At 51.0% G+C, this 71,058-nt stretch overlaps 1 protein-coding gene, 1 long non-coding RNA gene and 1 pseudogene across 14 annotated transcripts; 1 reads left to right on the top strand and 2 right to left on the bottom strand.

The window, feature by feature from the left end:
* Positions 1–30,573: 30,573 nt before the first annotated feature.
* Positions 30,574–37,543, bottom strand: LOC140713368 (uncharacterized; annotated as a pseudogene).
* A 33-nt stretch (positions 37,544–37,576) lies between these two features.
* On the top strand, positions 37,577–51,026 carry LOC140713369 (uncharacterized). 13 transcript variants are annotated; one of them, XR_012095424.1, is made up of 8 exons: positions 37,578–37,859; positions 40,445–40,552; positions 41,080–48,285; positions 49,724–49,875; positions 50,201–50,322; positions 50,458–50,533; positions 50,620–50,714; positions 50,804–51,026. It is a non-coding gene; the product is annotated as an uncharacterized lncRNA (long non-coding RNA). The 13 variants fall into 13 exon arrangements; XR_012095422.1 differs by having other exon boundaries at positions 37,579–37,859; positions 41,080–43,088; positions 44,410–48,285; positions 50,620–51,026; XR_012095425.1 differs by lacking the exon at positions 50,458–50,533.
* Positions 51,027–56,194: 5,168 nt separating this feature from the next.
* LOC140713277 (uncharacterized) lies at positions 56,195–67,098 on the bottom strand. The gene is made up of 8 exons (XM_073022721.1): positions 66,949–67,098; positions 64,856–65,046; positions 64,126–64,335; positions 63,803–63,869; positions 62,536–62,609; positions 59,159–59,276; positions 58,238–59,048; positions 56,195–57,086 (listed from the first exon to the last, which is right to left on the bottom strand). The coding sequence occupies exons 1-8, from the start codon at positions 67,096–67,098 to the stop codon at positions 56,812–56,814; spliced, it is 1,896 nt and encodes a 631-aa protein (XP_072878822.1). The 3' UTR covers positions 56,195–56,811.
* Positions 67,099–71,058: the final 3,960 nt, after the last annotated feature.

Below are 71,058 nucleotides of genomic sequence, written 5' to 3'. Positions count from 1 at the left end.
AAAATAAGGGTAGCGTGAGATTGCTCGATCAGTTCAAACAGGCTGCCATCCCCCAGGCCATGAAGCCCCTGAGATGAGCCTCTCTCAGTGAACAGAAGTCACTCGCACCTCTGCCAGAGAAAGTCCTACAAGCCGACACGTGACCTCACGAAACCTGGCCTACAGCCCGTCGACCACAGTGAGTCTGACACGGTACATCCCTCCAGATGGTTAAGGACCCCAGCCTTCTCGACACCAGGGATGGGTATCGCGGAAGACAATTTTTCTGAGGGGTGGTTTTGAAATGCAACTGTTCCACCTCAGGTCAGGCATTGGATCCTCATAAGGAGCACCTCCGAGATCCCTTCACATGCCGTTTACAATAGGGTCCCAGCGCCTAGGAGAATCTAAATGCTGCCGCTGATCCAAGAGGAGGCAGAGCTCAGGCGGTCATGCTCACTTCGCCTGCCACCCACCTCCGGCTATGACCCCGCGGTCCCTAACAGACCATGGACCAGCACCAGTCTGCAGTCCAGGACTAAGCCCTACTGGCCAGCACACACACACCAGCCCAGGTGGAGACACTACTCGTGACCCTGGCTGGGCAGGAAGGAAGCCTGAGGGCCATTTCCTGACCAGGATGCCACACCCCCGACCCAAATACAGAGATGCCCCATAAAAACCCACTGTACACTCACCAGAAAACAGAGCCACACCTGGGCAACACAACAAGACCCCCCCATCCCTGCAACAAAGAAAAGAAAATTAGCCAGGCATGCTGGTGCGCGACCAAGGTCCCAGCTGCTCGGGTGACTGAGGGGGGAGGATCGCCTGAGCCAGGGATCACGCCACCGCATGCCAGCCTGGGTGACAGAGCATGACCCTGTCTCGGTAAATATAAACAAACTCAAAACCAACAGAAACTGGGTGCATGTAGGGTGGAAGAAACGCCGCAGGAGACTAGAGAACGGCACCACAGGGTTTCTATCAGGAAGAACAGCACGTCTCCCAACCAAGTGCTCACGCCCTCATGAGACCCTGTGCTTGGGAAGCACCAGCGAGGCCACGTGGCTGGCCTCTTCCTGCTTTAAATCAAGTGGAACCAGACGCTGTGATGACACACAGGGACTATGACAAACCCTGGAGGTTCTAACTGAGAAAACAATGACATGTGTGAGTTCCTATGACAACGTCTCAAAACAATGGAAGGAGGGTACCGTTTGCAGATAAGACAACTTCTGAAGTCTATTCAAGTGTTACCTCTTGGGAAAATAGGGAAGACTCATTTTCTCCATAGACAGCGCACACACAGCACTTTGCCACACATAATACAAGGCGGTTTATGGCAGTGGCCGCATATTTTCACGTGTATCACCTTTTGGGCATCTTCTAGGTTTGCTAGAGCCGGCGGCTACTTTTATTCCCCACAAAACACACAGAAATGCATGAGCATTATCTCCTCTCATGGAGCATCTACACTAACAGGAAGAAGAATGTCGTGCTCCAAGTGTACCTGCAAACACGGTTTTCTTCTGAAAACCCAAGTGCATGCAAAGCAAACACGGCATATCACTAAAGCGCACAGGAGAGCAGAGCACCTCTTAGTAGAAAGCATGTAAAGGATAGCTAGTTGGGAGCATTATTTTAAAACGTTTCTATGGAATGAGTTATCCCAGGGAGCCCGTTTGGTACCTGCATTCAAAGGCAAGTCATTATTCGACATCCAACCTTTAACAGAAGGTTCACAGTAAGATCCCCGGAAACGGCATTCCCCTGGTGACTTTTCAATGCTCAGATTGCAGTATCGATACAGCTTGGTAAGCAGTCAGGAGAGGGGCGGCTCAGAGGCTGAAAGCACACAGGTCAGGGCCCTCCTGGGTCCGACAGCCTCACCTGGGCCTCGCTTTCTGCACTGCCCAGGGCTGCTCATGAGATGGTGCCGAAACGGATGTGTGCACGCCAAACAGCTCTCAGCAGGGGCTCAACAGCCAGAAGCCGTTCCACCACACCGTCATCCCCCTTCTAACCAGAGAACACCCGATACAGAAACAGGAGAAACAGGTATTAAATGAGTTGGCAAAGCCAAAATCCACCCGGATCTACCACTCCAAAACAAACATACACCACACTGCCCAATATTGATGGGAGCCAAAAACATGGAAGTCCTGAGAGCCCACACTGACCACAGCCAGACACCACTTCTGCAAGAACCAAGCACGCGCCTAGAGATCGCCCGTGATGACCCAGGAGAGCAGCTTGGAGCAGAGACAAACGTGAAGGAGAGGCACAGGGGCCAGGGTGCTGGGTGTGCCCGTCTGTGTGACCTCACTGAGATTGCTGACCTCTGGCCCTTGGTGTCCGTCCTGTGGAGGAGGTAGCCCCCAAATCCCTGCCTCCCTTCAGCGCTCACTGAGGCTGCCCTGAAGCCTCCCCAGGGCTGAGACCGCTTCGAAATCCTGTCAACTGCACACCCACATAAGCACACAAATAAACAAAGTGTCAAGTACGCAGACAGGAAAAGAAAAGTAGGCCAATCCTCCCCTATCCAACAGGCATTGAAAAAGGAACAGGAAAATTGTGGTAGTCTTGAAACCACCACCAGCTATCACGTCCTGTTGAGATGTTTTAGCCAATCAGGAACATCTCTTTACCAAGCACCTGTGTGTTTAGGAAGTCCGTTGACAGATTCCAAACAACCTCGGAGCCTGCGACCTGACCCCCATTCTACGTGCATCACCTCTCCGGCGGAACAAGCCCTGGACACCATTCAGATGGCGAGGAACAGGAGCAAGGGTAGCGTTCCCTCACCACCACCAAACAAGCTCGACCCCGAGGAGCCCGGAGAACAGCGACGTTTGCTTAGACGCTTTCCCACTGACCTTGTCAGAGCGAACGTTCCCATCCCACGCCACCCAGTGTTTGACTCTCCCTGGGATGCCAGCAGCCGCCAACCCTCACAACTCACAAGCTGGAAACAGAGGCCAAGCTGACAGGAGGGAGGCCTCTCTCCATCCCCTACTGAATTCGCTCAGGACACGGAGGTTCCCAAACACACACGGCCCCGGGTATTCCACACCTGGAGAACATTCTAACAACAGACGCTGCAAAGACGTTCCCCTAAAGAGAAACTCAGTTTCTAACTTCCCTTAGGGAAAAATAGGAGGCCCAGAACTTTCCAGAAAATCAAGCCTGGGAGGAAGCCCCTCACCTCTGGCACTTCCTAAACCTGCCTTCCCGCAGGTGCTCAGGGATGTCCCCGCGCCAGCCCCGTCCACCCAGGACGGCAGCAGGGCTCAGGCAGCCAGCACCTGGGCAGCAGGCGAAGCAACCCCAGGGTGAAAACGTCATCCCAGGCACCACTTCCCGGAGCCCCTCAGCAAGAAAAACAGAGGCGGGACCAGAACCGAGGGCTGACTCGAGGCTGGGGAGCCACAGACCCGCACAGTTCAATCATCGGACACGCTCTGCTGTGGACAGAGGAGCCCAGCCCAGGGAGAGGCCAGCACAGAGATCCTCGTGCCGGCTCCACGGGCCAGCGTCCCCCAGGGCTGCAAGTTTGCGATCACAGCTTCAGAATCGGGTTCCAGAATCTTCCGGAATCAAAGACACACCCAACTGTAAAGCTGCCAGGACAGCAGGGCCCAGGAGCAGGCTCAGGGGAGGAGCAGGTAGAAACCCCACACACAGCACACACGTGTGCATGCTTACTCCACACATGCCACCCCTTCACCCGATACTATACACGCAAACGCCTCTATGCACTCCATACACACCCTCAAATACACTCACCAAATGTGATGCGTGTACACACTCCACACACCCTCCAACATACACGGCACACGCATGAACACGCTCACTCCACACACACCTGCTAAATACACTCACCACACACGCACAAACGTGACACACGTGCACACCCATTCCAGACCTCACGCCCCTCACCAAGTACACAGGTGCACACATCCCCAAGTCCAGCACCTGCAGACTCCACAAGCTTTGGTTTCCCCCACTGTTTCTCTCATCACATGAGATCCACACACACACGTGTCATTTACTGACATCTAACACCCGGGGAGGCCCTTAGACAGAACTGCAGTCACAAGTCGGCTTCATTCAGGCATTCATCACCAGCCCCCGGAAGCCACCTCTCCTGTCCCCACGGGGAGGGGGGGCCGAGACCGCAGGCGTCGCTGGGCTTACAGATCCCCAGGCTGGCAACCCAGCGAAATCAGGAGGGCTCGGCCACGGCCCTGGAGGGAGACGGGTACTGGCTCAGGTATGCGGCACACGGGTCCTCATTTCCATGCGGCGTCACCTACGACAGCGTCGGGTGAAAGCCAGTGGGGCTTGGCATTCCTGGGATAGACGGTCCTGGAATTACAAGGGAAGCTTTTTTACTTCTCCCCTCTGAACACATGAGGTCCATGGTCCCCGCTCACATCTAACCCTGGGAATCGGAATCGGTGACTCCTTGTCCACCTGAGGACCACCCAAGAGGATCCACACACCTGCTGCAACAGCAGCACCGCACCTGGTCCGCAGGGGAGCAAAGCAAATCCCACCTTTTGACGAAAACTGGATTACCCCGACACTGGCAGCCTGCAGTGTGTATATATCGTCAGGCCCCCACATCTGCGGCGCCACCTGCAAGAGGAACACAAACCCTTAGTCCCGGGTTCTCACGATGGCCTGTGAGGTGGATGCTGGCACCTTCTCTTCTCCCAGTGGAGAGGAGAGAAGGCCAGGGCCAGGGCCAGAGCTGGCGTGTCAGGAGGGTCAGGGTTCAAAAACCCCATCATCCGCCTCACAAAGCAGCCCTGACCGTTCAAGTGACTTCTATCATCAGCCTGAAAATGGACCACAGTTACCAGTAATTCTGAGTGCTGTTCCTTCTGACGTCAGACATTTCGCTAGAAAGATTTTGCCAAATCGGCTTTCAAAATCCTATGCTATGAAATGTCTAATGAAAATCTGAGCTGTGAAATAAAGCACACATTTCAATGAATCCCAAAATGACTATCACAAAGGAAGCTGTAACTTGAAGTGAAAAATATCCTCTAAATGACATCAGCCAGAATTACCTGCCATCATTACTGATCCCATATGATTAATGAATTCTACAGCATCATCTCAGATATGAACTTAAAACCATGAGCTGAATGCACATGTTAGCACAACCAAAGTTCTGCTTTCATAAGCAGCACAGGCGTCTCTGGAGAGGATTTTAATTGGGACTACAATGCGCACGGTGGTGGTAAGAGGTTTCATGCCGGCTGTTCTCCAAGGTGCAACACAGAAACACCACTAACCTCGAAGACACCTTTGTAACGAGATGATGAGAGACGATGTGGACAGAATACTGGAAATATTTGAAAAGGAGAAACAATGCAAGGAAAGAATCTTATCAGTTACCCTTTAACACGCTTAGAAAAAACCGATTTCTCTTTTGGGATGATTAAAGAAGAAAATGACATTTCTGGATTTTTTTTTTTTTTTTTTTTACATTTTTCTTTCTGAGACAGGGTCTTGGCTCTGTCACCAAGACTGGAGTACAGTGGAGCAATCACAGCTCACCGTAGCCTTAAGTGTTCTTCCCACCTCGGACTCCAGAGTAGCAGGGACCACAGGCACGCACCACCATACTCAGCTAATTTTTCTGTTGTGAGAGAGGTGGGGTGTCTTGCTCTGTTGTCCAGGCTGCTCTTGAACTCCTTGGCCTCACAAAGGGCTGCGATTACATTACGGGCATAAGCCAGCGTGCCCAACCAACCTTTTTCTTAATTCTATAACAATTACGCCGCATTCAGAGGAAGGATAACTATTAGTGAGAAGAAACTTGGCGAAGCAATATGTTGATACGAAAACAAAATGGTAACAATTCCTCATTGTGACATTTGAGTTTGAAACTGTTAACATACCAAGCAAAAATGATAGCTCAAATCAGGTTTTACAAAGAAGTCCAATAGATGATGATTCCAATTGTATGTTTGTTTCTAGATCTGAGAAAGTCAGTCATAGCCAACTTCTACAGTTTTGTTGCCATAGACCCAAGATTAAATCACAATGTGCGGGCGAACGTGCCCCAGGGTGCGGCAGGGAACCCCACGCCCACCAAGCACGCATATGCAGAAATATTTTGCCCAAATCTATTTTCCAACATAGAATTAAAGAGGTCCCATATATACTTTTCTCTCTCCCCACCAAGTATGTGAGGTCAAGTTTATCCTAGTATTCGATAAAAAGGCTCACGTGAAAAAGGGAACAGCAACGCTCAGGCGACCCCCGCAGGCCCCGGCAGATGCTCTATAGCAGAAGGGATGCGGCACAGGCAGGGCTGTGGGTGCACCTGCACCCTCGCTAACCTCATGGTGCAAGCACCCGAGGCTCTACAGATTCCACTCCCAGAGTTAGTGGGAAACTCCATCCTAGCACCGGGATGCTCTCCGTTGCTAGATGTACCTGCTTTAAGATATGCATGAACTGTCCTTACTCTACACACGAGACTCACTAGGAGATACTTTCAGATTTATCGGAAAATAGACATTCCAGCAAATGCATTTCTGTAAGATTCTCTACCTCTTTTCACTGGGTGGGGGGTGGGGGAGGGGGGAGGGGGAAAAGGTAACTTGCCTCCAAGGGTTGGAGACAAAGCCGTTACTGCAAGACAAGAGTGCTGCGCACCCCGGGAACCGCTGCGCCACGAGGCACGAGGCACGAGGCACGAGGCACGAGGCACGAGGCACGAGGCACGAGGCACGAGGCACGAGGCACGAGGCACGAGGCACGAGGCACGAGGCACGAGGCACGAGGCACGGCCGTGCACACCGGACGCAGGAGTAGCACACGAGGCTAGCACAGGTTGACGCCAGCCCTCTCCAGAAGCAGGCCTGTCCCTTCCTCCTCCCCCTCAGCCCCCAGCTCCCTCCAGACCTCAGTGGCTGCTGACAGGGCAGAGGCCACAACTAGAGGAGGCTCTCAACTCCACCAGGGACAGGAGCCCCGGACGCTGGGGACTCCACTGCTGCCCTCCGCGCCCACCTCCCTCTGCTCCGCCTTTCTCAGGAGCAAGGCGTGGCCACTTTGACCCTCTCTTCCCTTCTGTGGCTCCTACAAAAACCAGTGCAGCGAGCCCAGGCTGCCTCGCACGCCACGGATGCCCGGCACAGGCCACATGTCCTCATCCAAGCTCCTGGGGCAAGAAGGCTCTTGCAGTATTTCGCTTTCTGGTTGAGCATCCCTAGCCTGAAATCCAAAGTGCTCTGAAGAGCATTTCCTGCGAGTGTCATATGAGGGAGAGCTCGGAATGGTTCAGGTTTCAGAGCATTTTGGAGTAGGGACGCTCAGCCTGAATTTGAACGTCTTTTCAAGGAGGCCACACACTGAAGCCCCCGATGTCCGCCCCACACAATCCCAGCACACCCTCTGAAGTCCCCAGCAACAAGATATTTGTTCTTCAAAAAAAAAAATAATAAAAGGTAAATACATCAATAAATAAATAACCCCAAGTCACATAAACTCACACGCAACCACTGAAGGGGGTTGTGGACACCTGCACAGACTGGATGAAATGGAACTGTCACATCTTTACCAGGGTAATTTCAAGTCATTCCTCAAAACACACACCTGTTTTACTGAGCTGCATTTTAAGGTGAACACACACAAATCATTTCGGGGAAACAAATGTCACTTTGGGCTGTGTGTGGTTTCTTGACTCCTGGGAATAACTCAGCGTTCACACCCTCACTTCTGGATAAGGGAGAAGATGCAAAGAAATCTGTTAAAACAAAGACATGGAAACAAGTTTAAGAAGGGTTTGAAAGGTTCCTCCTGTCCCCCTGGAGGGGAGAGGAGGACGCCTGGAAGGCTTACGGGGGACAGGAGCACAGCCTCCTCGGTGTGCCATGGACGTCACCTCGCTGAGGGGAGAGGACGATGCCTGGAAGGCTCACGGGGGTGGGAGCACAGCCTCCTCAGTGCTTTCTACACTCAGCAGCTTCAGAGATTCCCGTAGAAGCAGAACGCGTGAGAACCGAGACCGGAACACACCCCAAAGAAAGGGGATGAGGGGTCAACAAAAGCATTCGCTCATTACCAAGGAGCACGGGCATGACGCCGCTTCAAAGAACGTGTGAAAAAGTCACTCACGGGTGTTTCAGAAAATAAGGGTAGCGTGAGATTGCTCGATCAGTTCAAACAGGCTGCCATCCCCCAGGCCATGAAGCCCCTGAGATGAGCCTCTCTCAGTGAACAGAAGTCACTCGCACCTCTGCCAGAGAAAGTCCTACAAGCCGACACGTGACCTCACGAAACCTGGCCTACAGCCCGTCGACCACAGTGAGTCTGACACGGTACATCCCTCCAGATGGTTAAGGACCCCAGCCTTCTCGACACCAGGGATGGGTATCGCGGAAGACAATTTTTCTGAGGGGTGGTTTTGAAATGCAACTGTTCCACCTCAGGTCAGGCATTGGATCCTCATAAGGAGCACCTCCGAGATCCCTTCACATGCCGTTTACAATAGGGTCCCAGCGCCTAGGAGAATCTAAATGCTGCCGCTGATCCAAGAGGAGGCAGAGCTCAGGCGGTCATGCTCACTTCGCCTGCCACCCACCTCCGGCTATGACCCCGCGGTCCCTAACAGACCATGGACCAGCACCAGTCTGCAGTCCAGGACTAAGCCCTACTGGCCAGCACACACACACCAGCCCAGGTGGAGACACTACTCGTGACCCTGGCTGGGCAGGAAGGAAGCCTGAGGGCCATTTCCTGACCAGGATGCCACACCCCCGACCCAAATACAGAGGTGCCCCATAAAAACCCACTGTACACTCACCAGAAAACAGAGCCACACCTGGGCAACACAACAAGACCCCCCCATCCCTGCAACAAAGAAAAGAAAATTAGCCAGGCATGCTGGTGCGCGACCAAGGTCCCAGCTGCTCGGGTGACTGAGGGGGGAGGATCGCCTGAGCCAGGGATCACGCCACCGCATGCCAGCCTGGGTGACAGAGCATGACCCTGTCTCGGTAAATATAAACAAACTCAAAACCAACAGAAACTGGGTGCATGTAGGGTGGAAGAAACGCCGCAGGAGACTAGAGAACGGCACCACAGGGTTTCTATCAGGAAGAACAGCACGTCTCCCAACCAAGTGCTCACGCCCTCATGAGACCCTGTGCTTGGGAAGCACCAGCGAGGCCACGTGGCTGGCCTCTTCCTGCTTTAAATCAAGTGGAACCAGACGCTGTGATGACACACAGGGACTATGACAAACCCTGGAGGTTCTGAGAAAACAATGACATGTGTGAGTTCCTATGACAACGTCTCAAAACAATGGAAGGAGGGTACCGTTTGCAGATAAGACAACTTCTGAAGTCTATTCAAGTGTTACCTCTTGGGAAAATAGGGAAGACTCATTTTCTCCATAGACAGCGCACACACAGCACTTTGCCACACATAATACAAGGCGGTTTATGGCAGTGGCCGCATATTTTCACGTGTATCACCTTTTGGGCATCTTCTAGGTTTGCTAGAGCCGGCGGCTACTTTTATTCCCCACAAAACACACAGAAATGCATGAGCATTATCTCCTCTCATGGAGCATCTACACTAACAGGAAGAAGAATGTCGTGCTCCAAGTGTACCTGCAAACACGGTTTTCTTCTGAAAACCCAAGTGCATGCAAAGCAAACACGGCATATCACTAAAGCGCACAGGAGAGCAGAGCACCTCTTAGTAGAAAGCATGTAAAGGATAGCTAGTTGGGAGCATTATTTTAAAACGTTTCTATGGAATGAGTTATCCCAGGGAGCCCGTTTGGTACCTGCATTCAAAGGCAAGTCATTATTCGACATCCAACCTTTAACAGAAGGTTCACAGTAAGATCCCCGGAAACGGCATTCCCCTGGTGACTTTTCAATGCTCAGATTGCAGTATCGATACAGCTTGGTAAGCAGTCAGGAGAGGGGCAGCTCAGAGGCTGAAAGCACACAGGTCAGGGCCCTCCTGGGTCCGACAGCCTCACCTGGGCCTCGCTTTCTGCACTGCCCAGGGCTGCTCATGAGATGGTGCCGAAACGGATGTGTGCACGCCAAACAGCTCTCAGCAGGGGCTCAACAGCCAGAAGCCGTTCCACCACACCGTCATCCCCCTTCTAACCAGAGAACACCCGATACAGAAACAGGAGAAACAGGTATTAAATGAGTTGGCAAAGCCAAAATCCACCCGGATCTACCACTCCAAAACAAACATACACCACACTGCCCAATATTGATGGGAGCCAAAAACATGGAAGTCCTGAGAGCCCACACTGACCACAGCCAGACACCACTTCTGCAAGAACCAAGCACGCGCCTAGAGATCGCCCGTGATGACCCAGGAGAGCAGCTTGGAGCAGAGACAAACGTGAAGGAGAGGCACAGGGGCCAGGGTGCTGGGTGTGCCCGTCTGTGTGACCTCACTGAGATTGCTGACCTCTGGCCCTTGGTGTCCGTCCTGTGGAGGAGGTAGCCCCCAAATCCCTGCCTCCCTTCAGCGCTCACTGAGGCTGCCCTGAAGCCTCCCCAGGGCTGAGACCGCTTCGAAATCCTGTCAACTGCACACCCACATAAGCACACAAATAAACAAAGTGTCAAGTACGCAGACAGGAAAAGAAAAGTATGCCAATCCTCCCCTATCCAACAGGCATTGAAAAAGGAACAGGAAAATTGTGGTAGTCTTGAAACCACCACCAGCTATCACGTCCTGTTGAGATGTTTTAGCCAATCAGGAACATCTCTTTACCAAGCACCTGTGTGTTTAGGAAGTCCGTTGACAGATTCCAAACAACCTCGGAGCCTGCGACCTGACCCCCATTCTACGCGCATCACCTCTCCGGCGGAACAAGCCCTGGACACCATTCAGATGGCGAGGAACAGGAGCAAGGGTAGCGTTCCCTCACCACCACCAAACAAGCTCGACCCCGAGGAGCCCGGAGAACAGCGACGTTTGCTTAGACGCTTTCCCACTGACCTTGTCAGAGCGAACGTTCCCATCCCACGCCACCCAGTGTTTGACTCTCCCTGGGATGCCAGCAGCCGCCAACCCTCACAACTCACAAGCTGGAAACAGAGGCCAAGCTGACAGGAGGGAGGCCTCTCTCCATCCCCTACTGAATTCGCTCAGGACACGGAGGTTCCCAAACACACACGGCCCCGGGTATTCCACACCTGGAGAACATTCTAACAACAGACGCTGCAAAGACGTTCCCCTAAAGAGAAACTCAGTTTCTAACTTCCCTTAGGGAAAAATAGGAGGCCCAGAACTTTCCAGAAAATCAAGCCTGGGAGGAAGCCCCTCACCTCTGGCACTTCCTAAACCTGCCTTCCCGCAGGTGCTCAGGGATGTCCCCGCGCCAGCCCCGTCCACCCAGGACGGCAGCAGGGCTCAGGCAGCCAGCACCTGGGCAGCAGGCGAAGCAACCCCAGGGTGAAAACGTCATCCCAGGCACCACTTCCCGGAGCCCCTCAGCAAGAAAAACAGAGGCGGGATCAGAACCGAGGGCTGACTCGAGGCTGGGGAGCCACAGACCCGCACAGCTCAATCATCGGACACGCTCTGCTGTGGACAGAGGAGCCCAGCCCAGGGAGAGGCCAGCACAGAGATCCTCGTGCCGGCTCCACGGGCCAGCGTCCCCCAGGGCTGCAAGTTTGCGATCACAGCTTCAGAATCGGGTTCCAGAATCTTCCGGAATCAAAGACACACCCAACTGTAAAGCTGCCAGGACAGCAGGGCCCAGGAGCAGGCTCAGGGGAGGAGCAGGTAGAAACCCCACACACAGCACACACGTGTGCATGCTTACTCCACACATGCCACCCCTTCACCCGATACTATACACGCAAACGCCTCTATGCACTCCATACACACCCTCAAATACACTCACGAAATGTGATGCGTGTACACACTCCACACACCCTCCAACATACACGGCACACGCATGAACACGCTCACTCCACACACACCTGCTAAATACACTCACCACACACGCACAAACGTGACACACGTGCACACTCATTCCAGACCTCACGCCCCTCACCAAGTACACAGGTGCACACATCCCCACGTCCAGCACCTGCAGACTCCACAAGCTTTGGTTTCCCCCACTGTTTCTCTCATCACATGAGATCCACACACACACGTGTCATTTACTGACATCTAACACCCGGGGAGGCCCTTAGACAGAACTGCAGTCACAAGTCGGCTTCATTCAGGCATTCATCACCAGCCCCCGGAAGCCACCTCTCCTGTCCCCACGGGGAGGGGGGGCCGAGACCGCAGGCGTCGCTGGGCTTACAGATCCCCAGACTGGCAACCCAGGGAAATCAGGAGGGCTCGGCCACGGCCCTGGAGGGAGACGGGTACTGGCTCAGGTATGCGGCACACGGGTCCTCATTTCCATGCGGCGTCACCTACGACAGCGTCGGGTGAAAGCCAGTGGGGCTTGGCATTCCTGGGATAGACGGTCCTGGAATTACAAGGGAAGCTTTTTTACTTCTCCCCTCTGATCACATGAATAAGGTCACCTGACGCCCGCCCTTCGCACCAAACATACAAACTGTTTTTCACACAAGACTGTGATGGAGCTAGCTCTCAGCTGAAAGCAAATACGTGAAACTTTATTTTCCCCATTTTGGATGGAGTGTGAAGACTGTCAGCAATCCAGGGCCCCAGTGTGAAGCAGAGAACAGATGATCTGACTCCCGCCTGAACATTTTCTTCCCTCCCCTGTCTTGGATATTGAACACCCTCAGAGCTACTGAGTCACCCACATTTGCAGGTCATTTATCCAGCCACCAAGATAACGTAATTATGCGAGAAAAATGCCTTCTCAGGGCTTTGTCATACTCAACAAGGAAGCTCAGAAGGCTAGGGAAGGCCAAGAAAGGGGGAGCGTCCTCCAAACAGACAAAAACCGAGGAAACCTGTGCAGAGACTCTCTCAAGAGAGCAGAAACAGAGCCCGCTGTAGCCTTTAGGCCCTGTTGGCCGCAACCCTGCATTAGGTGACACACTTTCCACAGATGCATCCTGCTGGACCCATTTGAAAAGTCCCGCTGGCGAGACACTGACACCCACTTCCAGCTCCTGCAAGACCGGCTGCAGCCCCACTCCACCCCGGGGCCAAGTCTCATTGGTTGGGAAGGGGATCTCACTGCTCAAACACTCCCTGCAAACAAAAAATCCAAAACCCCTCTTTAAGAATGTTTACTATAACCTCAAAAGATGACTCATCCCAAGACCATGGAAGATACACACACCTGACATCTGGTGGGCATCAGTGTCCAACGCCACGGCTTCCGTGTGGCGTGTGAAGCTGGAGTCCTGTCACGGTGACTCAGGCTGGGGTCTGAATAGGGGTCTTAAAAGCAACTAAGCAACTAGGACGTACACCCCAAAACCCAAGTCCCCACACTCATGTACCTGTCAAATGCTGCGTGGCCATCACCACCAGATGTGAACCAAGATCGATCTGTATCCTGTGGCCCTCATAACCTCCGTACATGCCTGGGCCCAGCACAGGCCTGCACGGTACCCTGCTCACCTCCAGTGGGGCTCTCTCCTGCCAAGGGGGATGGCCCTGAATTAAGTTGAGATTTCCAAAGCTCTACAAAAGTCATCCTTCCTCCTGCTGGTTCAGAAGGCCTAAAGCCCTGAAGACACCAGTGAGAATTGAGCTAGCCTCTTAAGACAGCTCAAACACCTACACACAGAACGCTGGACCTCTCTGCCCTGGAGAGCAGCCGATAACCCACTGGGCTAAACAGAAGGCACAGACATCACACACCCAGAAGCAAGTGGTGCTCACGTTTGCATTCCAGGAGCCGCCCATGTGAGTCCCCCCCTCCAAGGCTTCCAAGTCCCACTTGATTGTTTTCATCATATCTCTATAACATCAGAGACATTATATCTCGTGGTATCTATGAGATCGCCTCTACTTTTACGAGCACATATGCTCCCTGAGTTACCATGGGATGAAACTGTTCCAATAAACCCAGCGTAAGCTGAAAATATCCTAAATAGAAAGTGCATTTGACATAATAGTTTCAACTTACAACGGGTTCATCCAGAGGCAGCCCATCTCGATTCGAACAATGCACCGAGTGTGACCAGTTCACACCATCACAAGGTTGAAAAACAATCACAAATGTAACCATTGTGAGCCAGGGACCATCTGTATTGTGGCTCCTGTCTTCAGAGACAACAGAAACCTCTTCTTAGACAAGAATCACGATTTATAATCCTCAAAATGTTTAACTAAAATTAGTTTAACAATCTACAGGTTCAAACAAAGCCGAAGTAGGCCCACAAGGCCGTTTGTGCCATTCACTAAGACACATGACTCTGTAGTAACCCTCACCACAGCCCCTCATGGTGGGTCCCACAGGTGGCTGAGGCTTGTGGCTACGGACACTAATGAAACCAAAATCAGTATGCAGGTGCAGTCAAGTCATATGACTTCTCCACTAGAATATGCACAAATATTCATCAGCAAATCTGATCTTTGCTTTACCTCCCCCTCCCATGACCTAAAAAGGAGTCCACCACACACACACCCCACTTGAAAAAAAATTCGTCCTTGCATTCAATTCTGGGCATTTGGAATAGACCTAATGGGGGATTAAACCTTTCCTCCAACCCATTGATTAGTCTTCTTAGAGGATGAAGGATTTTGCATAACACAAGTCAGCATGTAAAAGATCTTGTATAGAAACATACTTTCGAGTGGTCGTCATAGTGATTCAATATACAAAGGACCCAACACACAGCACAATGTCTATTAGAAGAATGATTAATTTGTTCCCCTAAAAATCCTAATATCTACATAGAAAAAATACCCTACACACATTTTATCATTCTTTACCAGTATAGTCATACAAAGGAGTATCACAAAAGCAAAAGAACACATTTGGTTTGACTCACAGTTCTAAATTTAATATAAAATTGCAAAAACCACCAAGACAAACATGACTATGAAGTATTTAACGATCTTCACCTAAATTCAAGTCACCATTCAACCACCAATACCTCTGCTCTCCTTACAGGAACTTTCCAAAAGTCAATTCTGGAATTAACAGGACAAATTTTTCTGGTGATAGAAATTAGGAAGAAATTGGTTGAAGACTGTTCCTTGGCTGTCAAATTTTTCTCAATAATATTTTGTAAAATAAAAGCGTCAAACAGATCTTTACATTAACTTACAATCTATCAAGCAATACTGGAGCAAGCTTTAAATATTAGCCACATTCTCACAAGACAGGGATGCCCTCTCTCACCACTCCTATTCAACATAGTGTTGGAAGTTCTGGCTAGGGCAATTAGGCAAGAGAAAGAAATCAAGGGTATTCAGTTAGGAAAAGAAGAAGTCAAATTGTCCCTCTTTGCAGATGACATGATTGTATATTTAGAAACTCCCATTGTCTCAGCCCAAAATCTCCTTAAGCTGATAAGCAACTTCAGCAAAGTCTCAGCATACAAAATTAATGTGCAAAAATCACAAGCATTCTTATACACCAGTAACAGACAAACAGAGAGCCAAATCAGGAATGAACTTCCATTCACAATTGCTTCAAAGAGAATAAAATACCTAGGAATCCAACTTACAAGGGATGTAAAGGACCTCTTCAAGGAGAACTACAAACCACTGCTCAGTGAAATCAAAGAGGACACAAACAAATGGAAGAACATACCATGCTCATGGATAGGAAAAATCAATATCATGAAAATGGCCATACTGCCCAAGGTAATTTATAGATTCAATGCCATCCCCATCAAGCTACCAATGACTTTCTTCACAGAATTGGAAAAAACTGCTTTAAAGTTCATATGGAACCAAAAAAGAGCCCGCATCTCCAAGACAATCCTAAGTCAAAAGAACAAAGCCAGAGGCATCACGCTACCTGACTTCAAACTATACAAGGCTACAGTAACCAAAACAGCATGGTACTGGTACCAAAACAGATATATAGACCAATGGAACGGAACAGAGTCCTCAGAAATAATACCACACATCTACAGCCATCTGATCTTTGACAAACCTGAGAGAAACAAGAAATGGGGAAAGGATTCCCTATTTAATAAATGGTGCTGGGAAAATTGGCTAGCCATAAGTAGAAAGCTGAAACTGGATCCTTTCCTTACTCCTTATACGAAAATTAATTCAAGATGGATTAGAGACTTAAATGTTAGACCTAATACCATAAAAGTCCTAGAGGAAAACCTAGGTAGTACCATTCAGGACATAGGCATGGGCAAAGACTTCATGTCTAAAACACCAAAAGCAACAGCAGCAAAAGCCAAAATTGACAAATGGGATCTCATTAAACTAAAGAGCTTCTGCACAGCAAAAGAAACTACCAGAGTGAACAGGCAACCTACAGAATGGGAGAAAATTTTTGCAATCTACTCATCTGACAAAGGGCTACTATCCAGAACCTACAAAGAACTCAAACAAATTTACAAGAAAAAAAACAACCCCATCAAAAAGTGGGCAAAGGATATGAACAGACAGTTCTCAAAAGAAGACATTCATACAGCCAACAGACACACGAAAAAATGCTCATCATCACTGGCCATCAGAGAAATGCAAATCAAAACCACAATGATACACCATCTCACACCAGTCAGAATGGCAAACATTAAAAAGTCAAGAAACAACAGGTGCTGGAGAGGATGTGGAGAAATAGGAACACTTTTACACTGTTGGTGGGATTGTAAACTAGTTCAACCATTATGGAAAACAGTATGGCGATTCCTCAAGGATCTAGAACTAGATGTACCATATGACCCAGCCATCCTATTACTGGGTATATACCCAAAGGATTATAAATTATGCTGCCATAAAGACACATGCACACGTATGTTTATTGCGGCACTATTCACAATAGCAAAGACTTGGAATCAACCCAAATGTCCATCGGTGACAGATTGGATTAAGAAAATGTGGCACATATACACCATGGAATACTATGCAGCCATAAAAAAGGATGAGTTTGTGTCCTTTGTAGGGACATGGATGCAGCTGGAAACCATCATTCTTAGCAAACTATCACAAGAACAGAAAACCAAACACCACATGTTCTCACTCATAGGTGGGAACTGAACAATGAGATCACTTGGACTTGGGAAGGGGAACATCACACACCGGGGCCTATCATGGGGGAGGGGGGGAGGGATTGCATTGGGAGTTATACCTGATGTAAATGACGAATTGATGGGTGCAGCACACCAACATGGCACAAGTATACATATGTAACAAACCTGCACGTTATGCACATGTACCCTACAACTTAAAGTATAATAATAAATAAATTTAAAAAATAAATAAATCATGCTGCTATAAAGACAAAAAATATATATATTAGCCACATTCTGTCAGGGCTGACATTAAATCAGCCTCAGTCTCATGTCTTGCAGCATCCACAGCTCATTTTCTCAAAACCACTTAAGATTTCAAAATTAACTCAGTTAAACAATGTAAGTCATCTCCTTGATCTTTGACATGAAGGGGTAATTTTCCCCCAAAATAGTACCTCTTTCCTTGACATGATTTAATCTGCAGTTAGAGTATTTAACAGGGTTTTTTTCCTTCATAGAAAATAAAATATACACCTTTCCAATATGAAAAACACTAACTGATAACACTTTTGACCTGGTTCAGCTATAGTTTGTTTTTTTTTTTTAAAGTTTAAAAAAGGAACCTAACTACATCTTTGGACCTTATGTGAGGTCGTGTCCAGGGTCACTGGGACCCCCGCTTGGTTAGTGCAGCCAGGTACCAATTGAAGACAGAAACCCAAGAGTTCACTCAAAGCCCCTTCCCAGTGGTTCATCCTAGTGGAATCCATGGGCACAAAGGAATACAGCATTCCACGGAGGGCTTTGGGGATAGGCTGCTTGAGAACAAAGAAGTGGCTCACGTCCCCCAAGTATAAAAGTCAGTGACTGCTCCCAGCTTCAATGCAGCATCATCCACATCAGCCAAGGTCTGGAATCACCCGAGACCCCATCAACAGGGGATGAACGGAACGTGGCCCGAACATACACAGAAGCAATACTCCACCACACAGCAGAGAGCCCTGTCATCTGCGGCAGCATGGATGGAGCTGGAGTACATTACGTTAAGCAAATGAGCCAAGCAAAGAAACAGCGCATGTTCTCACTCAAGCAGGAGCTGAGAGATCTCATGGAGGCCAAGAGTAGGTGGTGAACAGGGCCCAGCAGAGCCCACTCATAAGCAGGATGGGCAGAGGCTGGTAACGGGCACTAACAGCCTAATGGGAGCACAAGACCTACTATTGACAAATCAGCAGGGGGATGGCAGTGGGTCATCTACTGTGTATTTCAAAACAGCTAGGAGAGAATAATTTGAACATTACCAGCACAAGGAAAAGAAAATGTTTGAAGTGAAAGACATCCCAAGTACCCAGATTTAATCAATATAGGGATGAATCAAAATATCACATGCATTCCGAAAATATGTATATATATTATGTATCAACAAAAAGAAAAACTAATGACAGAACCATTTGCGAAGCACGTGCAGGAGAAGAATGGGAAGCCTGACATGGTGTGGCTGTGTGTCCCCACCCAAATCTCATGCTGAACTCTAACCCTGTGTTGGAAGTGAGCTCTGGTGGGAGGTGATTGACTCATGGCGGTGGTTTCTAATGGTTTAGCAAAATCCCCCCCAAGTGCTGTCCTCGTGACAGTTCTCCTGAGATCTGGTTGTTTGGAGGTGCATGGCACCTTCCCCTTCCAGCCATGTGAAGACATGCCGGCCTCCCCTTCACCTTCCACCCTGATTGTAAGTTTCCCCAGATGTAGAAGCCTGTACAGCCCACAGAACTGTATGCCGATTAAACCTTTTTTTCCTTATTACCCAGCCTCAGGTAGTTCTTTTATTGTAGTGGAAGAACAGTACAGTTCTCAGGACCAGCAATGTTTTCCTTCTACCCAGTGGCCAACAAGGTCCCACACCCTAGCTGGTTTTCTGAAGCCTTTGCCAGAACACTGAGGCTGTTTTGGGGATACTAACTCCCCATCTCTGGCAAACCAGATGGGGCATCCTATTTCCCTTTTACCACCTTTGCGAGAGACCCCACCTCTGAAACGACCTCTGCCAGGGGCCTCCTTCAGCAGCAGCAAAGCTGAGTATTCCTTGCACTTCCCTTCTTCTGAACAAGTGAATATTTTAAGCTTGTTTTTCCATCTTCCCAGCTCATTGGAAAAAAAAAAAAATCTTATGCTTTCTATTTTATACACACACACACACACACACACACACGAGAAGTGCCATGAGGGCAGGGGCTCTTGTTTTCCCAGATCTGAGCCTGGCCCTCAAACACTAGCTGAATTCCTACTAACATGATATCCAGAGGCAGAAATGCAAATAACCCCACGACTTCAAATACCCTAAGGATCTAACAGGCCTAGTGGCCCATGTAACTATGGTTTGTGCAGGGCCATTCAACTGGTGTCCAAATCCCTGTCCAAGTGAGCTCTTTAATTTTAGGACTTTTCAGACAGCTTTTTTTGGTTGTTCTGTTTTGTTTTTGTTAAAGGGATCTATTACAGTTACAATCAAGAATATCCCAGGCCGAGTATGGTGGCTTTTGCCTGTAATCCCAGCACTTTGGGAGGCCAAGGTGAGTGGATCACCTGAGGTCAGGAGTTCAAGACCAGCCTGGACAACATGTTGAAACCCCGTCTCTACTAATACAAAAATGAACCAGCCATGGTAGCAGGCACTTATCCCAGCTACTCAGGAGACTGAGGCAGGAGAATGGCGTGAACCAGGAGGTGAGGCTGCAGTGAGCCAAGATCATGCCATTGCATTCCATCCTGGGCAACAGAGTAAGACTGTCTCAAAAAAATAAAAATAAACCAATATGCCCACTTACTTCTTCACCAATGTCAGATATATCAGTTAAAACAAAAATGTGAAACATGTTTTTAAATTTCAGTGTTGAATTTAACCGTATCTTTTGAGATATGGAGATAGAAGTTCCCCAAGGATCAGGGGAGAAAAAAGTTAAGAAAATTTCAAAACCTCAGGAGAAAAACAAGTATGGGGTAAGACCTCAAGGCAAAACTTTTTCTTTGTACTTTGATTTCAAAAAAACAGAGATACCAAAAATATGAAGTCTCCCATCTGCATTTTATACTCCTCTATGTCCTTTGAAAGGCTGGAGATGGGATCCCAGGTTCCAAAGTGCCTGGCCACGGCTCACATCAGGTGGATCCCTCTACATCCTTTGAAAGGATGAAGATGGGATCCCAGGTTCCAAAGTGCCTGGCCACGGCTCACATCAGGTGGCATCTTTCACAGCCGTTTACTCCCCTGTGTCTAGAGAGCTCTGTGGCCCAATTTACACAAAAAGGTCCTAATTTACACACGTTCATCACTTTGAACAAAGTCTCAAGAAATGAGACAAATATTGATACTCCACAGAAGTATTCTCTTCCGAAAAGTCAAGTGTCAGGCTTCCATGAGCCAGGCAGCTTGGTTACAGAAAGCACTGGCTGACTTGCTGGTTTAATGTTAAATGCATTTAAAATGCTAAGTGATCCGGCCCCCCCGAGTGAGTGTGTGTGTTGAGCTGGCTGTAGTAGTGATGCACACAGGACCATGTTCTTTCCTTTGGTTTTGCTTCAAGCAGAGCACCCCACACCCAGGAAGAGGCCATAGGATGGCATCGAGGTCTAGGACAGTTCTAAGGAGAGCTGCAGGCTGACTGCCTCATCCGCAAATAGTCTCTCATTTCAGAGGAAATCATTGAACAGAGTTCATAACACGTGAATGTTAAAATTTCTTATTTCTAATTTCATCGCATTAGAACTTTTGAATAACAGATGTGCACCTGCTCCAAGTCAATGAGGATGCTCGGACAGTCTCTCACAGGTCCTCCGCCTCCACATCCCACCTAGAAAACGTCAGCTCAAGCCGATCACAGCGCAGTGTGATTTTCTATAATGTGCACGCCTGCATCTCAGCAGAGATGTGAATGTCTAGAATGTGCCCGACAGGCCCAGGAGGAACTGCAGCAGCTGTGGGGACACACTCCGCTTAGGAATCCGATTTGGAGGGAACTCAAGGCAACTAAAACTAGTTCCACTGTTTTTTCTTGGCAAGGCTTGACCAGGGAAACTTATCACTGTTGCTAATTCATGGTAATTGGGATGGGGACTTAACAGTAATTAGAGCAATTACAGAATTTGCTAGTCAATTACAATGGCACAGATTCCTGAGAATGGAAGAACTGTTGCCCAGGAATAGAGTTCAAGATGTCCTCCCCATGCCCCGGGAAACATGGCATTTCCATGCACCCCTGCTTTGGTCCCCCAGTCACCACCCTCCTGATCTCAGCCATCTGATGGCATCACTCCCCACAGCTGGAAACACCTGACCTCTTGTCACCCTCCCATCTCCCCTGCCTTCTTCCAGCCCGGGGTCTTCAGGGATGCCCACAGAAGGGACCAGGAAACCAGGGCCTGCATTCAAAGTCCTCCACGGCAGGACAATCACCAACGGCCAATACTCCCAGAACCTTCCACCTCTAAAACGCTGCATTCTCTTTGCTATGTACACACGGAAGCATGTCAGGTTCCACCTAAAGGTATCATCAGGTTCCACGCTGGTCAGGAGCCCAAGCCTAGTCACTCTGCGTGACTCAATTCACCATCCACCGAGAAGCCTGCAGTTTGGATGGTGGATGCATTTCCCCTGAAGACTCAGAGACGGGAGCCTGGCCAAGGAGACCCATCAACCCCAGTCCCTGCAAGGCCCGGATATCCCCTCTGCTGTCTGCACAGAGTACCACAAGTCTAGCAGTGCTGGCTCTGTGGTGGGATCCATCTGAACCTGCAGAGGACCCGGGGCAGAACCGTGCAGCCTAGCTGCAGCCAGAGGCCTAAGGGATTCCCACAAGGCTCTCCAGCCAAGGTGCCCTCACCACAGGCAAAGCCATGCAAGAGAACAGCCTGCTGAACTGGAAACGTCCCAATCTGCTCAGCCAACACAGAAAGACAACAGCCACCTACAGCTGCTGAGCCCCGAAACGTGGCCACTGGGTCTGAAGGGCTGAATCTGGAATTTAATCTGTGAAGTACTTTTCAAATGTGTTTAGCTATGTAATCAAATCTTTATTCTAATTAAATTTAAAGGAGCCTCTGGATATGGGCTCCCTTGTCAGGCATCACAGCTCCAGGGAATAATGGGAGAGAGAGGCCCAGAGCCTCTCTGCATTCTCCACGCTAATTCAACACGTCACCATAAGGAAAGGCACTCCAGCAGGAGAGGTGTGCACAGGAAGAAATGGATTGGCCCTGACACAAGCATGACCCCCATGGCATCACAGCTGCCTCAGCCAACAGGCAAAAGACAATGATGCCCACCTGGACAGGCCACCGGATGTGATGACGCAACCCAAGCCCTAGGCCCACAGCAGCCAGAGACCACCCGCTGCTCGTCCCGGGTGAAACACAAGCCCTGGTCCCACAGCAGCCAGAGACTACCCGCTGCTCATCCGGGTGAAATAGGCAGAGCTGCCTGAGCCCTCAAAAGCAGGAAGAATTAAGGAGGCAATTCCCGCGATTCCCAGGACACACATGACACGCCTCGGAGACAGACACAGGCTTCGCTGTGAAAGTGCAGAGGATGGTGCAGTCCCTAGGTGGGCTGCTTCTTCCAACGATCGGGGAAGAAACCAGATCCATTTCCTTGTAGGAGAACCATTTGTACCGTGATTAGACAGGAGACAGAAGGTGGCTGATGTTATCAGATCACCAAGCACCGCACGGCTGCTTCTCCAAGGAGAGCCTGGAAACTTGCAGCCACCCGTGTAGGGGCTGCAGTGTTTACAATGGAGACATGGGTGACTGAGGTCTGGCTTCCTCAGGGAAGCTAAATTTGAACTTTCACCACTGAGGAATCTGTCATTTACAGTCATTCTCCCTCAGTGCAGAAGAGGGCTCAAGACACTGCACCAGACTTCAACACTCAGGGACAAATTCACAAGTTTTACAAAATGTCTATTTACTTGGGATGCCAGAAGAGATGTAGCTTCACACACACACACCCCCGGGTTTGCTTAGCCCCTCCACCAGTGGACCTCACCAACGGATGACACATCCACGCCTCATCCATGGCAGCAAAGAAAACCACTTGGAAGACAGCCACTCCCACCAATCTTCCTGGTTTTGCTGTTTAAAACCTGCATCTCATACGTGAGATTACACTTCTCCGAACAACAGACATTGCGACTGTCATTTCACCCAAAAGGGCTTTAAGAAATGACACACGGCCCAGATGCCACAGGTCGCAGGCCACCGTACTCTAGCCTAATTCCTTTGTACCTGTATGGAGGCTTCACAGATACAGCCCCGTCACATTAATGACCGTATGAGAAGCTCGGGGCAGAGAGGAACTCAATGCTGAATTTTTACATATTTATCGCCCTTTTATCCAGAAGACAATGGAGAAAGGCTGGGGCAGATCACCTCATTGAGTGTAATGACTCCAGCCACTTCTCTTCATCCCAGGTCACTCCCTCAAATCACACGCTTTTGAGAAACCAAAGCCATTCTGTTCTCTTCACTCTGGGTTCCAAGTACTAAATTCCTCCATTTTATATCTGGACTGCAATCTGATACAAAATTTAAAGCTAATTTAGGTTGCGGTAATAGCTCCTATTTACGTTATAGAAAAGGCATGAATGAAAACTTTAATCTGTTCATAGGACCAATTTTGTAAACAAACCAATTATTCAAGCAATGATTGTCTTCAGATGCAAATTAATTTGCTCCTAAAAGATTTTCCAATAGGCATTTTTAAATCCATGGTCTGTATTTCCTGAGCCTGTCTCTGCACCTTCCCGAGTGCACAGGACTTCTCAGGGCATCCCATCAGCAGGCCCACTGAAGAGAACAAGCCCACAGCCCCCAGCCCAGGAATCAAGTCCGAGCCCCAGCAGCCCCTCATCCAGCTGGGGCTTCCTCACCAGCACAGCACCCAGAGGACTCCAGGTTTAATGCCACGTGTGCATGGAAAGTCGAGTGCTGGAAGGAGCACAGTGGACATTCTACAAATGCAAATTCCCTCCTCGAACAGCCCAGCAACCCTCTACCTTCCTCAAAGTACCCATGCCAGGCAGGCATAGAGTCTAATGGGGTGCCTAGGAATCAGCATTTAATACTATTCTGATGAATAAAAATGTTTGAGAGGCCGGTCAGCGAGAGGTTGCCATGGCCTCCACTGATTTGCAGGCTCTGAAGAGACACATCCAGGTAACAGGTCAGACAGGACAAGGATGGGGAAGTGGAGGGCAAATCCCATAGGCCACCAACCACCCCGCCATCCCCAGAGACTCCGTGATTTAAGGAGAGGCAAAACCAGGGAGAAAAGATGCCTGCACCACTCGAGGGACTGAGCTTTCACCTAAAGCGTGCAGCATGTGGCTGAGGGTCAAAGTTGGGCAAGCCAGGAGCACAGAACGGGGTTCACAGGCCCAGAGGTGCCCCCCACACCCAGACCTCCCAAGCACTGCCTGTCTCCTGCTCCCCTCTATTGTGTTGGTTTCTCAGCTGCCCCCCACCACCTTACACCTCTCTACAAGCTTGGTGAACTGAAAATAGCACGGGGGTGTAAGAGCTGGGCTCTGGGGCCAACATCCTGCCTGAGACATTAGTTCCACCCTACCCAGCTGTGATATGAGCCCGAGATTTCTCAAATGTGAGATGGGAAGGAACTGAACCCACTTCCCAGGGCGGCTGTGGAGACTGAGATCACATATAGCCACACCTCGGCGTCCAGCACACGTGGGACCCCAGCCGCGTTGACCCTGATGGGAATCCCTCTATGCCCCCTCTGCTACCAGAGCCAACTCCCACCAGTAGCTGTGGAGGGTGCGTCCTCTATTCCCACGCCACTCACCTCCCATCACTCCACACAGTGACCTGCCGCGCAGCAGCCACCAGCAAACCCAGCCCCACTATCCAGGCTCCTGTGGATAACCGAACCCTCACCTTGGGGCGTCTTCTACTTGCGGTTCCAAAGGGGGCCGAGAAACCGCCCTCAAGGGCACTCACCTGTTCCTTATTGCACGTAATGACCTGTCACGCAGGTCCACCAGCAAACCCGGCTCCACCATCCAGGCTCCTGTGGATAACCGAACCCCCACCTTGGGGCGTCTTCCACTTGCGGTTCTGAAGGGGGCCAAGAAACCGCCCTCAAGGGCAGTCACCTGTTCCTTATTGCACGTAATGACCTGCCATGCAGGGCCACCAGCAAACCCGGCTCCACCATCCAGGTTCTGGTAGGTAACTTCCCCCACCCTGGCTTCTTCCTAGGTGTCTGGGAGGCTCAGAAACTGCCCTCCAAGGGCACTCATCTGTTCCTTATTGCACTAATACCTCGTTTACAGAAACCCACTTTGACTTCCAGCACTGCAGGTGTGACAATTTAGGAATCCTGCTTGCTTGCAAGCTCCAAGAGCTTGAGGTCATGTCCACCTCACCAGCATCCCAGAGACCCAGCACTGTCCCACTGTTTAAAATTCCAAAATACTCTTTCAAAATGCTAGTGGCATTTGGTTTGCACATAAAATGCTAAACACCTTCAAGTGAAACAAGTATCTTCAACAGTTTGATTCAATCATAACATGTGAGTTACACATCTGCGAAGTTGTAAAGCGTCATGCATTTATAACATTTTATGCATGGTCAAATGATTAATATAAATTATGAGAATCTCTAACAGGTTTTTTTTCTGACATTAGATGACCAAAGGAAAACTGGGTTCTGGCTGGCTTGTGGGCCTGTAGAGGCAGACATCGGCTGACACAACCAAGCTCCTTCCCACTGACATGGCCTCATCCCAGGCCCCTCACCCGGACGCCCGTAGGCCCCTGGAGGAGCAAGCTGACCTGCCCACATTTCTCAAATGCACAGCTGTTGCTCACACTCCAGATGGAGCTCAAGGCACGAGCAGGCCACCACGCTAAAACTACCACGCAGCGTCCACGCCAGGTGATGGTGGTTTTCACTCCATCCCAAAGCCCCATATTTGAGTTTACAGCTATGACTACTAAATGGATTTTTAGACCCTCAAAAACATACTTTGTTTGCTTTTATGCAACAAAGTTAAAAGATTATCCCTCAGATACAGGCTCTGAAACTGTGGAATAATTATTTCGGAACAGAGCCTCTGCCAGATCAGGATAAGCACTTGGGACAACACCCCGTGACCTCAGCCCACACAAACCCATCCAGAGACCTCCCTCACTGCTCTGTAATTTCTGTGGATTTCTGTAAACGTGGTATTAGTGCAATAAGGAACAGATGAGTACCCTTGGAGGGCAGTTTCTGAGCCTCCCAGCCACACAGCCATGTTCAGGCTGAAGCCGCACCACCTGCAGAAACACTGTCCCTCCCCGAGGTGTGCCTGGCTTCTCCCTTTTTCCAGAACTTAACAAAATCTGAAAGGACAGGTCTGTGTAGAAAAATACAAACTACTTGCGATTTCTTTTCCCAGTTCAGGCTGTAGGAAGCTCCTTTCAGCCCTCACCGTGTTGTGACTGTGGCTTGGTTCCCGTAAGAAATAAAGTCAGAAGCCGGGCGCAGTGGCTCAAGCCTGTAATCCCAGCACTTTGGGAGGCCAAGACGGGTGGATCACGAGGTCAGGAGATCGAGACCATCCTGGCTAACACGGTGAAACCCCATCTCTACTAAAAAATACAAAATATTAGCCAAGCGTGGTGGTGGGCGTCTGTAGTCCCAGCTACTTGGGAGGCTGAGGCAGGGGAATGGTATAAACCCAAGATCCGGGCACTGCACTCCAGCCTGGGCAACAGAGCGAGACTCTATCTCAAAAAAATAAAAAAATAAAATAAAGTCAGAATTCTAGTCCCCGTCTCCTGGGCGGTGTGGCAGGCATACATACCTTCAGTTACATGAGGAAAGGCGTGGCAAGCCCCCTTCCTTCAGTAAAACTGCACAGTTCCCAGAACCCTGATGCCATCCCCCTCAAGCCACTCTGAACACCTGGACAGAGCACATTTCAATGCGTGCACCTTTGTAGGCTAGTTTTCTATTTCTCCACTAAATCACCCCAAATTTAGCGCCCTAAACACTGACTTATTTTCTCACATTTCTGGAAGCTGGAGTCCAAAACAGGTCCCACCAGCTAACGCCCAGGTGTCAGCAGGGCTGGCTCTGGGGGAAGCGAACATCTCCTTCCCTCCTGTGGCCTCTAGAGGCTTCACACATCCCCTGGTCCATATGGCACCCACCAGTCTTCAGAACCCACAACGGCCCTGATGGCCCAACAGGAAGACGCAGAACGTCAGGAACCCAGGCTCCAGTGCTATGGCCAAGCCTCCCCAACCTCCCAGCATCTCACGCACTCCCGTGCGAGCTAGTATAGATTCCACTTTAACTAGTGTCACCTGTGTAAGGGGTACGTGCCCAGCTGTGAACTGGTTAACCTCACCCACACAGACGCCGGGAATAAACTCACAGGCCATGGACCACTGCACAAGCAATGAGCGACCACCTGTTCGGGGACCTCCATGGCCCAGCAGAGCCCTCCGGTGCCTCCCCATGGGCTCAGGGACCGGCGGCCAGGGTCTGCAGAGCCAGAGGGCCCTGGATTTTAAAAAAAAAAAAAAAAAAAAGGCAGCTCCTATGTTGGGACGCACCCGACCGTGGTTGAGTTCCCGGTACTTTAAGTAGCCCAGGTGGACAAGCCGCTCCGCGTGCAACCCCATCACCAGAATAACGCCTGCACGTGGCGAGTGCACGGGTGTCCACCCCTCAGCCCAGCTGGCCGCGCTAAGCACATCGCCGCCGTGATGCCCAATCAGACTCAGCTGCTGGCACAGCCCAGGCATCGGACCCCAAGAACATTCCGGATCACAATTCACAGTAGTGATTGCGATCAGGGCCACATGTGGCTGAATGTATTTACAGGAGGACGCCACAGCCGATCTATCTGGACTGAGAGCATTTCCCACTGTACATTCTTACAACACCATTTTATTTGCACTTTATTAAACTTTTATGGCTTTTTCTGCCTATCTACTTTATGGGAGTGTTCTTGTTCTTATGACTGCAGTGATACTTCACGCTACAGCTATCAATGTGTAAAATTAGTTTGGAAGGCGCCTTATCATTAAACATTTCACAAGCAAGCAATCAGAGGCACCTAACCTGGAGGCCCGTTTTCTTCTCTGAGCCAAACCTACCTTGGACTCAAAGAAAACAGCACACGGAGAGGGGCTGGATCTCCAGCACTCATTTCTAGGGGGCCTCCTGGGGAGCAGATATGGAGGGAGAAGCCCTGGGCTACGGCACTGTTGTACTAAAGAAAAGTCCATTTGGGTAAATGCAAGCACCAGACTGAAGAGATTAAGCAAACCATGAAAAGAAACCACTAACTACAGCTTCTCCAAAACAGAACTAAACTCCCTTTAGGTTGAATTGGAAAAGCAGAAGTGATGATCAGGATACAAAAGAAATGACAAAGTATCTGAACACAGGAGAATAAACAAGGGCCACTGTCTCTTCCTGTGTCAGTGAGAGCCTCACATCTAAGCTGGATTTAGAAGGTTGCTACTTTGGACTGAAAGTTATCCCCAACCCTAGGTTGTAAGCAAGTGGAGTAGAACGCTTCAATTATTTCAAAGTTTAGAAGTAAAGTTCTGCAACTGTCACAACCATTTTAAATGGTGTGAATTTTAAAGTGACACAATCTGTTGGCTGGAGTATCTAACGGCTTAACCACAGGGTCATGTTGGAAAATTATTCCAGTTGCTTTTGTTTTTCCTACTGAAGATGTATTTGAACGTTCTTGTAGTTTGCAGTTGGCTGGTTCTGATGTTTGGTCCTGAGGAGGCCCAAGTACCCAGAGAGGAAGAATCTGAAACCTCAAGACACTCCAGTGCTATCTGGGGAGATGGAGACCCCAACCCAAGGGCTACTGACAGACTCAGCATGGGCGCATCGCCGCCTGACGCAATGGGCCACATATTTTCCGCTTACAAAACAACATAAGCACATACCCCCAGGTGTGCACCCATGCTCTGTACACGCTCATGTCTGTCCATGCCAATACCAGTACACACCCCCAGGTGTGCACACACGCTCTGTACACATCGGTCCCCGCCAACACCAGCACACACCCCCGGGGGTGCAAACACACTCTGTACACGCTCACGTCTGTCCATGACAACAGTACACACCCCCGAGGTGTGCACACATGCTCTGTACACATCTGTCCCTGCCAATGCCAGCACACATCCCCAAGGTGTGCACACACGCTCTGTACATGCTCACACCCCTTCCTGCCAATATAAGCACGCACCCCCAGGGGTGCACACACGCTCTGCACATACTCACATCTGTCCCTGCAGTCTGAATTAAACAGTCACGGAGAGGCAGAAGAGGAGGAGGAAGGACGCAATGGGCACTGAGGTCCTGGGCCGGCTCCCCTCCCTACCTCGGGAGACACCCCTCATGTGATCCTGCTGTCACTCACCCTTCTGCCTCCATCCTCCATCCTCCCATATGGATCAGGAGGACGCCCACTGCACAGAGCTGTGATGAGCATGAACAGAAGATGGCAGGAGCTCATGCCAAGGTGCTGAGCACGGGGCCTATGGAGTGCTTCTTTCTGCTGTGGCTGATATCATTAAACAAGAGGCTGACACAGCTTCCGGAGAGAATGTCACTCACTGAGAAACTGAAACGTGTGACCTAGGAGCCTGTGAAGGTCTAAGAACCAACAAACCAAATGATTTTGTTTGTTTTTCAAACACTGTAGCCTGTTTTTTCTTTTTTTAATGCTCTACCTTGGGTATCATTTAGTTTAATTTCAAAGTAAGTCCAATAAATACACAAAATCACAGGACTGAGCATGGAGCATTGTTTCACTTCATGTCCTCCAGCCTTTAGGACACATTAAGGAAAGACATGATTCCAGGATTCCCATTAGAAAGGCTGCCCTGAGGCACCTGCTGGGACAGCCAAATTGCAGCTGTTGATGTTGCCCCCAAGCTGCTTGGATGAAGCAGAAGATTCCTGAGGTCTCTTCTCTTCTGTGCCTCACCCAGGAGAGAAGGTGGAGGGAGAAAGGTGAGAGAAGACAGGAAGAAGGAGGGGGGAGGGAGGGAGAGAGGAGGGGGGAGGGAGGGAGAGAGGAGGGGGAGGGAGAGAGAGAGGAGGGGGTAGGGAGGGAGAGAGGAGGGGGAGGGAGGGAGATAGGAAGGGAAGGGAGGGAGAAAGGGGGGGGAGGGAGGGAGGGAGGGAGGAGGGGCATGTTCCATCCACCAAGGCAGCTGCACTGCAGAGAGAATGGAGGGTGTGTTGCCTCTCAGGACAGCAAGTTCAAGCTGTTTATAATTGTTAGTGTAAACGTGACCAGCTGAGGACAGGGCTGTAATTGGAGTTGACAACATTTTATTTTCATAGTTGATATTGCGGACCTGGATCTAAAGCACCGTGCCTTGCCCTTTTGCCAGATGGGCCAATGCCTCTCTATACTTAAGTCTATTTGACTAAATACCTGATATTGACTAGGAATTATGTTGTGTAGGATACCCCTTACCACAGTAACGTCAAACTCACGTTCTCAATGCAATTTGCTCAGGGACTGGCTTCTAACTCTGGGTGGGAATGTTAAACTCAGTCCAGTTCAATTCAATAAGCATTTATCAAGAAAATCCTAGACCAAGAGCTGTGTTAGACACTGGGTAGGGGGTAATGGGGATACGAAGATGTAGAATTAGGACTCAAGAAACTCAAATGCTCTCATTTAATTCCCTAATGCAATTACCCAGCTTCAACCTGAGGGCTGTAATGTCTAAATTCACTTTTTCTTCATTCCAGTTCTACATAACAAAGCATAAATAATAATAGAGGAATGATTCCGTGTTGGACTATTCAGTGGACAGAGAAGAGCATTCTGACCGGCGTGAGACACTGTCTCCATTTCCAGGGAGCCTGTGACGTGGCTGCACGGAGCACACGCGTGAAGATTCAGGAGCACGAGCGTCAGGTGACGGGAGGAGCACGGAGGCAGCACCAGACAGATGCCTGCCGAGGGGCCGCTGCAGCCGAGCTGGCCGGGAAGGTCACGGGAGCGGGCGCAGGCGTCTCCCTCCAGCCACACTTGGTTTTCATGAGGACGCGTGCAGGGAAGGGGATGACACCGAAATGCTGTGGCGCTGAGGGGAGGAGGGGAAGAATGCAGGGTTGAGGGCTGGCCACCACCCCTTGCGTCCCTGCCCCTATGAATGCTGCCAAAATCAGCCCCAATGGGGAGAAGTGAGGTGGCTGAAAGAGGTGGACAGACTTGGCTTCCATGGAATTCACAGATTCCAGTCATTAAAATTACCTTCTGAGTTTTCATTTGGAAAACTTTGCAAAGGTACTTAGGGACAAAAGGCAGAAGATGAAACCAACACAGTTGGGCTCAAACCGCCGCCCTTCTCCTCTCTGCATCCAACACCCACCCTGAGCCCCTGAGTGCGAGGACCCGGAGCTGCCCAACCCAAGGGCGCGGCCCCTGACCAGAGGAGGGAGCGGCACAGCGGGGCCCCCAGCATGTGGATGGCAGGATCTGTGCTATCTCAGTTCCAAGGCCCCAAGCAGAGAAGGCCTGGGGCTCCCAGCTGAAGCTTTGCTGTCTCCTCTGTCACCAAAGTCGAGAAGGACTGAGTGAGACCAACGCCGGACCTGCCGGCTCCTCAGTGGCTGCCGATGTGGCCCTCAGGCTGCGGGTGAGACTGTCTAGGGGAGCCCAGACAGCGGTGAGAATCACAGCCACGAGTGCTCCAGGGGACCCAAAACACAAGCGCAGCCTGAGGAAGGCAGCGACCGCTCAGATCCCCGTCCAGGCTTGTGTGCCACACTCCAGAGGCACACGGCATCAGAACATGGCGCTTTAAGTGGCTTTGTGGGGTGCAGGAACACAAAGTGGGGCCTCGAGTGGCTCAGAAGTCACTCCCACCAGACAGCGGGGACCTGGGCGGCCCCTCTGGACGTGGCTGGAGTCTCTCCAGGGCGGGCTCCAAAGTTCCACGGAGGAGGTGAGAGTCCGTCTTGCTCTGACCTGAGAAAGGCCCCTAATAGGTATCCTGAACATGCAGGCACACAGCTGGCTGACTCATCTGAAGGGACCTGCTGTTGCCACAAGCCAGGGAAGGCTGGAGAGAACTCGACTAACACAAGAACCTTGCCCAGGCACCCACCTGGGGCGCCCACGAGAAAACTAGGGAAGCTGTGAAGACGGAGGTCTGCACGGGGCTGGGAGAACCCAGGGAGGAGCCGCACTGGGGACCAGGTGGGACGGAGGGCTGGGCCTCACAAGCAAAGGACGGAGGCGCTCAGTGCCATGAAGATCCCGCTGCACCCACAGCTGCAGGCGTGGCTGGCAGCACGAGCTTGGTTGCAGGGGCCCAGGAGCACGTGTGTTTGGCAGGAGCTGCCCTCCTGGAGCCGCACTACGGGTACCGTCATTTTAGAGGCAGGCACCTGATATCAACGATGACAATCAACCATGCCACCCTGAATTATAGCCGTGTCCTCAGCGGGTCACTCTTTACGCTGACAATTACGAAGAGCTTGAACTCGCTGTCCCAAGAGGCGACAAGCCCTTCATTATCACGGCGGCAAGCCTCTGTGCGGCCCTCCACCCCCGCCGCTTCCCGTTGGGGGCAAGTGAAGTCCCGTGACGGTGACTCAGAGCCAGCCCAGTAGCTTCAGTGCAGGAAAAATCACAAACACTCAAACACATCCTAAACATGGGCAGTTGGTAGGAGCCGATTCCTCAATTCAACCTGTTCAGAGGCTTTCTGGGCTAGCACAGCTCTGATCACAGGCTTGCGCTTTCTGCTCCCCGTGAAGGGCGGCGAGGAGGCCGGGCTCTGCCATTCTGCAGGCTCCACTACGTGAAGTCTGCCCGGTGGCCTGTGCCAGACGGTGTGACCGTTGCCCGCAGCGAATACTCGGCACAGCAGAGCCGGCGTGGGGAAGAACAGAAAGTGCCCTGTAAACCCGCAGAAGACGCTAAGCCACGCACGGCCTCACGTGCACTGCGTGTCAATCACGGGAAGCAGGAAGGAGCTCTTAATAGTTCCAGTAAATGCAAAGGCCGCCCTGGAAAACTGCGTGAAACTTTCTGACGACTCACAGGTGAGGAGCCACTGCCTGAGACACAAAGGTAAAGAATTAATCTGAAACTGCATATTATAAAACTTATTTTTAAATGACGGTGCTTAATTGAAAAGACTCCCAAAGAGTACTGCATTAGAAAGTGACAGAGTGAAACCGTGAGGCTGACCACAGGAGTCCCTGGAAAATTCACCAATGGGGACATTGTTTCCCAGTGTCAAAACTAGGAAACAGAAGAACCGCACCTGATAAAACATTCAATTAATCACTTGAGTCCTCCCCACATACGAAGCTATGTTAAAAAGTGTTCCCAGAAGCTAAAGTGAGCAGGAGGGCTGTGAACACACAAAGAAAGAGCCACTTCGTCTGCGGACCACGACAAAAGAAACGCTAATGAGTGCCTATGACATGCTGGAGTCCAGGGCTCTGGGTACAGCTGTGACGGGGACACTCAGGGTTCCACTGTCCAGATGGGAAAACAGGGTGGAAACACCAGGGAGCCTGTCCCAAGGTGCAGAGCCAGTGAACGGTGGTTCATACTGGGCCAATCCCAGCTGCCAGGCTCTGGGGCTCCTGGGGACAGAAGCCTGTTGACTTCACTCTGGTGTGTGAGAGGCGGCAGCATCCCCCAAAGGAGCCTGGAGAAGTGGTGTTACCCTCCATCCCTCCATCCCCTGTCCCCGGTGTTACCCTCCGCCCTGTTCCCAGAGTTACCCTCCGTTCCCCCATCCCCGGTGCTACCCTCTGTCCCCTGTCCCCAGTGTTGCTCACCATCCTCCTCACCTCCGGGCCCCTCTCCCTGTCCTCCCTCATTTTCCTGTTCACCCAGAGCACGTCACATGACTCTTCCCTTTTCAAGAGGCTCAGCTATACCCAGAGGCATTCCAGCCTATTCAGGACAGGACACACACCCTGGGGAAATGCTAACACAGGGTCGGAAGGGCCTGAGACCCTCACTGTCACCCAGGAAGGATGGAAGAGCCCACGGTCATGCTGCTTGTGAGGCAGGATGAAAACATCTGTGTCCAAAATATTATTTTCACTAGAACTGTTCAGACCATTCGTGAACGAATCAGTTAAATACTAGCAAGGGCCATTCCCACTTATTCTCTGGCTACAGTTTTCCACCCACCAGCAACCACACTTCTAGGAATTATCCCTAATGCAGTATCAGCGCCTTGTGCCTTTAGGAAAACCTCTTTCTCTCCAGCTTTGTCCTCCTTCCACAAAAGGTGCCTCTGACTGCCTCACTCACCGTACCAGGATTTCGCTCGGCTACAGAGGAAAATCTGCATGGGGCTCAGAGGTGGGTGGTCCCCTCATGGGCAGCAGCTCTGTGACATCCTCCGAGGAGCCTGGCCCAGGCCTGCCCCACACACCAGGACTCTGCCTTCTGGCCCTCGGGCCCCCGAAGCTGCTTTCCCTCCAGGGGTCATGCCTCGGGCAAGAAGGCCGGACAAGAGCCCAGGGCTGCTGTGGGTCGGGAAAGTCTCCTGACACCTCCCACTCCAGGACCCCCCATCAGCATCCCAGCATCTGGACCTGTGTCACCAGCCGCTCTGCCGTGCAAGAGAATTGGATTTTCAGCTGGGTGTGCTGCTTCCCTAAACAAAGTAGGGTGTTGTTACTGAGGAAAAAGGAAAAAGCTAGCATCTTCCTGGCAACCCCACGACATCCAGCCACTGGTTCTCACCACCCCAGAGATGTCCATCCAGGGCAGATAGTGTCTTCAACCAAGTGCCACTGACCCAGAAGTGCAGTAATTAGTACACTTTCACCAGAATCACCCACTCCTTCACCTTTACACCCAAGAAAAACATGTTTGCCAGGCAAATTAGATGTCCAGGAGGTGTAAGGAAACCCCAAGCCTGCTTTAAGCCTCAGACTTTTGAGACCGTTGAGGGCTGTGCGCACAAGAGCAAGGCTGCACCCGAAAGCTCTGCTCCTGCCGGACGTCATGGACAGACCACACGGCTCAGCCACATGGACCCTTCCAGGACTTCACGAGAGGGACCTCCGTGGTACATGCAATGATGTGCACTTCGTTCAGCCTCGAACAGACCACGCCCTCGTTACAGGGTCAGTGATCCACCTCCTGCCATCAGCTCCCCACCTCACCGAGGGTCTGCATCTGCATCTGTCATAACTTTGCTGTTTTACCCGGGTACTAAAATGCAGCATCGGAATGTTTAAAGGTCTTTAAATATCAACCCTCCGGGTGCAGTTCTTGGCACTTTAATGCGGTCACTCGATGCAGGCCTCACTCACAACTCTGAGGTAGCTCATACCTTTCCTACCTAACCAAGGAAGAAACGAAGGCATGGAAGGTGCAGCTCCTAAGGAGCAGATTAGGATTCAAACCAGTGATCTTCGTCACATGCTGAGCTACCTCCCAGGCTGAGATAACATTCAAAATTAACCAGGTAGAACAGCGTTCCATAAATCAGCCAGAAATGGTCCTTGTGGATGGGCCTGTGGTTATTCCCTGAAGAACAAGACCATTCGCCCAAAAATCCACCTGTGTCACACTCAAATGTTTACATATCCAATTATTTTTAAAAATAACCCAATCAAGCATGTTCACAGCCATTTAGAGCCATACAAATTGTCTGCTTTGCTTACAATCAACCCAAGACCTCTGTCGGCAAAGGGCACGGTGCCAGGTCCAGAGAAGGTGGGACAGAGACACAAACAGGAACCGCTCCGTTTCTTTGGGAGCCTCGCTCTGATGGGCCCGCGAAGACATGGCGCAGACGGCGGGGCACAGGCAGAGGGCAGGCCAGGAGAAGGGGCTGCATTGCCGGGAGGCAGTGCTTTGAGCTCTAATGGATGGAACACTGCTAACCAGCGAAGGTGGAGAGAGGGCAGCCCTCTGACAGGACGAAGAGGCAGCAAAGCACAGTTGGCCTCGGGGAACCGGAAGCCACAGGGACATCAGGCTGGGTGCTGCTGTCTGCTGGCCACCGGCTGGGAGACTGTACTGGGCCTGGAGGGACATCCCTGACACTCCCCACTGGATGCCAGGGCCACCCCCAGCCCCAGGTGAGAACCACGGATCCCATGGTGAATGAGGACAGCCTGTGGGAAGTAGGGCTGGGACAGCTCTGCACGGCTTAATAGGAAAGTTGGGTTCTATTTTGTGGGGTTTTGGTCACGCCAATGGCCGGTCAGTGCTGTCCATCAGGAAGTGATTTGAGGATAGATTAGAGAAGGGGCTGCCAAGGCCAGCTGGGCATTCGCTGCCTGGGTCCAAGGAAAAGGAAATAAAGGCTGGCGATGTGATAGTGTGGGGGAGCACAGAGGGAAGGAACTGGTGGAGACACAGGACTGGCTCCGCACAGGGCCACGAGCAGCTACCCGGGGATCGTCCTATTAATTCTCCTTAGGGTCCAAGAGGCGGCTGTGAGGATCCCTCTCCTGAGGACAGAACTGCTCCAGAGCCACACAGCGAGGATCCAAAGAACCAAGATCCCGGCCAGCTCCAAAGTGGGCGATCTTGACCCCTCACCCGTGGTCCTGAGGCAGGGATCAGAGCCCCCTGGACACACAGACCCTCCCAGGAACTGCAGGAAGGGGAAGCAGACGCCCCGGACCAGCGGCAGGACCCAGGGTTTCTGCCCTCCAGGGCACATTTGGACCAGCCACTGCACAGGTGGACACACGGTGCTTTAACCCGCGCTGGGGAAAGGAGCCCTCGCTGTCAGGATGGAAGGGTGGAGACCCCACCCTCGATGGGGACCGGCCTCCCTACTTTAACCCGCGCTGGGGGAAGGAGCCCTCACTCTCAGGGTGCAGACGGCAGCTCGATCGGGCTGGCCTCCCTGCTAGGCACAGCCTGAGCCACATGACGAAGTCCAGAGAGGATTACCATTGTACACCTGGCCCAGCTTCCGGCAGCCCCCGACCAGGCCACTACCCTCACTCCAACAGCCCGGTCCATCACCAAGCCCCACCCTCTTCTGCCAGCCCTGCCCCCACAAGGCCCCTCCTCTCGCTGCAAGTCCCGCCCCCAAGGCTCAGCTTGCCTGCAGCCCCGCCCCACTGGCTCCACCCCATCGCCTGCAAGCCCCATCCCCAAGGCCCAGCTCATCCCCGCCTAGGAGGCTTCACTCCTCACCTGCAAAGAGCCACCCCTTACTAAGCTCCTCCCATCACTTGCACAGCCCCGCGCAACATAGCACTACGCCCTCCAGGAACCCCTCTTTTCACCCGCGCAGCCCCGCCCTTCACCAGGCCCCACTCATCTGCATAGACACGCCTCTCGCCACGTCCCACTTCTCCCTTGCCCACTTCCCCCTCCTTCTACTGTCCACATCCTGCTGCTGGCCCCACCCCGCCCCTTTCGTCAAGCCGGCCGCGCCCCTTTTACCCGTGAGCACGCTTCTCCCCTTGCCGCCTCCTTCGGCATGTCGGCCCCGCTCCTCCCGCCCATCGCCCTCTGCACCGCCCTCCCGCCCGTCCCAGAGCAGTGGAGGCCCGCCCTTTTCATCTACAGCCTATCGCAGAGGACGTTGCCGTTCGCGCTGACCAATAGGAGTGGTGGCCGTCACAGCAAGCCCCGCCCCACGCCCTACGTCGCGTTAAGTGGGGTCCCTCGCCAGCCCCGAGCTGGTCTTACGCCATGTGGCGCTGTGGCGCGCGGAGGGGGTTGAGTTCTCTGAGGCGGCTGAGCGGCGGGTGAGGCGCTGCGGTCGGCGGCTAGAAGTGCTCGGCGTGCTGGCTCCCGGGAGAGGAAGGTCCAGGGCGGGCCGGAGACGTAGGGGTCCCTGCGCCCAAGCCTTGCAGCTCCCCGCACTGTGGGCGCCCCGCACCCCGAGGCCCTGCCGGGGCCTTCCTTGGGCTCCCACATCCGGGGTTCTGAGGCCGGAGGACCCCGGGGCGATGCCCCGGGCTGGGGGCCGGGTCTGCCCGTGGCGCTCCCGGCAGGGCCCTCCTTTGGAGTGGGCTTTAATGGGGGTAGTAAATGGGGCCGGCAGTTGCGGTTCTCGCTGGTGTCTTTGCTCCTAGTTCATTTTTGTTGGAGGCCGAGTCCTTAAGAGACCCGAGGCGCCCACAGCCCACTCTTAAAGTCCGGCTGTGTTCAGAGAACTGAAGCCCCCCGGAATTTAACTTTTTTTGGTTTTTTAACGACTCAGTTTATGGGGGAAAAAATTGACGAAGCGGTTTAGTGCTCATGGTAATCCACGAGCCAGTATTTAATGTAACAGTTCAGCGCTGCCGGCCCAGGCCGGGGGGAGACACGGGGCGTCCGTGGCGTGAGTTTGGCAGCAGGTTACTGGAAAGTTCGGGGGAGACCCTGGCCTTACCGCTCATGGGTTTCCTATCATGTCCTTGCTCATAAGTAACTTCTTAAAATGCGTCTCTGTCCCATAATTCTGAAATTTGCTAAATCAGTAAGCAAATGTTGACTATAGCATATCTTCATAATGTTGACAGTGACTGAATAGGTGTTTTCTTTTCCCCTGTATATATCTTTAAAATATTTTGGTGGGATATATTAATGTAGAAAAGCCCGTAAGACATATAGTACAATTTGAGAAAATAAAGTGTTTTTTTTTTTTTTTTTTTTTGAAGAGACGGGATCTTGCTCTGTTGCCCAGGCTGGTTTAGAACTCCTGGGCTCAAGTGATCCCCCTCCTCAGCCTCTCACATTGCTGGGCTTACAGGCGTAAGCCATCTCATCCAGGTGAGAATAATTAGAAAATAAGTAGGTTGGGCGCGGTGGCTCACGCCGGTAACCGCAGCATGTTGAGAGGCCAAGGCGGGCGGACCACTTGAAGTCAGGAGTTTAAGACCAGCCTGGCCAACATGGTGAAACCGCGTCCCTACTAAAAATACAAAAATTAGCTGGGCGTGGTGGTGAGCACTTGTCGTCCCAGCCACTCAGGAGGCTGAGGCAGGAGAATTGCTTGAACCCAGGGGGTGGAGGTTGCAGTGAGCCGAGATTGCACCACTGCACTCTAGCCTGGGCAACAGAGCAAGACTCTTGTCTCAAAAAAAAAAAAAAAAAAAGTGTCCGCATGACCAAGCTGAAGATTTCCCCTAACTGCTCATAACCCTCTCCCTCCCGCTTAGATTAGCACTATCATACAGAAATGTCCTTGCTTTTTAAAAATATTTTACCATCTCTATGCATTCTGACAGTATCTTGTTACCTGTTTGAATAATACCTGTTTAGGATAATACTGTATCGTGTGTATCTTTTGTTTAACATTATGTGACCTTCATCTTTGTTATATGCAGTTGTAGGCACTTTTGTTGGTTAGTTTTTTTTTTAATTGAATGATTAGTCTGCAGTTTATCCATTCGCTGTCGTTACACCTCCAGGTGAGTTGAGTTTGGGACTATCAGAGTTTGTGCTGACAATCTTGTCTGTGAGTGCTGGTGCAGCAGTGTAAGGTGTGGAGGATGTAGACCAAGAGGTGAACGGATTTCCAGTATTCAGATTTTTTTTTTTTTTTTTTTTTTTTTTTTTTGACGCCCAGGCTGGAGTGTAGTGGCGTGATCTCGGCCCACTGCAACCTCTGCTTCCCGGTTTCAACGAGTCTCCTGCCTCAGCCTCCCAAGTATCTGGGACTACAGGCACCTGCCACCACACCTGGCTAATTTTTGTATTTTTAGTAGAGACTGGGTTTCACCATATTGGCCAGGCTGGTCTGGAACTCTTCGGCTTCCCAAAGTGCTGGGATTACAGGTGTGAGCTACCATGCCCTGCCTGCTTAGCTTTCTAAAGAATGCCAAGTGTTTTTCCAAAGTTGTTCCACTCTGTACTCCCTATGGGACAGGTAGCAGTGTACGTAGCAGTATGAGAGCAGTATGACTAGCAGTGTGTGAGAGCTCCTGGTAATATTAGGCTTTTTAAAAAGTTTTCACCAATTCGGTAGGCATGTAATGGGATTTAACTGTAGTGGGAATTTCTTCCAATATTTTGAAGGCTTGTGAGGATTCTGTGAGGAAAAGAAGCCCTTTTGTTTAAGAGTTTCTTAAGGGGAATTTAAACCATAATTGTATTATAGTTATTTTTGAACATGTATAAAGAAAAGGTTTCCAACACTGAAGCTTTAGGTAAGATAAAAGGTCATTAAAATGGGAAGGGTCTTACCAGAAATTAGTTTTCTGGAATGTGCAAGATTTTGGAAGATGCAGTATTTAATTTTTATCTAATTAATGATCTTTATCATGTAAGAGTATTTTCACTATGTGGCTGAATAATATTAGCCAGATAATTTTCCTGCAGCTCATCTAACTTAGATGACCTTTAGTCTAGACATGCACACCACAGAGCGTGGCGATGGAACAGTAACCGGGCTTGTGAGAGGGCTCTACAGTATCAACTAGGAGACAAGATCTACGGATTCACCATAAACCAGGTATGGGTCCTTCTCGGCACCTCCTCATAAATCCACATACATTGCAGGTGTGGTTTCTGGCATAGGTACGGGCCCTTTAGGGTGGAGACTAGCCTTGTCCTCGTGTCCCAAGGCCCTGGCCCAGCTCCTGTTGCATGATGGCTACTCGGCTGAACAAAGCTTGTGAGAGAAATGACCCCCGGTCCCTTCCTGGAATCCCGCGAAGCCTGATTCTTGTCAGATTTGAGAGAGTAACACTTCCAGCTGGGTCTGTCATCAGACACACTCAGGTTTCTGCAGCCAAACCTGATGATTCGCTGAGTGTGAGCACGAAGACTCAGTGCCCTGATCTGTTCAGTCAGGTTTTGCCATCAAATAGTTTGCTCTAAACTTCTGCAGAATCTTTCAGTTTTCTGAGCCTTTTGGGTTTCAAAATTATAAAGAATAAATTGTGGACTTATACTTACTTGGGTTTATATTAAAATGGATTCATTTTTGTTTTGTTATTTGCTTAAGTCTTTTCCTTTTTTTTTTTTTTTTTTTTTTAGCATAGTAACTAAAAATGACCACACTTCACATATTTGGCCAGCTGTTGGCTCTGTGCTATGCTTGATGTTGTAGCAAATTTAAAAAACAACTTACCGTCTAGAAAGACTGATGCGGCTGTGACTGGAAGCACATGGTGGATGCCATGCGGAGGGCCAAGGACAAGGGTGGGAGCTGCTGCTGCTGCTGCTGGGGGGAGAGGGAAGAGCTCCTGGAGAGGGTGGTGTAAGAAAGCAGCTGCCTCTGGGCAGGGCTCCAGCAAGGGAACCAGCGCAGTGACTAGGGGGTCCCAGGCAAGGTCCAGGCATGGGAGTCCTGACAACAGACTCAGAGCATTTGTGAAATCCTGCAAAGTGAGGGCAAAGACACCTCACTCTGGGCGAGGCCCTTATTAATAGTAGCCAGTACTATAAACTCACTCCTTTATTTTTCAAATTTTATAGAAATGTACTTATTTTTGAGACTGGGACTCACCATGTCACCCAGGCTGGAGTGCAGTGGGATGATCTGGGCTCACTGCAGCCTCAAACTTCTGGGCTCAAGCGATCCTCTCACCTCAGTCTCCCAAGTAACTGGGACAAGGTGCCCCCACGCCTGGCTCATTGTGTGTGTGTGTGTGTGTAGGTGGAAACTTGCTTTGTTGTCTAGGCTGGTCTCAAACTCCTGGGTTCAAGTAATCCTCTTGTCTTGTGTATTAGTCTAATCTCACACTGCTATGAAGAAATACCCAAGACTGGGTAATTTATAAAGAATGACCTAAAGAGTAAAGAGGTTTAATTGACTCACAGTTCTGCATGGCTGGGGAGGCCTCAGGAAACTTACAATCATGGTGGAAGGCACCTCTTCACAGGGTGGCAGGGAAGAGAATGACAAGTGAAGGGGAAAGCCCCTTATAAAACTGTCAGATCTCGTGAGAGCATACTCACTGTCACGAGAATAATATGGGGGGAACCGCTCTCATGATTCAATCACCTCCTACCAGGTCCCTCCCACAACATGTGGGGATTATGGGAACTACAATTCAAAATGAGATTTGGGTGGGGACGCAGCCAAACCATATCACCTTGGTTTTCCAAAGTGCTGGGATTAAAGGTGTGAGCCACTGTGTCCAGCCATAGAAACTTACGATAAGTCATGTTTCTTGTTTGAGAAATAGCTACCATGAGCGCTATTATTATTAAAGCTATATATTGTTAGAAAGCAGACATCTCACTGTATCTGCTGATTTTAAATGCATTGATCATCTGTTACAAAGTACGGTAAGCTTGGAAACGAGTAATTTAACATCGGTAGATGATGCAGGTCGTAGTGGGCCACTTATGCATGGTGGTTGGATGGCAGGCTCCCTAGATTGGGCTGAGGAGACCCGAGGTCTCACCTCTGCCAGCGACTTGCTGTGTGTGCTTGGCCAGGTGACTCATGGCACCCGGACGGAGTGGGTGGCAAGCGTTGTGATCACAGGGACGTGGTATGTGATTGAGGGAGAGGGCCGGCTGGCATGACTGAAAGAGAAGACAGTTTCTTTCATACCGAAAAGTATGGACACTTACCAGGAGGCTTACCTAAAGTAAGGTCGGGGGCCAGAGTATGGAGCCACTGCCCCATCTCAAGAATAGCTACAACTTACTGTCCTAGGACAAAGGGGAAATGAGGCTTGAGACTCAATAATTTTAGTAGAAATCTGTTATATTTTACAATTTCACTTTTCATTTGTACCCAGCTAGTGATTATACTCTGTATCCATTTTCCACACAAAATCCCAAGGACCTTCAGAATCTCCTCTCGGTGTATTTGGACGCCACCTTTTTCCCATGTTTACACGAGCTGGATTTCTGGTATGTCATGAGTGATTAACTAGTTGATGCAGACTTTAGTATTTGAGTCACTGTCAGCTTATAATTATTTGTCCTCAGGCAGGAAGGATGGCGGCTGGAACACGAGAATCCTAGCGACCCCAGACACCCCCTTGGTCTTTAAAGGAGTCGTCTTTAGTGAGATGAAGGGAGGGTTTGTAAGTTTTCTTTCTTTTTAATGTTGTGTTCAGCTTACCTTACCCATGTACAGAACCATGATACAGACACATCTGGAAGGTGGTTGATTTTTATATAATATTCTCATTATAGGTGACATGTTCTTGGATTAGCTAGGTCAGCGCTGTGAGCAGAAGCCAGGGGATTAGCGGGGCCAGGATGCTGTCTCAGACCATGTCTGACGACCCCCGTGTATGATCTGCAGCGAGAGAAAAGCTCTTTTCATACCACTATCAACACATTGTCTTTTTCACTCATTCTTGCCCAAGTACATGGTGTACTTTCTAGAGGCTGCGTGGCGAGGTGTGTGACATGCACCAAGCTGCATACAGAGCAGATGGGGGAGTCCAGCTTCACCTCTGACCCAGACACTACAGAGGTTTGCAAAAAAGGCAACACAGCATCACTCTAAGTAGTCAGTTTTTTACTTTGTTATGAGAAATATTTTTCAAACATATTTATATTATCATGTAATGATGGCTTACCTTAATGCATAAGTAGTTTTTAAATGTCTCAGCTTTAATTTAGAATATAGAAAAATTATATAAACACACACAGGCACCTACACAGGCAAAAAAGCCCACATAATCAAAAGCTGCTTGGGTCCTCATTAAAACCCATTTATGCCTCGTGTTCCATTATTGGAATCCTAAGCTTGTGGGAGTTATTTATATCCTACAGCTCAAGGTCATTGCCAAGGTCTGAATTTTTACAAAAAAAATTGCAACCTCAGGCATAAATGGGTTAATTTTTCAGAGTGTAAAGGAGCCTTGAGACCATTTTGGATTAAGAGCTGCTGTCCTGGGCCCGTGTCTTCATGTCCCCTTGTGACTTTGACAACCTGCCTGTGCTGGTGTCCCTGGGGCTCGTGGGTGGCCTGCTCCCTGACTCCCGTAGCCCCCCTCAGCTGGTGAACTATTTCTTACCTTTCATTCTCAATTTGGTGGTCTTTTCTTCCAAGGAGCCTTCTTAAAACTCAAGTTAGGGTGAGAGCTTCTCCCCACTTCCCTCCTGGCTGGTGGGCAGACCTGGTGATCCCTCCAATTTGCAACACACATCAAAAAGTCCATTGTTCTCAATCCTTGGGTCCTGTGCATGGGTGATGAGTGATTGAATACGGTGTTAAACAATGCCTCCAGGGGTGTCTTTTTTTTTTTTTTTTTTGTTACCATTAGAAGAGTTTTATTTGCAAAGGATTACAGGCATATGCACCAGAATGTGATCAACTGGCTATATTGTAAGTAATGTAGTATGTGTGTATTATTTTAAATGTATATATTCTTATTTATTTCACATTTCAAGACAGACAATGAGAGGATATTCCCCCAGCACCTTCAAAATAGACTTCTTCCCGACCACACGTACTCAGTGGTCTCCAGGGGTGACCCACTGTGCATCCCGGAGCTTATGTGGGAGAAGCTTAAGCAATTTCATACCACTCACTATCACCCAAGCAATGCTAGGTAATATTTTGTTGGAAAAGTTTGATGGTGGATTGTGGAAAGTTAACTTGTTTGTGTTCTTCCAATTTCATGACATGGTGTCTCTCACATTTAGCAATGCTTAGCTTCGAGCCTCTCCTTGGCATGGAGAAGTGCTCTTCCGATAGTGGATGCAGTCACAGAACCTTCATCACATCCTCACTTTCTGATATATCGCTTGTTTCTTATGTCACTAGTATAAGGTCATTATAGTAATAATATAGTTATACGTATCCTATAAAACACTAATAATTTACATATAAATGCTAATGTAAAAACATATTTGCAAGGTTAGTTTATATAAAAACAATTATGAAAACTTTCAAGTATACAGAAAAGTAGACTAGGATAATGAGCCCCTAAACACTTATCACATAATAGATATCCTTTTCCTTGTGAAGTTTTTGGAAGTAAATTATAAATGTCATCATTTACCACTAAATATTTGAATTTGTGACCTGAAAACATGATTTTTTCTTACATGAGCTAATGCCATTTTCAGTTTTAATAGAATAAAACATACTTTCATAAAACTGCCTATTTCTTATTCCATATTCACATTTTCTAGTTGGCCCCAAAGTGTTTGCTGCACAGGGTCCCACAGATCACACCTGGTCAGCCCGGGTCTCTCCTGGGCACCCTCTCGGGGACGGCAGAGGAGTGTGCAGGCCGGGTTTCCTCCAGGCGCTCTCACTTTCCAGGTGTCCTGGCTGCTCCTGTGTGGTGTTGGGTGCCATGTTCCTGTGTTTCCTGAGAACTGGAACTTAGATCCAAAGCCTTAGTTTGAGTCAGGCTGCGCCTTTTTAAGCAGAGTCCCTCGTGGGGAGTTCTGCATTGATGGCCACATCCTACCATCGTGTGAGGCCTGCTTGCCTCCACCGGGGGGTCTCACACCAGCAGGGTGCATGCTGAGAGTCGGCCACTGTCTTGTGAAGATCTGCTTTCTCCCTTCAGCCACAGACCATCTGGTGCACTTGAGTTTCTGGTGTCCTGTGATAATTCCTCATCAACCTATTAATGGTTTTCATATTCATTGAGGATTATTGCCTGAATCATTTATTAGAGTTTGTGAAGTTTTCAAATTCTGTAATTCTTCATTCGTTTGCTGGACTTCTTCAAAGGAGAGCTCCACATCAGCTGGGGCTCTTGGGTTATCTTGAAATATGGTTCTGTGGAAAAGGCAGGGGCGGCTGCTCTCCCTGGGAAGTCCAGTTTGAGGAGGAGGGGTGGTGCAGGAACTACCTCTAATGTTGACAGAAGAAGCTGTCTTTTTTTTTTTAAAGACAGGGTCTGGTTCTGTCCCCCAGGCTGGACTACAATAGCATGGTCTTAGCTTACTGCAGCCTCAGCCTCCTGGGCCACCTCAGCCACCTGAGTAGCTGGGACTACAGATGTGCACCCCCATGCCCAGCTAGTGCTAATGTTTTTTGTAGAGACAGAGTCTCGCCGTGGTGCCCAGGCTGGTCTCGATCTCCTGAGTTCAAACAGTCTGCCCACCTTGACCTCCCAAAGTGCTGGGATTACAGGTGTGAGCCACTGCACCCAACATGGAGAAAAGAGTTCTTTCTTTTCTTCTTTTTTTCCCCCCAGTCGTCTTTGTTTTGTTTTTTAGTACCACTGTGACCTCACAAATATTTCTGTATATGTATATATTTGAGACCATGTGATCAGATGGAATTTATTTATTTTTATGCCGACATTTGCCACAGCTGTTGGCCCATTTTGGTCTCACTTCTTTGGTTTGTATGCCCCCATCCCCACCTCCCTAACGCAGGCACAGCCAGGCCTTCCTCCTCCAGAGGCTCAACTGTCTGTTTCCCAGGGAGCTCTGATTTCTGTGGCTAGTGGGGAAGGGCCTTTGGAGAGTAGCATCGGGACACTAGGGGTGGTGATTGCTCCTGGATTCTCTCAACCCCGAGAGTGTAAAATTTGTTTCTAAATTCTAGAATGAGAAATTTCTGAAGGTTCTTTAAGATACTAGTTCCCCAAACCTTAACCATAGCTCAGACAACATAGTAAAGAAAAAGATAAATTCTGTCATTGTAACCTTTTTCTTCTGGTTGAATAAATGTGTTATCTTTATTAACATGTATAACCTTGAACTTGTTGCCAAAAATTGACTTTTGTGAAATTGTCAGTTGGATTACTCTATTACTGTACCTAGGGTTATAAAGTATTTTAACAAATACTTCGTTTGGTTTTTGTCACATCTCTAGATGAAGTTTAAAATGAAAGATCAATTTCTGGCTAGGTGTGTTGGCTCATGCCTGCAAATTCAAGCACTTTGGGAGGCTAAGATGGGAGAATTGCTTGAGGCCAGGAGTTTGAGACCAGCAAGAGTAACCGTGAGAACCCATCTCTAAAACTTAAAAATTAGCCCACTGGGCATGGTAGCTCAAACCTGTAATTCTAGCACTTTGGGAGGCCGAGGCGGGGAGATCACCTGAGGTCAGGAGTTCAAGACCAGCCTAACCAACGTGGTGAAACCCTATCTCTACTAAAAGTACAAAAATTAGCTGGGTGTGGTGGCAGGCGCCTGTAGTCCCAGCGACTCAGGAGGCTGAGGCAGGAGAATGCTGTGAACCCGGGAGGAGGAGCTTGCAGTGAGTGGAGATGGCGCCATCGCACTCCAGCCTGGGCGACAGAGCGGGACACTGTCTCAAAAAAAAAAAAAAAAAGCTGGACATGATACACAAGGTGACCCCAGGAGACTCCTGTGCAGAGTAGAAACACACCCCAGCACTAAACTCAGTCCCTGAAGTCCCTGCGGGATTCTCCCCACCCCCCACCCCTGGGTCCACCTGTACCCACCTGGAAAGAACAGTGACACCGCCCCACAGCAGGAGCACCATCAGCGGCCGCGGCACCCCAGGTAGCTGGGCCACCCCCAGGGTTTCACAGGTGGAGAGGGAGCCTGGGAACGTGCATTTCTAGCAATTTCCAGGTGACGGGGCACCACACTTTTAAAAATACACAATACTAGGTCTTGAAAGGACTTCTATTCACTTGCACGTTGGTGGGATGGAGCCCTACATTGCAAAGGGCTTTTCTTCACGTGTCCTCCTTGAGCTCAGGGGCTGGCAGCACTTGGTGGGACCTAGTAGGGCGTCCCTTGCTGACTGCACACCCACAGCTAGAGCCCTGGCCTGGATGATTCTCACAGGAAGCCCGCAGAGCTCCTGACACCTCCCTGGAGGTATGAGAAAGCTGAGGCTCTGAGGGGGATAAACTGATTACTGGAAGGTAACGACCTTAGTGAAGTGGTGAAGCTACAGGGTAAACCCTAGTTTTATTTCCTTTTAACTTTCAAGACTTCCTGATTTCCTCTATTACGATACCTGTGCCTTAGAGTCACCAATGGGAACTTGAAGGAAAATAATGCCTGCTGAGGCCAGATGCTCATTTAATTGCCTGGGGGTGGAGCCTGTTGGGTTCTAAGCCCTCCCTCTGAACTTCTGAATGGTGAGGACTGCAAATCAGCTGCCTCCTGCTGGGCCCTGCAGGGTGAAACCTGATGAAGCCCCAGGAACATTCAGTGAGGGGTTAGGAGGGAGGAGAACACGGGTGGATGAAAAGCAAGAAGGAAATGCACCAGCATTCACTGGCAGGCTCTGTCACCCACAGGACAGGGATAAAGACGTGCACACCTGCAGTGCGGACTTTCACAGCCTGGCAATGAGGGCTTTCAGCCTCACAGGTAAATGTCACCTGTTTCACCACCTCCTTAGGGCTGTTCTAGGGCCCCGGCACACAGCCATTTGGGACAAAGGGCAGTTTCAGTGTCTTTCACTCCACGCTCAAGCTACAGATTGTCCTTATAGCTCAGGTATCCTGGGGATAATCCATCTTGTTTTGGTTTTGGGAGCCCAACCCAAGAATCAAATAACTTTCCTAAGGATTTCCAGGAGAAAACATCTTCCCACCAAAGAAGAACCTTACCATTTGGAAAAACACCTCCTGGTAATTTGCAAAAAAACCCAGTTTTCTGGGAAGTGATAATCTTGTCATGAGAACCAAAGATAAAGTTGGAGATAATGAGGGAGTGGTTACATAGGAAATATGTGGTCATTACTCTGATCAATTAGTAAATCACTTTCTTCATATGATATACTTTTTAACAGCTTCTTACTAAACGACAGTGCAGGTAAGAGAGTCACAAGACAGCTTCTTCCTTGAGTCAGTCATCCCCGGCCCACACCAGGGCCTAGCAAGAATGACTTAGGTCACCTGGCTTATTTCCTGGCTACTTGGAGGAGATGGATTTCCCAGTTTACAAATCTCAGCTTCCTAGGATTCTATTCTGATGAAATCTAAATTGTATTTTTTTAAAAAAAGGAATAGGCTGGACACGATGGCTCACGCCTGTAATCCCAGCGCTTTAGGAGGCCAAGGCAGGCAGATCACGAGGTCAGGAGATTGAGACCATCCTGGCTAACAGGGTGAAACTCCTCTCTGCTGAAAATACAAAGAAAACTGAGCCGGCCGTGGTGGCATGCGCCTGTAGTCCTAGCTACTTGGGAGGCTGAGGCAAGAGAATCGCTTGAACCCGGGAGGCGGAGGTTGCAGTGAGCCGAGATTGCGCCACTGCACTCCAGCCTGGGTAACAGAGCGAGATTCCCTCTCAAAAAAAAAAAAAAAGAATAGATGAACTCTAGTGAAATAATCTAGGTCTATCCTTTTACCTCCTCCGTTGTCTGGAGTAATAAAGCTCCCTGCCTCGCCCTCTCTCACAGCACTGAACTGCTTTTCCTGAATTTTCCCACACTGCTGATCACTCACTTGCTAATTTCGATGCATACATTCTTTTTGAGAAAGTCAGTTTGCCAACTCCTCCCACTGGTTTGTCAGAAAATGAGCTTACACTGCGCTGATCTCACTCCTGCTGCCAAACCTCCTTCTAGGGGTCTCTCCTTTGATAATGCAGGGATTATGTAGGCATGGGGAGGTGGGATACCAAGGGGGGATTCTGTCGACGGTGCTGTTCCCCCCTCCCCACCCCCGCCGGTTCAAAGTCATCGAGCCGGGGGGCCTCTCTGACTATCTGGACTGTGCAGACCACCGTGTCTTCCGGTAGGGTCAGGGGAGGGCTTGAGATAAATCTGTAGGGCTCAACCACCAGCCACTGTCCACCTCAGGTGCCCCAAGCGCCATCTCTGCCGGGAGCTATGTGGATGCATCGGTGACAAAATGGAAAGCCTCTGGTCCTGGCGGAGCTTGTTCCAATCAGGAGAGACCCGAAAGCAAGAAACACAGTGAACAAATGCATGATGCCCAGGGGTGGATGGCCGTAAGCACTGAGGAGAAAAATAGCAAGTGGGGTGGGGGGTGTTAAGAGGGTGGAGGATGGAGATGGGCTGCCATTGACAATCGGAGAGCCTGCAGACCTGCCTGAGAGTGACGTTTGGGGAAAGAAGGAAAGGGAAGAAGGTGAAGGAGGTTAGCTAAGTGGACATCTGGGAAAGAGCTCAGGCAGCAGAGGGGCTGGGGTGGGGGCGCGCTGGCAGCCTGCTGCATTCCAGGGTCCTCTGTGTGGCTGGGACAGTGTCGGCCCTCCCCTGCCCATCCCTCAGGGCCTTCGCAGAAACACTCACACGGGGACCTTCTGTGTACAGGCAGCACACGCCACCCATCGCCGTGACCACACTGTCCCTCAGAGGAGCCGCTGGCCACGTGTGTCCCGTCCACATGGAGATGTACTTGAAGATTCTTTACACACTGGGTTTCAAAGACTTAAGTATGGAAAACAGTGTAAAATATTAATAACACAATAACTGATTGTTATCAAAATAGTGGGCTGAATAGAAAATATAGTTTGTTTGTTTATTTATAGATAGGGTCTCACTTTATTTATTTATTTATTTATAGATAGGGTCTCACTCTGTTGCCCAGGCTGGAGTGAACCGGTGCAGTCACAGCTCACTGAAGCCTCCAACTCCTGGGCTCAGGCAATCCTCCCACCTCAATGTCCCACGGGGCTGGGACTGTAGGTGTGCACCGCCACATCCAACTAATTGTTTTGTATTTTTTGTAGAGACTGGGTCTCGCCATGCTGCCCAGGCTGGCCTCAAACTCCTGGGCTCAAGTGATCCACCTGCCTTGGGCTCCCAAAGTGCTGGGATTACAGGCGTGAGTCATGGCACCCAGCGTCCCCCCCTCCGGACCTGCCTTTCTTTAATGTGGCAACTAGATCATTTAAAATTGCATATATAACACAGGCCACCCATGCAAGCCTCAATCCTGGGAGATGCTCCCGTTGGAGAAACCTTCAAGAAGCGGATCTGCTTGGATTTGCAAACGGCCCCTCTGGCCCCAGGGGGATCTGCTGTGCAGAGCTGCTCTGGACTCAGCTCTTCAATACTGCCCTTGAGTGTACTGGGCACCTCCTGACTTTCGACCAGCACAAAGCTCCTTATTAAACGCTGACAAAAATTCCTTCCATTCTAGGTGCCATAATGGATTCATTAATCTCCTATTGATAGCTTTTTGCTGGTTTTCCCACTTTTTGCTATTCTAAGCACTGCTGCGAAGACTCTCCTTTTACCCCACCTGCCTGTGTCTGCTGCAGCTCACATGCTCCGCCTTCCAGCTGTCATAGCTGAGTCCCTGGGTCTCCTCGGCGGGGTGTGTCTGTGGGCACAGGGCTGCCCTGCCACATGCCCCACCCCATAACCTTGCATCTGTGGCCGCTCCTTGTGAGACCCTAAACTCACGACCTCCCCTCCTGTCCTCTCCTCTCCACAAAGCCACCCTTATCGGAGACAGTCAGTCTGCTTCCCAGTCAGTCTGCTTCCCAGTTCCCCCAAGGCAAATCCAAAGTCCTCCACTGGCCCACCCACCTCTACCGACTCCTCCCTCACCCTCCGGTCAGGTCAAAGGGCCCCAACCAGAGGCTCCCCGGACCCTTTCATAAGATAGGAGCTTTTCTTCTCAGGTCGGGCTATAGGTACATTGCACCCGCACCTCACCGCAGGAGTGAGAGCCGCAGGGGCGGAGAGGGCTTAGTTCTTTTGCCTAAAGCCTGCCCTGACTCACCGAAGGCGGTCGTTAATGTGCGCAATGATTACAGAAACACAGAAATAAGGCTGGGGGTGGTGGCTCAAGCCTGTTATCCCAGCACTTTGGGAGGCCGAGGCAGGTGGAGCGCTTGAGGTCAGGAGTTCGAGACCAACCTGACCAACATGGTGAAACCCCATCTCTACTAAAGATACAAAAAAAAAAAAAAAAATCAGGTGGGCATGGCGGCACATGTCTATAATCCCAACTACTTGGGAGACTGGGACAGGAAAATCACTTGAACCCGGGAGGCAGAGGTTGCAGTGAGCCCAGATCAAGCCACTGCACTCCAGGCTGGGCAACAGAGCGAGACTCCATCTCAACGTCCCCCACCCGCCCCGCCACACACACAAACAAAATCTTAATCGTAGTAAGACACAGCTGAAAAGATATGACGGAATGACTCCCCGAGGCTACTGGATGCCACTCCTTCAATCATTTTCCATTCAGAAAACTTCAGATCAGATCATTTACATATGTACGTTAAGACAAGGGGTCCTATATTAATGAATCTTCTCCGTCAAAATCCTGGTCAAAGTCAGAAAACAATCCCACCGGACTCCTGGGAGCATCTGATGTTGGAGAAACCTGGAGAAGTGGAGAAGCTGATCTGCAGGATTTGCAAACCGCGGCACTGCCCCCAGGGGGACCCGCAGCACCGGCGCCTCCCCGTGAGAGTCGGAGCCTCACTGAGACCCACACAGTCAGGATCTGCACCTCCAAAGGCTCCCCCAGGCGGCTCTGGGCACACGGAAGCTGGGAAGACAGCAAATGGGCCCCGGGGTTGGGGGGGCCCAGCACAGTCCAGCCTTTTCTCTTTTGCTTCCTGAAGACTTTCACTGTGGATGTGTGTTAGGGAAGGGGGGAGTGAAGAAAGAGACAGGGAGAGAAGATAGAGACTGAGTGATGCCTCCATTCTGCAGAGAAAAACACCGAGGCCCTATCTCAGCACTCGAGACAGTGGGGCCACGGCGGGACTTATTAAGTCTCTGCCTCTCAGTGCTCTGATCTGCCATGTGTCTGGCTGCCTCTTCCATCCTGACAAGCACAATGACTGTAATTCCAAAGTACTGGGAGTTGGGGGTGAAGATGCAGAGAACGGAGGAGTGGGGAGGGAAACGGCAGCCTCTGGGCAGCTACTCTCTAATAAACACGAACACAACACCAGAAAGAGCTTGTAGAAAAGAAACATAAAATGCAACCCAACTACTGACACATGGCCCTCTGTTCCATATTCACCCGCACGTTCTTAACAGAAACGCAACTGTGAACATGCAATATGGTATCCTGACATTTGCCCTGACCAGGTTGTTACCGCATCTTCATCTTTCTAATTTTAATTGCTTCTGACGGCCCATCCGACTGGTCGAGCTTATTTAAAGAGCCCTGATTCTCCCTGATAAAAGGTTGGAGTCCTGTATCAAAAGCTTTTAGTTTTCTGTAACCAAGGGGGAAAACATGCTTCTTTTGAAAGATGACAAAATGTCTAGCTTCGAAGGGTCATCCGAGTATGGCACACAAGGTGGTCTGCATTCATAGAAAATGATGCCATCATATAAATCTCCCACTGTGTGACGGGGTGACACCATCACTCATCATCTGCCTCCCAGACCCAGTAAGTTTTGCAAAATTAATTACTGCACTTTACACTGAAAAGATCCCATCAAAGAATGTGTGTGCACAGGATGGTGAGGGGCGCCGGAGCTGTGTGAGGAGAAATGGCACTGTTCTCAGTTTCCTCTTCCTTCCTACTGGGCTCTGAAGCATTGCTTCGGAGATTTTCAATTTTATCTTATAATTAAATAATATGAACTCTACTGGGGGAAGAAAAGCAGCCCATCACATTGGTATTAAGCCTTAATATCATTTTTGCCATCTTGACTCCTATCGCTATAAAAAGTCATTTTCTGTTCCCCTCACAAAACCACCCAAGGAATATTGCTTCAGATACCAAAGGTGCCCATGTGGGGCTCAAGCCTGGTGTCCAATAAATATGTGTGTCATTGACCTAATGCATGTCCAGTCAATTGAAACCTCACACTTCTGACTTCGGTTTTTAGGTTGTAATCTTGAAGTCTTAACAGTTTATACGCATTGACCTGAGGATATTGGAAACTTTTGATTAGAGAAGGTTGAATTCCTCTAAAGGACTTCATGAATGAAGAAGACAGCTAGAACCCCTGGTTTCCTGCTCCTCAGTGGAGATTCCAGGCGGGAGGCAGGCAGCAAACACTTGCGTTCCTGTCAAGTGCCAGGCGTGGTGCTGGGCGCGGGATGGACACCAGTGAAGACACAGCTACACGCAGCCCTGAACATCCCTGCAGCAGCCACAGGGCCTGGCCACACCAGGGAGCTCTGTGAACTCAGGGAAGCCGGTACCCCTCGGGCATCCCTTGTTCATGTGTAAAGTGGGGATAAGTCAGTGCCCAGGATCACTGAGGGCCTGCCACATAACAGAGTCACTAAACGCTAGCTATTCTCACTAGGATTGGAAAGATTGAAGCTTACTACATTTCTGTGAACTTTCTATAAATACTGTATTGATGTTCACGTCACCACAGGCAAAAAGGACGCCGCTTTCGCATCCAGCCCACCCTAAGAATGCCCCTGGACTTCCCAGTACACTCAGCTCCACCAGGCACCAGGCCCTGCAGAAGCCACAACCTGTGACGAAGACAATGAGTCACTCTTGGTGTGTGGCACAGCGTGATGTGGCGGTGAGTACTTAGTCATGGTCAGTCCGCGATCCAGAGCTGTGGAGCTTATTTTAGGTTGGGTGAAAATCAATTTAAGTTTCCAGATATGTCTTGGGACAACAGAAGATACCCAAAGAAGCAGGGAAAAAAAAAATAAAAAACAAAAACCCACAGCCTGAGACAGAAGATACCCAAAGAAGAAGGGAAAAAAAAAAAAAAAAAAAAAAAAAAAAAAAAAAAAAAAAAAAAACCCAGCCTGAGAAATACTTTCTTCATTCAAGGCCTGGGGAGTCAGGAATACAGGAAAGATATTTTCAATTTTATATTATAATTAAATAATATGAACTCTACTGGGAGAAGAAAAGCAGCCCATCGCGTTGGTATTAAGCCTTAATATCATTTTTGCCACCTTGACTCCTATCGCTATAAAAAGTTATTTTCTGTTCCCCTTACAAAACCACCCAAAGAATATCTGTGTAATTTTGAGCAAGTTGGGTTTTGCTCACTTTTGAGCATTAACTAGAATAAGGAGCTTCACCAAGAAAGGCCCCTGAAAAGCATGGTGGAGGCCTGACATGACGGCTCAGGTCTGTAATTCCAGCTCTTTGGGAGGCCAAGGCAGGAGGCTCACTAGAGGAGGCCAGGAGTTCAAGACCAGTCTCAGCAGCATAGTGAGATCCTGTCTCTACAAATAATAATAACAATTAGCCGGTCATGATGCTGCATTCCTGTCTTCCCTGCTACTCAGAAGGCTGAGGCAGGAGGATCACTTGAGCCCAGGAGTTTGAGGCTGCAGTGAGCTGTAACGGCACCACTACACTCCAGCCTGGGTGACAGAGCCACACATAAGTACTCTTCGTGGTCTAAGGGAGAGTACAATATTTGGAATTAGGATCTGTTTTGCTCCTACCACAATCGCGTATGCACCTCACTCCCTTACCTAAGTTATTTTTCTTTGTGAGTCTTTCTCCCCACTTCCAAAATGAGGGCATGCCTCTCTTGGGACCATGTATCTAGGCTTGGAGATAAGAATTGTAAAGCTCCTAGTATACAAAATATTTTCAACAAATGGTAGCTATGGTCATTTTAATATATTGAATTGTACCATAATTTCACATCTGACAGATAATTCCCCTGAAATTGATACTTGAATGTGAATGTGTTCTCTGACCTCCAGCTACAGGCAATAGTCTTCTATGTCAGGGAAAATCAAGTACTAATATAGAATCAGAATAAAATGGCAAAAAGAATGGGGGCACAACAGATAAATTCTCGAGGAATAACTTACTTAAAGGATTTGTAAATCTGTGGCAGCTAAGACCAGGCCCTCTAAGCACATCTGGAGGTGAACTTCCTTAAAAGAAATGGGTCCAAATGCTCCAACAGGTTCAAGATCATACCTCGGAAGGGTAAAGCTCTTTACAGAGTTTACAAAAAAATTTTGACTTCGGCTCTGCCAGGGAAAGAAAGCCCAGGCGACCCGCCATGGCGGGCTTTCCCAGGGACAGCCCAGGTGTGACCCACGTGGGCTCAAGGCCACCGTATTTGATGCCATCTGCAGAGCTGAGAGCAGCTGTCTCCCATTAACCCGAGGCTGTACCAACCAAGCCACGTTCCCACATAATACTGGTTTCCAAAGTACCTTTTTCCCCAGAAGAGAAGAGGCGTGGACTTACTAACCTCCAATATGTGTAACTCCTCCCAGGTGGCAAAACCAGGGCAACAGAGAACACGGAGATTCTGCCAATGTATCCTAATTTCACGTACCTGTACACAAACTCCCAAGCATTTTAGCAAGCTTTTGGACATGGAGCTCAAAAGAATGACCCATAAATACTTTCCAATACATACAGCATCTTAATGTGTTTTTCTTTCTTTTTTATTTTTTGTAGACACAGAGTCTCATTATGTGGTCCAGGCTGCTCTGGAACTCCTGGGCTCAAGCGACCCTCCTCCCTCAGCCTCCGAAAGCACTCGCATGACAAGCATGAGCCACTGTGCAGGACCCACAGCACTTAAATTCCAAAATCACCTTGAAACCCTGACCTTCCACCTGCCCTGGTGGCTTCCAGAGGTCAGTTCCTCTTCCCGTACCAAAGGTTTCTTGTCTTTCGCGGCCCAGGTAAGGTCACTCCAGGTGCTCCCTCTGCTTTTGAAGGCCTTTGACTGAGAAGCCACTCTGGGTCCTATTAGGACCCCAAGGCGGCTCCATTCGTACTCGCACATCTCCCGGCCGGTTTAAGTCACGCTGGCCAGGCTATTTCCACTTCACTCTCCTAATTTCTCCAATCCCATCCTCTGCTGCATCACCTTTTCTTTCTCTGAGAACCCAACCCTGCAGGAGGAACGCTGATGCTGGGGTCCTTTAACTAGAACGCTAACGCCAGAGCACTTCCCCGGGCGCTGGGGGGCGGGCTGCCGGGCGGGGCCTGGCGCTGCCACCGGGGTGTCCCGCGGGGAGGGGGGCGCTGGGCCTAGGGAGGCTGCGCTGCTGGCTCGGGGAGCGCGCGGCGTACGGATGTCAGGGCCAGGGCGCATGGAGACGACGGGCCGGGCATCACGTAGGCGCTCGCGGCGGGCGGGGCGGCGCTGACAGCGCCCCAACATGCAGCACCCGTGCCGCCCGGAGCGCTCAAGGGCGAAGGGAAGGTCACCGGGACCGAGGGCGGGGGCCCATTCCCGCTCCATCCTTGTGCAGTGCGCGGTCCCGAAACGGGAGGAAATCCGCCATCCGCGCCTTTCCACGCATCTGCGGCAGGAGGAACCGGGAAAATAAAAATCAAAACCCAGCCCCGGGCGCGTCGCGTCTCCAGCCCGCGCTATCACTAAGGCTCCCAGGTGGCGTTCGCCTGGGAAGCGCCGATCTACCCGCCAGGGGCTGCGCGGCCTGGGGCGCTCCACCGTCCGGGCACCGGCGCCCTCACGTGCACCCGGGGCCTGGGGCGCGCAGTCTCCACCACCTCCGGCTCTTCAATGTTAAATGTCCTCCTGGCGCGCCCGCGTCGTGGACCCAGACTCGGGTCCCTCCTGGAGAGCCGCTTCCACATTGCAGGGCAGGGGAAACCCAGAGCCCGCGCCGCGGCGCCGCTGACGTCCCGGAGTCCCCGCTTCCTGGTCCTTCTCGTCCGCGGAGGTCTGCGGGGAGGGCCTGGGACCCATTTTAGTTTTCGGTTTTCTCACGAGCCGAAAGGCAACAGCACATGCGAGCGCAGGAAACCCATTTTTAAAATCTCCCAGCGGAAACGCGAGGGGCTGCCGGACCGCCTCGGAGACGCCAGGCGGGAACCCAGAGCACTCCCTCCGCGTCCCGCATTGCAGCAGCCAGGACCCCGCCCACGCCGCGCGGGGCACGAGGCGACAGGAGGCGCGCGGGGACCCGGCCGTTTCTTCCTCGACATGCTGGGGGGCGGCGTGGGGCGGAGTTGAAGGGCGGGGGGCCACTTAGGAAGTGATCGCGCTGTACCCACGCTTCGGAGGGGAAGCCCGGCCGGGTCCTACAGCTCAGAGGCAGAACGACTCCCGAGGGTCCTCCAGGCGACCCCCTCTGTCAGGCTCAATTTAAAACATAAACCGGAGGGGGTGGAAAGCTCACTATCTTCCGGATGGAGGTTCCTACCGCCATGTCCCTTCCTCCTCCGCCCCACCCGGCAAGGACCCGGGGGCTGCCTTGCTGGCTCATGCCGCCCCGCAGGTACCCCTGCCGCTGCCGGGCACGGGCTTCTCCCCAGTTCTCCCCATCGCTTCCCCGCTCTTCTCCCTGGTTCTTCCCATCGCTCCTCCACCTTTCCCCGCGTCCTCCCGTCGCTTCCCCCCTCTTCTGCCCCATCCCCCAAATCCCCTTCGCCTTGTTCTCCTCGGCTCCGTCCGCCCCTCCCTCGCCGCCGGGAGGGAGGTGCGCACCTTGAGCATCCTCGCCTCTGGTCAGCACGCCGACTGCCTTGCCGGCCCCGGAGAGGTGCTCCAGGAACTTCCGCAAGGAGCCCTTAGGGGCCTGGGAGTCATCAGTGTCCATGGCGAGGAGGTCGAGAGGAGCCGCTAGTCCCGGTGCGCAGTAGGCAATGTGGACCCTGCCCGCGCCCGCGGGAGTCGGAACTGCTGCCCCGCCCCGCCCCAGGGCCAATGGGCGGTGACGGGCGGGGCCCGAGCGCACGGGAGGGGCTGCGGGAGCGGGGGCGTGGCTAGGTGCAGGGAAAGGGGCAGGTGCGGGCGGGGGGCGGGAGTGGGCAGGAGCACCTACGCCGGGGTCGTCGTAGGTGGGGGCCGTGCTAGCGGTGAGGTGGGCCGCAGACGTGGGGATAGCGCCACAGGTAGGCGGGGTCCCTGCGGGTGGGGCCGCGTCTCTGGTGCTCGAGACTCGCGGGTGGGCTGGAAGGCTCTGGTTGGTGACTTCAGAGATGCCCGGAGTGCCACAGGTGGGGGCAGGGGCAGCGTCCGGGGGAGGGGAGACCACAGGGGGGCGGGGGTCACATCGTTTGGGGGGCGCGCCAGGGTGGGGCGGGATAGAACGCGGGGAGCATCTCCCGGGCCGGGTGAGGGAGACCTTGAGTGGGCGCGAACGTCTGGGCGGGGGGAAGCCCTGCACTTGCGGGGAGCGCCGATGGCGGGGCGGGGTGGAATTGGGGCGTGGAGACCCCACCTGGATGCGGAAGTTCGCAGCAGGCCCGGCCGCTCCGGCGGTTGTTGGCGCAGAGCCCCGCTGCGCGCACAGCTTCTAGTTGCCGGCAGGATTCCTCCTGGGGCTGCGCTGGGAGCCTCCGGGCGCGGCTTCCTCGACCTTCGCCCCCAGGTATTCTCTGTAGTCTGAGGTCGGGAAGGACGAACGGAGAGTAGATCCTCCAGGTGGTGGGAAAAACTGAGCGCGGCGGGCTTAGCTATGACGAAGCTGCGATTTCCCGGGCCCACGGGGGCTGTGGCGTCCACTCGGTTCCTGCTAATCCCACTGTATTATAAGGTGGGGAGAGTCAGCTTGCATAGTGAAACCAAAGAGAGCTGCGAGATGGAGAGTGAGAGTGAGAAACCAAGAGAGTGAGACACACACACACACACAAACACACAGAGAGAGAGGGAAAGAGAGGGAGAGTGAGAGAGACAGAGAGAGAGACAGAAAAAGTCAGAGAAGCAGAGACACAGAGAGACATAGAAAGATAGAGAAAGATGAGGGGAAGAGAGAAACAGAGACACACAGAGTCTTAAAAAGAGACACAGAGAGACAGAGCAACCAGGAGAGAGACACAGAGAGGGAGAAACAGAGACAATTTAAACCAAAAGAGAAAAACAGACCAGAAAAGAAAAACAACTAGTAGAGCTCGGAACTGCGAAGGTGGCATCATTCCGTTAGTCTCGGGTTTTGCTTCCTGGGTTTGTGACATGGTCAGAGTCCTTGTCTTTGATTTCCTAACACAAGTTGTTAAAGTTGGAAGTGAGTGTGAAATTGAGTTAGTCTAGCTTTATTCTTTCACGGATGAGAAGTGAATTATCTTCAGCAAGGTGGGTGCAGGCGTGGTCCCCGGGGGTCACTGTGGTGAACAGGCTGCCCTTGTGGGCAGCCAAGTTCGTCATCACTGGGACAGAGCCCAGGACACTTCCCTGGCTGGCCAGCCTTTTCCTAGAACCCCACACATTGCAAATGATGGAGTCCAGATCTATACCATAAAGAAACGAGGGTGGTTACAGAAAGCACCACGATCTCAGCTGAGTGGCTCTGAGCACCCCAACGTTGGGGCACCTCGGTACAGGTTGGGGCAGCTCAGGCTGTGCCCAGCAGGGAGGCCGGCCCGATCAAGCTGCGGTCTCCACCCTGAGAGTGTGGGCTCCTTCCCCCAGCGCGGGTTAAAGCATCGTGTGTCCACCTGTGCAGTGACTGGTCCCAGTGGCCCTGGAGGGCTGAAACCCTGGGTCCCGCCACTGGTCCAGGGCATCCGTTTCCCCTTCCTGCAGTTCCTGTGTCTGTGTGTCCAGGGGGCTCTGATCCGTGTCTTAGGACCATGGCTGAGGGGACAAGTTCACCCGCTTTGGAGCTGGCCCGGATCTTGGTTCTGTGGATCCTCGCTGTGTGGCTCTGGAGCAGTTCTGTCCTCAGGAGATGGATCTTCACAGCCGCCTCTTGGGGCCATGAGGAGAATTAATAGGACGACCCCCGGGTAGCTGCTCAAAGCCCTGTGTGGGGCCACCCCTGTGTCTCCACCAGTTCCTTTGCTCTGTGCTCCCCCCCACTGTCACATCGCCAGCCTTTATTTCCTTTTCCTTGGACCCAGACAGCGAATGCTCCGCTGGTCTTGGCAGCCCCTTCTCTAGTCTGTCCTCAAATCACTTCCTGACGGACAGCCCTGACTAGCCATCAACGTGACCAAAACCCCACAAAATAGAACCCAACTTTCCTATTAAGCTGTACAGAGCTGTCCCAGCCCCACTTCCCACAGGCTGGCCTCATTCGCCATGGGATCCATGGTTCTCACCTGGGGCTGGGGGTGCCCCTGGCATCTGGTGGGGAGTGTCAGGGATGCCCCTCCAGGCCCAGTACAGTCCCCCAGCTGGTGGCCGGCAGACAGCAGCACCCAACCTGATGTCCCTGTGGCTTCTGGTTCCCCGAGGCTGGCTGTGCTTTGCTGCCTCTACATGCTCTCAGACGGGTGCCCTCTCTCCACCTTCACTGGTTAGCAGTGTTCCATCCATTAGAGCTCAAAGCACTGCCTCCCGGCAATGCAGCCCCTTCTCCTGGCCTGCCGTCTGCCTGTGCCCCGCGGTCTGTACCGTGTCCTCACGGACCGATCAGAGCGAGGCTCCCAGGAATGGAGAGGTTCCTGCTTGTGTCTGCTTGTGTCTCTGTCCCGCCTTCTCTGGACCTGGCACCGTGGCCTTTGCCGACAGAGGTCTTGGGTTGATTGTCAGTGAAGCAGACAATCTATATGGCTCTAAATGGCTGTGAACATGCTTGATTGGGTTATTTTTAAAATAATTGTATATGTAAACATTTGAGTGTGACACAGGTGGATTTTTGGGCGAATGGTCTTGTTCTTCAGGGAATAACCACAGGCCCATCCACAAGGACCATTTCCAGCTAATTTATGGAACGCTGTTCTACCTGGTTAATTTTCAACGTTATCTCAGCCTGAGAGGTAGGTCAGCATGTGACGAAGTTCACTGGTTTGAATCCTAATCTGCTCCTTAGGAGCTGCACCTTCCACGCCTTCGTTTCTTCCTTGGTTAGGTAGGGAAGGTATGAGCTACCTCAGAGTTGTGAGTGAGGCCTGCATCGAGTGACCGCATTAAAGTGACAAGGACTGCACCCGGAGTGTTGATATTTAAAGACCTTTAAACATCGTGATGCCGCATTTTGGTACCCAGGTGAAACAGCAAAGTTATTTCAGATGCAGACACAGACCCTCGGTGAGGCGGGGGGCTGATGGCAGGAGGTGGACCACCGACCCTGTAACGAGGGCGTGGTCTGTTCGAGGCTGAACGAAGTGCACATCATTGCATGTACCACGGAGGTCCCTCTCGTGAAGTCCTGGAAGGGTCCATGTGGCTGAGCCGTGTGGTCTGTCCATGACGTCCGGCAGGAGCAGAGCTTTCGGGTGCAGCCTTGCTCTTGTGCGCACAGCCCTCAACGGTCTCAAAAGTCTGAGGCTTAAAGCAGGCTTGGGGTTTCCTTACACCTCCTGGACATCTAATTTGCCTGGCAAACATGTTTTTCTTGGGTGTAAAGGTGAAGGAGTGGGTGATTCTGGTGAAAGTGTACTAATTACTGCACTTCTGGGTCAGTGGCGCTTGGTTGAAGACACTATCTGCCCTGGATGGACATCTCTGGGGTGGTGAGAACCGGTGGCTGGATGTCGCGGGGTTGCCAAGAAGATGCCAATTTTTTCCTTTTTCCTCAGTAACAACACCCTACTTTGTTTAGGGAAGCAGCACACCCAGCTGAAAATCCAATTCTCTTGCACGGCAGAGCGGCTGGTGACACAGGTCCAGATGCTGGGATGCTGATGGGGGGTCCTGGAGTGGGAGGTGTCAGGAGGCTTTCCCGACCCACAGCAGCCCTGGGCCCTTGTCCGGCCTTCTTGTCTGGGGCATGACACCAGGAAGGAAAGCAGCTTCGGGGGCCCGAGGGCCAGAAGGCAGAGTCCTGGCGTGTGAGGCAGGCCTGGGCCAGGCTCCTCGGAGGATGTCACAGACCTGCTGCCCATGCAAGGACCACCCACCTCTGAGCCCCACGCAGATTTTCCTCCGTAGCCAAGTGAAATCCTGGTACGGCGAGTGAGGCAGTCAGAGGCACCTTTTGTGGAAGGAGGACAAAGCTGGAGAGAAAGAGGTTTTCCTAAAGGCACAAGGCGCTGATTCTGCGTTAGGGATAATTCCTAGGAGTGTGGTTGCTGGTGGGTGGAAAACTGTAGCCAGAGAATAAGTGGGAGTGGCACTTGCTGGTATTTAACTGATTCGTTCACGAATGGTCCAAACAGTTCCAGAGAAAAGAACATTTCGGACACAGAAGTTTTCACCCTGCCTGACAATCAGCCTGACCGTGGGCTGTTCCATCCTTCCTGGGCGACACTGAGAGGGTCTCAGGCCCTTCCGGCCCTGTGCTGGCATTTCCCCAGGGTGTGTGCCCCATCCCGAATAGGCTGGAATGCCTCTGGTTGCAGCTGAGCCTCTTGAAAAGGGAAGAGACATGTGATGTGCTCTGGCTGAACAGGAAAATGAGGGAGGACAGGGAGAGGGGCCTGGAGGTGAGGAGGATGGTGAGCAACACTGGGGACAGAGGACGTAGGGTAACACCAGGGACAGGGGGATGGAGGGTAACGCCGGGGACAGGGGCATGGAGGGTAATGCCGGGGACAGGGGATGGAGGGTAACACCACTTCTCCAGGTGCCTTTGGGGGATGCTGCCGCCTCTCGCACCCCAGAGTGAAGTCAACAGGATTCTGTCCCGTGGAGCCCCACAGCCTGGCAGCTGGGATTGTCGCAGTATGAACCACTGTTCACTAGCTCTGCACCCTGGGACAGGCTCCCTGGTGTTTCCACCCTGGTTTCCCATCTGGACAGTGGGACCCTGATGTCCCCGTCCCAGCTGCGCCCAGAGCCCTGGACTCCAGCGTGTCGTCGGCACTCATTAGCGTTTCTCTTGTTGTGGTCCGTGGATGAAGTGGCTCTCTCTTTGTGTGTTCACAGCCCTCCTGCTCACTTTACCTTCTGGGAACACTTTTTACATAGCTTCGTATGTGGGGAGGACTCGAGTGATTAATTGAATGTTTCATCAGGTGCAGTTCTTCTGTTTCCCAGTTTTGACACAACATTTGGTGAAATTTCCAGGGACTCCTGTGGTCAGCCTCACGGTTTCACTCTGTCACTTTCTAATGCAGTATTCTTTGGGAGTCTTTTCAATTAAGCGCCATCATTTAAAAATAAGTTTTATAATATGCAGTTTCAGGTTAATTCTTTACCTTTGGGTCTCAGGCAGTAGCTACCTACCTGTGAGTAGTCACAAAGGTTCACGCAGTTTTCTCTAGCCGTCCCTGGCTCGTAGCTCAGCAGATCCCTTCAGATGAGTCAGCCAGCTGTGTACCTGCATGTTCAGGATACTTGTCAGGGGCCTTCCTCAGAGCAAGACCGACGCTTACCTCATCCTTGGGACTTTGGAGCCCGCCCTGGAGAGACTCCAGCCACATCCTAAGGGGCCGTCCGGGTCCCACAGGCTGGTGGGAGTGACTTCTGAGCCACTCCAGACCACACTTTGTGTTCCTACACCCCACAAAGCCACTTAAAGTGCCGTGTTCTGGTGCTGTGTGCCTCACCAGTGTGCCACACAAGCCTGCACGGGGATCTGAGCGGGCGCTGCCTTCCTCAGGCTATGCTTGAGTTTTGGGGCAACTGGAGCACTCGTGGCTGTGATTCTCGCCACTGTCTGGGCTTCCCTAGAGGGTCTCACCCGCAGCCTGAGGACCACATCGGCAGCCACCGAGGAGCCGCCAGGTGCGGCCTTGGTCCCACTCAGTGCTTCTCGACTTTGGTGAGAGAGGAGACAGCAAAACTTCAGCTGGGAGCCCCAGGCCTTCTCTGCTTGGGGCCCTGGGACTGACATAGCACAGATCCTGCCATCCACGTGCTGGGGGCCCCGCCGTGCGGCTCCCTCCTCTGGTTAGGGACTGCACCCTTGGGCTGTGCACCTCCTGGTTCTCACACTCAGGGGCCCAGGGAGGGTGGTGGATGAAGAGAGAAGGAGAAGGGTGGCAGTTTGAGCCCAATTGTGTTGGCTTCGTCTTCCGCCTCTTGTCCCTAAGTACATTGGCAAAGTTTTCCAGATGAAAACTCAGAAGGGATTTTTAATGACTGGAATCTGTGAATTCCATGGAAGCCAAGTCTGTCCACCTCTTTCACCCGCCTCATTTCTCCCCGTTGGGGCTGATTTTGGCAGCGTTCATAGGGGCAGGGACGGAAGGGGTGGGGGTCAGCCGTTGGCCCTGTGTCCCTCCCCTCCTCCCCTCAGCGCCACAGCATTTCGGTGTCATCCCCTTCCGTGCACGCGTCCTCATGAAAACCAGGTGCGGCTGGAAGGAGATGCCTGTGCCCACTCCCGTGACCTTCCCGGCCACCCTGGCTGCAGCGGCCTCTCGGCAGGCATCTTTCTGGTACTGCCTCCGTGCCCCTCCCATCACCTGACGCTCGTGTTCCTGAATCTTCACGCGTGTGCTCTGTGCAGCCACCTCACGGGTTCCCTGGGAACGGAGACAGTGTCTCACGCCGGTCAGAATGCTCTTCTCTGTCCACTGAATAGTCCAACACAGAATCATTCCTCTGTGATTATTTATGCTTTGTTATGTAGAACTGGAATAAAGAAAAAGTGAATTTAGACATTACAGCCATCAGGTTGAAGCTTAGTAATTGCATTAGGGAATTAAATGGAAGCATTTGAGCTTCTCGAGTTCTAATTCCACATCTTCGTATCCCCATCACCCCATACCCAGTGTCTAACACAGCTCTTGGTCTAGGAGTTTCTTGATAAATGCTTACTGAATTGAACTGTACTGAGCTTAACATTCCCACCCAGAGTTAGAAGCCAGTCCCTGAACAAATTGCATTTAGAATATGAGTTTGACGTTACTGTGGTAAGGGGTATCCTACACGTCATAATTCCTAGTCAATGTCGGGTATTTAGTCAAATAGACTCAAGTATAGAGAAGCATAGGCCCATCTGGCAAAAGGGCAAGGCACGGTGCTTTAGGTCCAGGTCCCCAATATCAACTATGAAAATAAAACGTCAACTCCAATGACAGCCCTGTCCTAAGCTGGTCACTGTTTACGCTAACAATTATAAACAGCTCGAACTTACTGTCCTGAGAGGCAACGTACCCTCCATTCTCTCTGCAGTGTAGCTGCCTTGGTGGATGGAACATGCCCCTCCTCCCTCCCTCTCCCTATCCCTCCCTCCCCCCTCCTCTCTCCTTCCCTCTCCCCTCCTCTCTCCCTCCTTCCCCTCTCCTTCTTCCTATCTTCTCTCACCTTTCTCCCCCCACCTTCTCTCCTGGACAAGGGGTAGAAGAGAGGAGACCTCTGGAATCTTCTGCTTCATCCAAGCAGCTTGGGGGCAGCATCAACAGCTGCAATTTGGCTGCCCCAGCAGGTGCCTCAGGGCAGCCTTTCTAATGGGAATCCTAGAATCGTGTCTTTCCTTAATGTGTCCTAAAGGCTGGAGGACATGAAGTGAAACAATGCTCCATGCTCAGTCCTGTGATTTTGTGTAATTATTGGACTTACTTTGAAATTAAACTAAATGATACCCAAGGTAGAGCATGAAAAAAAAAAAGAAAAAACAGGCTATGGTGTTTGAAAAACAAACAAAACCGTTTGGTTTGTTGGTTTGTTCTTAGACCTTCACAGGCTCCTAGGTCACACGTTTCAGTTTCTCAGCAAGTGACATTCTCTGCAGAAGCTGTGTCAGTCTCTTGTTTGATGATGTCAGCCACAGCAGAAAGAAGCACTCCGTAGGCCCCGTGCTCAGCACCTTGGCGTGAGCTCCTGCCATCTTTCGTTCATGCTCATCACAGCTCTGTGCAGTGGGCATCCTCCTGATCCCTGTGGGAGGATGGGGGATGGAGGCGGAAGGGTGAGTGATGGCAGGATCACATGAGGGGTCTCTCCCGAGGTAGGGAGGGGAACCGGCCCAGGACCTTAGTGCCCATCGAATCCTTCCTCCTCCTCCTCTGCCTCTCTGTGACTGTTTGACTCAGGCTGCAGGGACGGACATGAGTATGTGCAGAGCCTGTGTGCACCCCTGGGAATGTGTGCTCATATTGGCAGGGAGGGATGTGAGGTTGTACAGAGCGTGTGTGCATACCTTGGCGGTGTATGCTGGCGTTGGCAGGGACAGATGTGAGCACGTATGGAATGTGTGTGCACACCTTGGGGATGTGTGCTGGCATTGGTAGGGACAGATGTGTACAGAGCGTGTGTACACACCTCGGGGTGTATGCTGTTGTTGGCATGGACAGATGTGAGCGTGTACAGAGCGTGTGTGCACACCTCGGGGTGTGTGCTGGTGTTGATAGGGACAGATGTGTACAGAGCGTGTGTGCACACCTGGGGGTGTGTGCTTATGTTGCTTTGTAACCGGCAAATACGTGGCCCGTTGCGTCGGGCGGCCCTGCGCCCATGCTGAGTCCGTCAGTGGCCCTCGGGTTGGGGTCTCCGTCTGCCCAGACAGCACTCGAGTGGCTTGAGGTTTCAGATTCTTCCTCTACGGATACTTGGGCCTGCTCAGGACCAAACATCAGAACCAGCCAACTGCAAACTACAAGAACGTTCAAATGCATCTTCAGTAGGAAAAACAAAAGCAATTGGAAAAATTTTCCAACGTGACCCCGTGGTTAAGCCGTTAGATACTCCAGCCAACAGATTGAGTCACTTTAAAATTCACACCAATTAAAATGGTTGTGAGAGTTGCAGACCTTTACCGCTAAACCTTGAAATAATTGAAGCATTCTGCTCCACTTGCTTACAAACTAGGGTTGGGGATACCTTTCAGTCCAAAGTAGCAACCTTCTAAATCCAGCTTAGATGCGAGGCTCCCACTGACACAGGAAGAGACAGTGGCCCTTGATTATTCTCCTGTGTTCAGATACTGTGTCATTTCCTTTTTTTTTTTTTTTTTGTATACTGATCATCATTTCTGCTTTTCCAATTCAAACTAAAGGGAGTTTAGTTCTGTTTTGGAGAAGCTGTGGTTAGTGGTTTCTTTTCATGGTTTGCTTAATCTCTTAAGTCTGGTGCTTACATTACCCAAATAGACTTTTCTTTAGTACCACAGTGCCATAACCAGGGCTTCTCCCTCCATATCTGCTCCCCAGGAGGCTTCCTAGGAATGGGAGCTGGAGATCCAGCCCCTCTCCATGTGCCGTTTTCTTTGAGTCCAAGGCAGGTTTGGCTCAGAGAAGAAAAGAGGCCTCCGGGTTAGCTGCCTCTGACTGCTTGCTTGTGAAATGTTTAATGATAAGGCGACTTCAAAACTAATTTACACATTGATAGTTGTAGCTTGAAGTATCACCGCAGTCATAAGAACAAGAAACACTCCCATAAAGTAGATAAGCAGAAAAAAAGCCATAGAAGTTTAATAGAGCACAAATAAAATGGTGTTGTAAGAATGTACAGTGGGAAATGCTCTCAGTCCAGCCAGATCCAGCTGTGACGTCAGTCCAGCTGTGGTGTCCTCCTGTAAAAACATTCAGCCACATGTGGCCCTGATTGCAATCACTAGTCTGAATTTTGATCCAGAAAGTTCTTGGGGGCCGATGCTGGGACTGTTCCAGCAGTTGAGTCTGATTGGGCGTCACGGTGGTGATGTGCTTATCGCAGACAGCTGGGCTGAGTGGTGGCCACCCGTGCACTCGCCACGTGCAGCCGTTATTCTGGTGATGGGGTTGCATGCGGTGCGGCTTGTCCACCTGGGCTATTAAAGTACAGGGAACCCAACCGCGGGCGGGTGCCTCCCGACATGGGAGCTGTCTTTTTTATCCAGGTCCCTCTGGCGCTGCAGACCCCTGCCGCCAGTCTGAGCTCACAAGGAGGTACCGGAGGGCTCTGCTGGGGCATGGAGGTCCCTGAGCAGGTGGTCACTTATTGCTTGTGGAGTGGTCCGTGGCCTGTGAGTTTATTCTCGGGGTTTGTGTGGGCGAGGTTAACCAGTTCACAGCTGGGCACTTACCCCTTACACAGGTGACACTAGTTAAAGTGGAATCTATATTAGCTCACACAGGCGTGTCTGAGGAACTGGGAGGGTGGGGAGGTTTGGCCCTAGCACTAGAGCCTGGGCTCCTGACATTCTGCGTCTTCCTGTTGGGGGGCCGTCAGGGCCGCTGTGAGTCCTGAAGACAGTAGGTGCCATATGGACCAGGGGATGCAGAAGCCTCTAGAGGCTGTGGGGGGCAAGGAGACTGTCGCTTACCCAGAGCCAGCCCTGCCGACACCTCGACGTTAGATGGTGGGAACTGTTTTGGACTCCAGCTTCCAGAAATGTGAGAAAATAAGTCAGTGTTTAGGGTGCTAAATTTGGGGTGATTTAGTGGAGAAATAGAAAACTAGCCCACAAAGGTGCACGCATTGAAATGTGCTCTCTCCAGGTGTTCACAGTGGTGTGAAGGGGATGGCATCAGCGTTCTGGGAACTGTGCAGTTTCACTGAAGGAAGGGGGTTCGCCACTCCTTTCCTCATGTAACTGAAGGTATGTATGCCTGCCACACCGCCCAGGAGACAGGGACTGGAATTCTGACTTTATTTCTTATGGGAACTAAGCCACAGTCAGAACACAGTGAGGGCTGAAATGAGCTTCCTACAGCCTGAACTGGGAAGAGGAATCGCAAGTAGCTTGTTTTTTTCTACACAGACCTGTCCTTTCAGGTTTTGTTAAGTTCTGGAAAAAGGGAGAAGCCAGGCACACCTCAGCGAGGGACAGTGTTTCTGGAGGTGGCACGGCTTCAGCCTTAATGTGGCCGTGTGGTTGGGAGGCTCAGAAACTGCCCTCCAAGGGCACTCATCTGTTCCTTATTGCAGTAATACTTCGTTTACAGAAATCCACAGAAATTACAGTGCGGGAGGCCTCTGGTCTGGATGGGTTTGTGTGGACCGAGGTCACGGGGTGTTGTCCCAAGTGCTTATCCTGATCTGGCAGAGGCTCTGTTTCGAAATAATTATTCTTCAGTTTCAGAGCCTATACCTGAGTGATAGTCTTTTAACTTTGTTGCATAAAAGTAAAGTATGTCTTGAGGGTCTAAAAACCTATTTAGTAGTCATGGCTTTAAACTCATACATGGGGCTTTGGGATGGAGTGAAAACCACTGTCACCTGCGTGGATGCTGCGTGGTATTTTTAGCGTGGTGGCCTGCTCATGCCTTGAGCTCCATCTGCAGTGTGAGCAACAGCTGTGCATTTGAGAAATGTAGGCAGGTCTGCTTGCTCCTCCAGGGGCCTGCGGGCATCCGGGTGAGGGGCCTGGGATGAGGCCACATCAGTGGGAAGGAGCTTGATTGTGTCAGCAGATATGTCTGCTTCTACAGGCCTGAAAGCCAGCCAGAACCCAGTTTTCCTTTGGTCATCTAATGCCAAAAGAAAAAACCGTTTCTTGGAGATTCTTGTAATTTATATTAATGAACCATTTGACCATAAATAAAATGTTATAAATGCATGAGGCTTTACAATTTGGCAGATGTGTAACTCACATGTCATTATATCAAACTGTTGAAGATATTTGTTTCACTTGAAGGCTTTTAGCATTTTATGCGCAAACCAAATGCCAGTAGCATTTTGAAGGAGTATTTTGGAATTTTAAACACAGTGGGACAGTGCTGGGTCTCTGGGATGCTGGTGAGGTGGACGTGACCTCAAGCTCTTGGAGCTTGCAAGCAGGATTCCTAAATTGTCACACCTGCAGTGCTGGAAGTCAAAGTGGGTTTCTGTAAATGAGGTATTAGTGCAATAAGGAACAGATAAGTGCCCTTGGAGGGCAGTTTCTGAGCCTCCCAGACACCCCAGGAGGAAGCGGGGTGGGAGGCAGTTACCCACCAGAACCTGGACGGTGGATCGTGTTTGCTGGTGGCCCTGCTTGGCAGGCCATTACGTGCAATAAGAAACAGGTGAGTGCCCTTGAGAGGTTTCTCAGCCCCCTTCAGAACCGCAAGTGGAAGACGCTCCAAGGTGGGGGGTGGGGGTTCGGTTATCCACAGGAGCCTGGTTGGTGGAGCTGGGTTTGCTGGTGGTCCTGCGTGGCAGGTCATTACGTGCAATAAGGTACAGGTGACTGCCCTTGAGGGCGGTTTCTCAGTCTGCTTCGGAACTGCAAGTGGAAGACGCCCCAAAGTGAGGGGAGGCTGGTGGTCGGTTATCCAGTGGGGCCGGGTTTGCTGGTGGCCGCTGCATGGCAGGTCACTGCGTGGAGCGATGGGAGGTGAGTGGAGTGGGAATAGAGGATACACCCTCCACAGCTACTGCTGGCAGTTGGCTCTGGTAGCAGAAGGGGCATAGATAGAGGGATTCCCATCAGGGGCAACACGACTGGGGTCCCACGTGTGGTGGATGCCGAGGTGTGGCTATATGTAATCTCAGTCTGCACAGCCGTCCTGGTGAGTGGGTTCAGTTACCTTCCCATCTCACATTTGAGAAATCTCGGGGGCTCACATCACAGCTAGGTGGGTTGGAACTAATGTCTCAGGCAGGACGTTGGCCCCAGAGCCCAGATCTTA

Source organism: Chlorocebus sabaeus, chromosome 14 (genome assembly GCF_047675955.1).
Source record: "Chlorocebus sabaeus isolate Y175 chromosome 14, mChlSab1.0.hap1, whole genome shotgun sequence".
Classification (NCBI taxonomy): domain Eukaryota; kingdom Metazoa; phylum Chordata; class Mammalia; order Primates; family Cercopithecidae; genus Chlorocebus; species Chlorocebus sabaeus.
Note: the sequence above shows the minus strand (reverse complement) of the source record. Positions and strands in the feature narration are given on the sequence as shown.

What these genes read in the sequence shown, in the direction of transcription:
- LOC140713277 (XM_073022721.1), bottom strand. Translation starts at nt 67,098, where the DNA reads ATGTTTGGTCCTGAGCAGGCCCAAGTATCCGTAGAGGAAGAATCTGAA. An exon ending in CACCTGGTTTTCATGAGGAC is followed by an intron (nt 64,336 to 64,855) that starts GCGTGCACGGAA and finishes CTCTCACCAAAG; the next exon opens with TCGAGAAGCACTGAGTGGGA. An exon ending in CAGAGGCGAGGATGCTCAAG is followed by an intron (nt 57,087 to 58,237) that starts GTGCGCACCTCC and finishes CTCCTGCCGCAG; the next exon opens with ATGCGTGGAAAGGCGCGGAT.